The sequence below is a fragment of the Amphiura filiformis genome, chromosome 11 (genome assembly GCF_039555335.1).
Source record: "Amphiura filiformis chromosome 11, Afil_fr2py, whole genome shotgun sequence".
Taxonomy (NCBI): Eukaryota; Metazoa; Echinodermata; class Ophiuroidea; order Amphilepidida; family Amphiuridae; genus Amphiura; species Amphiura filiformis.
This window is the reverse complement of record NC_092638.1, coordinates 56,488,822-56,560,910: the sequence shown is the minus strand read 5'-3', so window position 1 is coordinate 56,560,910 and position 72,089 is coordinate 56,488,822. Positions and strand designations below refer to the sequence as shown.

The window sequence follows — 72,089 nt, the reverse complement described above, 5'->3', positions numbered from 1 at the left end:
CGGGGATTTTTTACAATTTCATGCATACACAGTTAGGTGGGGAATTTTTTTTTTTAGTGTTGGTGGGGAAAGTTGTTTTTTTCCTCATGTAGTGGGGGAAGTTTTTTGTTTTCAAAATTTCCTAACCCCATACATACATACAAATTATTTATAACACGCTGTTTCATAGATATCACAGCGTGTGTGATGATACACTATGAAATAAATAACAAACAAAGAAGTCTAATGGTGCGTCCCTCATATCTATACAGTACTTACTCTGCCAAGCAACTGCCAATTTGAAGATTATAACCAATAGTAACCCTGTCAGCTTCATATTGCCTGTAGAAAACCAATATTAATAAATTAAATTAATGACCTGTTCCATCCAACAGTTTGGTTCCGCACCTTTCACACAGCGGAACTAGCCCTAGAACTCTGGCCATAGTATCCATTTTTACTTCTACAAGGGCCAGAGGCACTTACATTGAAAAATTTGTTGGAGATGCTTGAACGATCCAGTACAAAAAATGACAGCATTTCAATGCTTGATCGAGGTCACTAATTAACATGATAAAACCCACTTGAGAACACACAATCGCCGGTCATTTCTAAAGATGCATTTATACTCAATCGCTTTTGGAGAAACCTGAATCGCACGCATGGTCAGTGTACTAAATCGCCATCGTATTTGCCTGCTGAGCATGCGCATGATTCGCTGTTTTTCAAAAGCGACACGTCCCGCGACACGTAGGCCTATATTGACACCCTCTGTCGGTCAACGTTCTCTAAAATTGCACACATAACTTGTGTAGTTAGCGACAATGATTCAGTCTGGGTATAAACACAGCTTTACACAATGACTAATTTACATAGGTACAAAAGACCGTGTTCATGTACCGTTACTCAGCCAAACATGGCAGAGTAGGTCCCGGATCTTCTGTACATGTTCCTATCTCCTCAACGTTATACCTTTCCAACAAGGAAAGAGATACGAAAGGCGAACGTCTAAGCGGAACCAAAATGACTGATGAGGAGATAAGTTGCAACAAAACACGCAACATGTCATCAAACCTTATGATTGAGTTTTCGATATAATAGGCATTTAAAATTTAAATTCAAATTGTTTATCATGTAAAATAAGTCAGAAAAGGAATAGTTTGCACCGTTTAAAGTGCATCGTTACCAAGGAAACATAAAAATTCGGACACAATACAGTGTACTGTAATTATATACTATAAGTATAATCTAGTCAACTGAACTTGCCTTTTATGTGGATGAATGATAATCTTCACACACGCTGTAAAAACAGGCCGTAAATTAATTTCGAATTTCCCGTAATTTTACGGGAACCAACCGTACAACAGCTTTTTGTGATTAGAATCACCTATACCTAACTCCACATCCACATATAATACTATAGAGTATAGACCCATGTGTATCCCTGACTAGACTACTCCGTAGTCCACTTGCCCATTGTCATGATTGTGCATACTCTGGATATTGCATTTAAGCTTAAAACTCCGATTTGATAGATTTTCACAACTGATCATCTTTTCAGTCACCGTACTCCCTCTGTATGTATACTGCAGTTACTGTCCGTTTTCCTATACACAATACACAGTGCTCTCACCATTGACGCGTGACCTCTACAAATAGCGTATGTTGAGAAGTATATGCATTTGCCTAGTTAACATCACTGTGTGAAAAATAACCGGCCAATATTTAAAGTATTCTCCAAACTTCTAGCAAATATATTTCTCTAACATGACCTAAAATTACAGCTAGGTTAGATGTTCAGAAATAGAGTGAGGGCAAGGCATAGCTACAATCAAGGAAAAAAGTCTTGGAACGCTTGCGTGTAAATAACGGAAAACTGTCACCCCCTCTCCCCCGTGCAATGTTGAGAACTGCCAATGTCTTCAGCGGTTCCCCAATGTGTTCCAACATTGCTTGATGGGGAGAGGGAAGGGTAAATCATTGTTGTAGATGTCATGTTTCTTCCCAAACACAATATAGGTCATTTCCATGAACATAAGAAATTCTGCACGGAATTTCGACAGAGTGTGCCAAGCGTTCCAAGGACTTTTTTCCTTGATTGTCTCTACCGAATGCAAAATATTTCATCTAAATTTCGTTTTTGTCTCATAACTCAAAAACGGAATGTCGTATGAGCTTCAAATTTCACACGATTTGAGAGTGGGTTATATACTTTGCAATCATAATAAAATTGTTGATAACGAATTTGGTTTGCTTAGGGAGTGGTCACCGAAAACACCCCATATGCTAAATTACACACGTTTCATAATTATGGCTCTAAACTGCTCTAAAATGTCGTTTTTGTCCATAACTCAAAAACAGAATGTTGTATGAGCTTCATATTGTACACGATTTGAGAGGGGATTATATGCTTTGCAATCATAATAAAATTGTTGATAAAGAATTTGGTTTATTTAGGAGTGGTCACTGAAAACACCCCATATGCTAAATTACACACTTTTCATAATTATGGCTCTAAACTGCTCTAAAATGTCGATTTTGTCCATAACTCAAAAACAGAATGTTGTATGAGCTTCATATTGCACACGATTAGAGAGTAGATAATATCCTTTTGAATCATAATAAAATTGTTGATAAAAATGTTGAGTTATTTAGGGATTGGTCACTGACAACACCTCCTATGCTAAATGACACAAGTTTTGTAATTATGGCCCTCTTCTGTATGATACTGAGTCAATTTTCGTTTTTGTCTCATAACTCAAAAACACTACAAATGCATTTTTCGTACAATATCACAATGTTTTGCAGCATGTTTCCAAAATGGTTTTTTTATGTTATTAAAACGTTATGTACCCTTTATGATATAACCTAACGTGTAAAATTTATGTTTTCTCTAAAACTTGTGTTTACTGAGTATAGGCACATCCGAGCGAATCAGAAAGATTATGATGTAACAATTTGAAACAACGCTTTTCTGAATAGTATTTATAACAAAATACGCTTTTGCGATGAGAAAAAAATTAAAGAAAAAAACAACAACAATTTACACTTAAAGAAAAAATATAGACCACCATTGGGACTCGAACCATGCACATCAGTCAATAGCCAAAAGGTTAACAGTCGGAGGACTAATAAATATATATGCGTATTTCTTTCAATTCAAAACGGTAAAGTGTTAACAAATTTCATATATGAAATCAATGTTTCATTCCTTTTGCATTAAAACATTCTCAATTGGTATAGCAAATGTAAACGAACGTGAAGTTTACATGAGATGCGGCCTCAAAATGGTAAAAATGTCGATTTTGGACCATTTTGTCATTATGGTAAACTGATACACTTTCCATTTCTAATATACAAGTTTATACTTTCCACGATACCTGTTTACTATAAAAGAACACAACTTGTTACTTTATTGCGAAATGGCAGCGTGGCGTAGCGGATTAGTCCTCAGACTGATAACCTTTACTATTGACCGATGTGGTTCGAGTCCCAATGGTGGTCTTTTTTTCCCAATAAAGTATATTCAATTGTTGTTTTCTTTTTCTTTTCTTGTTTTTTTTCTCATCGCAAAAGCGTATTTTAATATAAATAATATTCAGAAATGAGTTGTTTATGCGTATTTATTTCAATTCAAATTGGTAAACTTAACTGTTAACAAATTTTATATCATTCCTGTTGCAATAAAACATTTTCAATTGGTATAGCAAATGTAAACGAACGTGACGCTTCGTGAGATGCGGCCTAAAAACATAAAATATCGATTTTGGACCATTTTGTCATTATGGTAAACTGATACATTTTGAGGTTTCTACTATAGGGTGCTTGCATGGAAGATCACAAAGTTCAAACCATCCTAAAGACACGCTCCAGAGGACATGCAAATGCACGGAGTACAATACCAATCACCTGTTTAACTGGTTTTGATCAAAGTAATTCTTTGTACTCCATGCATTAGCATATCTTATGGAGCGTGTCTGGAGGATGATTTGAACTCATGACCTTTCGTGCAAGCACTCTATACAAGTTTACACTTTCCCCGATACCTGATTACTATAAAAGAACAAAACTTGTAACTTCGATTGCGAAATGGCAGCGTGGCGTAGCGGATTAGTCCTCAGACTGATAACCTTTTGACTATTGACCGATGTGAATGGTTCGAGTCCCAGTGGTGGTCTTTTTTTAAAAAGTATATTCAATTGTGTTTTTTTTTTCTTGTTTTTCTCATCGCAAAAGCGTGTCTTAATAGAAATAATATTCAGAAATGAGTTGTTTCAAATTGTTACATCATGATCTTTGTGATTCGCTCGGATATGCCTATACTCAGCATACACAAGTTTTCCAGAAAACATTTATATATGCCTATACTCAGCAAACACAAGTTTTAGACAAAACATTTACATGTTGGGTTATATCATAAAGGGTACAAAATGTCTGTTTTAATAACATTGAAAATATTTTGGAAACATGCTGCAAAACATTGTGATATTGTAAATAAATGTATTTGTAGTGTTTTTGAGTTACGAGACAAAAACGAAATTTGACTACAGTAGAGGGCATAATTACGAAACTTGTGTAATTTAGCATAGGAGGTGTTTTTCAGTGACCACGCCCTGAATAACCCAACAATTTTATCAAAAATTTTATTATAATTCAAAAGGATATTATCTACTCTCAAATCTGGTGCAATATGAAACTCATACAACATTCTGTTTTTGAGTTATGGACAAAAACGACATTTTAGAGCATTTTAGAGCCATGATTAAGAAACGTGAGTAATTTAGCATAGGGGTGTTTCCAATGACCACTCCTAAATAAACCAAATTCTTTAAATTTTATTATGATTACAAAGCATATGATCCACTCTCAAATCGTGTGCAATTTGAAGCTCATACGACATTCCGTTTTTGAGTTATGAGACAAAAACGAAATTTAGATGAAATATTTTGCATTCGGTAGAGACAATCAAGGAAAAAAGTCTTGGAACGCTTGCGTGTAAAGAACGGAGAACTGTCACGCCCTCTCGCCCGTGCAATGTTGAGAACTGCCAATGTCTTCAGCGGTTCCCCAATGTGTTCCAACATTGCTTGATGGGGAGAGGGAAGGGTAAATCATTGTTGTAGATGTCATGTTTCTTCCCAAACACAATATAGGTCATTTCCATGAACATAAGAAATTCTGCACGGAATTTCGACAGAGTGTGCCAAGCGTTCCAAGGACTTTTTTCCTTGATTGTCTCTACCGAATGCAAAATATTTCATCTAAATTTCGTTTTTGTCTCATAACTCAAAAACGGAATGTCGTATGAGCTTCAAATTTCACACGATTTGAGAGTGGGTTATATACTTTGCAATCATAATAAAATTGTTGATAACGAATTTGGTTTGCTTAGGGAGTGGTCACCGAAAACACCCCATATGCTAAATTACACACGTTTCATAATTATGGCTCTAAACTGCTCTAAAATGTCGTTTTTGTCCATAACTCAAAAACAGAATGTTGTATGAGCTTCATATTGTACACGATTTGAGAGGGGATTATATGCTTTGCAATCATAATAAAATTGTTGATAAAGAATTTGGTTTATTTAGGAGTGGTCACTGAAAACACCCCATATGCTAAATTACACACTTTTCATAATTATGGCTCTAAACTGCTCTAAAATGTCGATTTTGTCCATAACTCAAAAACAGAATGTTGTATGAGCTTCATATTGCACACGATTAGAGAGTAGATAATATCCTTTTGAATCATAATAAAATTGTTGATAAAAAATGTTGAGTTATTTAGGGATTGGTCACTGACAACACCTCCTATGCTAAATGACACAAGTTTTGTAATTATGGCCCTCTTCTGTATGATACTGAGTCAATTTTCGTTTTTGTCTCATAACTCAAAAACACTACAAATGCATTTTTCGTACAATATCACAAAATTTTGCAGCATGTTTCCAAAATGGTTTTTTAATGTTATTAAAACGTTATGTACCCTTTATGATATAACCTAACGTGTAAAATTTATGTTTTCTCTAAAACTTGTGTTTACTGAGTATAGGCACATCCGAGCGAATCAGAAAGATTATGATGTAACAATTTGAAACAACGCTTTTCTGAATAGTATTTATAACAAAATACGCTTTTGCGATGAGAAAAAAATTAAAGAAAACAACAACAACAATTTACACTTAAAGAAAAAATATAGACCACCATTGGGACTCGAACCATGCACATCAGTCAATAGCCAAAAGGTTAACAGTCGGAGGACTAATCCGCTACGCCACGCTGCCATTGCACAAACGAAGTATATGACATTTTTGTTCCATTTTGAATTGAAATAAATATATATGCGTATTTCTTTCAATTCAAAATGGTAAAGTGTTAACAAATTTCATATATGAAATCAATGTTTCATTCCTTTGCATTAAAACATTCTCAATTGGTATAGCAATGTAAACGAACGTTTTAATGAAGCTTCATGAGATGCGGCCTCAAAAACATAAAATGTCGATTTTGGACCATTTTGTCATTATGGTAAACTGATACACTTTGCCATTTCTAATATACAAGTTTACACTTTCCACGATACCTGACTACTATAAAAGAACACAACTTGTTACTTCGATTGCGAAATGGCAGCGTGGCGTAGCGGATTAGTCCTCAGACTGATAACCTTTTGACTATTGACCGATGTGGTTCGAGTCCCAATGGTGGTCTTTTTTTAAAGTATATTCAATTGTTGTTTTTTTTTTTTTCTTTTTTTTTTTTTTCTCATCGCAAAAGCGTATTTTAATATAAATAATATTCAGAAATGAGTTGTTTATGCGTATTTATTTCAATTCAAATTGGTAAACTTAACTGTTAACAAATTTTATATCATTCCTGTTGCAATAAAACATTTTCAATTGGTATAGCAAATGTAAACGAACGTGACGCTTCGTGAGATGCGGCCTAAAAACATAAAATATCGATTTTGGACCATTTTGTCATTATGGTAAACTGATACATTTTGAGGTTTCTACTATAGGGTGCTTGCATGGAAGATCACAAAGTTCAAACCATCCTAAAGACACGCTCCAGAGGACATGCAAATGCACGGAGTACAATACCAATCACCTGTTTAACTGGTTTTGATCAAAGTAATTCTTTGTACTCCATGCATTAGCATATCTTATGGAGCGTGTCTGGAGGATGATTTGAACTCATGACCTTTCGTGCAAGCACTCTATACAAGTTTACACTTTCCCCGATACCTGATTACTATAAAAGAACAAAACTTGTAACTTCGATTGCGAAATGGCAGCGTGGCGTAGCGGATTAGTCCTCAGACTGATAACCTTTTGACTATTGACCGATGTGAATGGTTCGAGTCCCAGTGGTGGTCTTTTTTAAAAAGTATATTCAATTGTGTTTTTTTTTTTTTTCTTGTTTTTCTCATCGCAAAAGCGTGTCTTAATAGAAATAATATTCAGAAATGAGTTGTTTCAAATTGTTACATCATGATCTTTGTGATTCGCTCGGATATGCCTATACTCAGCATACACAAGTTTTCCAGAAAACATTTATATATGCCTATACTCAGCAAACACAAGTTTTAGACAAAACATTTACATGTTGGGTTATATCATAAAGGGTACAAAATGTCTGTTTTAATAACATTGAAAATATTTTGGAAACATGCTGCAAAACATTGTGATATTGTAAATAAATGTATTTGTAGTGTTTTTGAGTTACGAGACAAAAACGAAATTTGACTACAGTAGAGGGCATAATTACGAAACTTGTGTAATTTAGCATAGGAGGTGTTTTCAGTGACCACTCCCTGAATAACCCAACAATTTTATCAAAATTTTATTATGATTCAAAAGGATATTATCTACTCTCAAATCTGGTGCAATATGAAACTCATACAACATTCTGTTTTGAGTTATGGACAAAAACGACATTTTAGAAAGCCATGATTAAAACGTGAGTAATTTAGCATGAAGGGTGTTTCAATGACCACTCCTAAATAAACCAAATTTTTTATTAACAATTTTATGATTACAAAGCATTGGTAGAGACATGTCTCTACCGAATGCAAAATATTTCATCTAAATTTCGTTTTTGTCTCATAACTCAAAAACGGAATGTCGTATGAGCTTCAAATTTCACACGATTTGAGAGTGGGTTATATACTTTGCAATCATAATAAAATTGTTGATAACGAATTTGGTTTTTGATTGCTTAGGAGTGGTCACCGAAAACACCCCATATGCTAAATTACACACGTTTCATAATTATGGCTCTAAACTGCTCTAAAATGTCGTTTTTGTCCATAACTCAAAAACAGAATGTTGTATGAGCTTCATATTGTACACGATTTGAGAGGGGATTATATGCTTTGCAATCATAATAAAATTGTTGATAAAGAATTTGGTTTATTTAGGGAGTGGTCACTGAAAACACCCCATATGCTAAATTACACACTTTTCATAATTATGGCTCTAAACTGCTCTAAAATGTCGATTTTGTCCATAACTCAAAAACAGAATGTTGTATGAGCTTCATATTGCACACGATTAGAGAGTAGATAATATCCTTTTGAATCATAATAAAATTGTTGATAAAATGTTGAGTTATTTAGGATTGGTCACTGACAACACCTCCTATGCTAAATGACACAAGTTTTGTAATTATGGCCCTCTTCTGTATGATACTGAGTCAATTTTCGTTTTTGTCTCATAACTCAAAAACACTACAAATGCATTTTTCGTACAATATCACAATGTTTTGCAGCATGTTTCCAAAATGGTTTTTTTAATGTTATTAAAACGTTATGTACCCTTTATGATATAACCTAACGTGTAAAATTTATGTTTTCTCTAAAACTTGTGTTTACTGAGTATAGGCACATCCGAGCGAATCAGAAAGATTATGATGTAACAATTTGAAACAACGCTTTTCTGAATAGTATTTATAACAAAATACGCTTTTGCGATGAGAAAAAATTAAAGAAAAAACAACAACAATTTACACTTAAAGAAAAAATATAGACCACTATTGGGACTCGAAATATGCACATCAGTCAATAGCAAAAAGGTTAACAGTCGGAGGACTAATCCGCTACGCCACGCTGCCATTGCTTATATGACAATTTTGTTAACTTTTAACCATTTTGAATTGAAATAAATATATATGCGTATTTCTTTCAATTCAAAATGGTAAAGTGTTAACAAATTTCATATATGAAATCAATGTTTCATTCCTTTTGCATTAAAACATTCTCAATTGGTATAGCAAATGTAAACGAACGTGAAGCTTCATGAGATGCGGCCTCAAAAACATAAAATGTCGATTTTGGACCATTTTGTCATTATGGTAAACTGATACACTTTGCCATTTCTAATATACAAGTTTACACTTTCCACGATACCTGACTACTATAAAAGAACACAACTTGTTACTTCGATTGCGAAATGGCAGCGTGGCGTAGCGGATTAGTCCTCAGACTGATAACCTTTTGACTATTGACCGATGTGGTTCGAGTCCCAATGGTGGTCTTTTTTAAAGTATATTCAATTGTTGTTTTCTTTTTTTTTTTTTTTTTTTCTCATCGCAAAAGCGTATTTTAATATAAATAATATTCAGAAATGAGTTGTTTATGCGTATTTATTTCAATTCAAATTGGTAAACTTAACTGTTAACAAATTTTATATCATTCCTGTTGCAATGAAACATTTTCAATTGGTATAGCAAATGTAAACGAACGTGACGCTTCGTGAGATGCGGCCTAAAAAAACATAAAATATCGATTTTGGACCATTTTGTCATTATGGTAAACTGATACATTTTGAGGTTTCTACTATAGGGTGCTTGCATGGAAGATCACAAAGTTCAAACCATCCTAAAGACACGCTCCAGAGGACATGCAAATGCACGGAGTACAATACCAATCACCTGTTTAACTGGTTTTGATCAAAGTAATTCTTTGTACTCCATGCATTAGCATATCTTATGGAGCGTGTCTGGAGGATGATTTGAACTCATGACCTTTCGTGCAAGCACTCTATACAAGTTTACACTTTCCCCGATACCTGATTACTATAAAAGAACAAAACTTGTAACTTCGATTGCGAAATGGCAGCGTGGCGTAGCGGATTAGTCCTCAGACTGATAACCTTTTGACTATTGACCGATGTGAATGGTTCGAGTCCCAGTGGTGGTCTTTTTTTAAAAAGTATATTCAATTGTGTTTTTTTTCTTGTTTTTCTCATCGCAAAAGCGTGTCTTAATAGAAATAATATTCAGAAATGAGTTGTTTCAAATTGTTACATCATGATCTTTGTGATTCGCTCGGATATGCCTATACTCAGCATACACAAGTTTTCCAGAAAACATTTATATATGCCTATACTCAGCAAACACAAGTTTTAGACAAAACATTTACATGTTGGGTTATATCATAAAGGGTACAAAATGTCTGTTTTAATAACATTGAAAATATTTTGGAAACATGCTGCAAAACATTGTGATATTGTAAATAAATGTATTTGTAGTGTTTTTGAGTTACGAGACAAAAACGAAATTTGACTACAGTAGAGGGCATAATTACGAAACTTGTGTAATTTAGCATAGGAGGTGTTTTCAGTGACCACTCCCTGAATAACCCAACAATTTTATCAAAATTTTATTATGATTCAAAAGGATATTATCTACTCTCAAATCTGGTGCAATATGAAACTCATACAACATTCTGTTTTTGAGTTATGGACAAAAACGACATTTTAGAGCATTTTAGAGCCATGATTAAGAAACGTGAGTAATTTAGCATAGGGGTGTTTCCAATGACCACTCCCTAAATAAACCAAATTCTTTATTAACAATTTTATTATGATTACAAAGCATATGATCCACTCTCAAATCGTGTGCAATTTGAAGCTCATACGACATTCCGTTTTTGAGTTATGAGACAAAAACGAAATTTAGATGAAATATTTTGCATTCGGTAGAGACAATCAAGGAAAAAAGTCTTGGAACGCTTGCGTGTAAATAACGGAAAACTGTCACCCCTCTCCCCGTGCAATGTTGAGAACTGCCAATGTCTTCAGCGGTTCCCCAATGTGTTCCAACATTGCTTGATGGGGAGAGGGAAGGGTAAATCATTGTTGTAGATGTCATGTTTCTTCCCAAACACAATATAGGTCATTTCCATGAACATAAGAAATTCTGCACGGAATTTCGACAGAGTGTGCCAAGCGTTCCAAGGACTTTTTTCCTTGATTGTCTCTACCGAATGCAAAATATTTCATCTAAATTTCGTTTTTGTCTCATAACTCAAAAACGGAATGTCGTATGAGCTTCAAATTTCACACGATTTGAGAGTGGGTTATATACTTTGCAATCATAATAAAATTGTTGATAACGAATTTGGTTTGCTTAGGGAGTGGTCACCGAAAACACCCCATATGCTAAATTACACACGTTTCATAATTATGGCTCTAAACTGCTCTAAAATGTCGTTTTTGTCCATAACTCAAAAACAGAATGTTGTATGAGCTTCATATTGTACACGATTTGAGAGGGGATTATATGCTTTGCAATCATAATAAAATTGTTGATAAAGAATTTGGTTTATTTAGGGAGTGGTCACTGAAAACACCCCATATGCTAAATTACACACTTTTCATAATTATGGCTCTAAACTGCTCTAAAATGTCGATTTTGTCCATAACTCAAAAACAGAATGTTGTATGAGCTTCATATTGCACACGATTAGAGAGTAGATAATATCCTTTTGAATCATAATAAAATTGTTGATAAAAATGTTGAGTTATTTAGGATTGGTCACTGACAACACCTCCTATGCTAAATGACACAAGTTTTGTAATTATGGCCCTCTTCTGTATGATACTGAGTCAATTTTCGTTTTTGTCTCATAACTCAAAAACACTACAAATGCATTTTTCGTACAATATCACAATGTTTTGCAGCATGTTTCCAAAATGGTTTTTTAATGTTATTAAAACGTTATGTACCCTTTATGATATAACCTAACGTGTAAAATTTATGTTTTCTCTAAAACTTGTGTTTACTGAGTATAGGCACATCCGAGCGAATCAGAAAGATTATGATGTAACAATTTGAAACAACGCTTTTCTGAATAGTATTTATAACAAAATACGCTTTTGCGATGAGAAAAAATTAAAGAAAAAACAACAACAATTTACACTTAAAGAAAAAATATAGACCACCATTGGGACTCGAACCATGCACATCAGTCAATAGCCAAAAGGTTAACAGTCGGAGGACTAATCCGCTACGCCACGCTGCCATTGCACAAACGAAGTAACAAGTTTTGTTCTTTTATAGTAGTCAGGTATCGGGAAATTGTAAACTTGTATAGTAGAAATGGCAAAGTGTATCAGTTTACCATAATGACAAAATGGTCCAAAATCGACATTTTATGTTTTTGAGGCCGCATCTCATGACGCGTCACGTTCGTTTACATTGCAATATAAAAATGAATTGAAATAAATATATATGCGTATTTCTTTCAATTCAAAATGGTAAAGTGTTAACAAATTTCATATATGAAATCAATGTTTCATTCCTTTTGCATTAAAACATTCTCAATTGGTATAGCAAATGTAAACGAACGTGAAGCTTCATGAGATGCGGCCTCAAAAAACATAAAATGTCGATTTTGGACCATTTTGTCATTATGGTAAACTGATACACTTTGCCATTTCTAATATACAAGTTTACACTTTCCACGATACCTGACTACTATAAAAGAACACAACTTGTTACTTCGATTGCGAAATGGCAGCGTGGCGTAGCGGATTAGTCCTCAGACTGATAACCTTTTGACTATTGACCGATGTGGTTCGAGTCCCAATGGTGGTCTTTTTTAAAGTATATTCAATTGTTGTTTTCTTTTTTCTTTTCTTGTTTTTTTCTCATCGCAAAAGCGTATTTTAATATAAATAATATTCAGAAATGAGTTGTTTATGCGTATTTATTTCAATTCAAATTGGTAAACTTAACTGTTAACAAATTTTATATCATTCCTGTTGCAATGAAACATTTTCAATTGGTATAGCAAATGTAAACGAACGTGACGCTTCGTGAGATGCGGCCTAAAAACATAAAATGTCGATTTTGGACCATTTTGTCATTATGGTAAACTGATACATTTTGAGGTTTCTACTATAGGGTGCTTGCATGGAAGATCACAAAGTTCAAACCATCCTAAAGACACGCTCCAGAGGACATGCAAATGCACGGAGTACAATACCAATCACCTGTTTAACTGGTTTTGATCAAAGTAATTCTTTGTACTCCATGCATTAGCATATCTTATGGAGCGTGTCTGGAGGATGATTTGAACTCATGACCTTTCGTGCAAGCACTCTATACAAGTTTACACTTTCCCCGATACCTGATTACTATAAAAGAACAAAACTTGTAACTTCGATTGCGAAATGGCAGCGTGGCGTAGCGGATTAGTCCTCAGACTGATAACCTTTTGACTATTGACCGATGTGAATGGTTCGAGTCCCAGTGGTGGTCTTTTTTTAAAAAGTATATTCAATTGTGTTTTTTTTTTTCTTGTTTCTCTCATCGCAAAAGCGTGTCTTAATAGAAATAATATTCAGAAATGAGTTGTTTCAAATTGTTACATCATGATCTTTGTGATTCGCTCGGATATGCCTATACTCAGCATACACAAGTTTTCCAGAAAACATTTATATATGCCTATACTCAGCAAACACAAGTTTTAGACAAAACATTTACATGTTGGGTTATATCATAAAGGGTACAAAATGTCTGTTTTAATAACATTGAAAATATTTTGGAAACATGCTGCAAAACATTGTGATATTGTAAATAAATGTATTTGTAGTGTTTTTGAGTTACGAGACAAAAACGAAATTTGACTACAGTAGAGGGCATAATTACGAAACTTGTGTAATTTAGCATAGGAGGTGTTTTCAGTGACCACTCCCTGAATAACCCAACAATTTTATCAAAAATTTTATTATGATTCAAAAGGATATTATCTACTCTCAAATCTGGTGCAATATGAAACTCATACAACATTCTGTTTTTGAGTTATGGACAAAAACGACATTTTAGAGCATTTTAGAGCCATGATTAAGAAACGTGAGTAATTTAGCATAGGGGTGTTTCCAATGACCACTCCCTAAATAAACCAAATTCTTTATTAACAATTTTATTATGATTACAAAGCATATGATCCACTCTCAAATCGTGTGCAATTTGAAGCTCATACGACATTCCGTTTTTGAGTTATGAGACAAAAACGAAATTTAGATGAAATATTTTGCATTCGGTAGAGACAAACAAAGAAAAAAGTCTTGGAACGCTTGCGTGTAAATAACGGAAAACTGTCACCCCTCTCCCCCGTGCAATGTTGAGAACTGCCAATGTCTTCAGCGGTTCCCCAATGTGTTCCAACATTGCTTGATGGGGAGAGGGAAGGTAAATCATTGTTGTAGATGTCATGTTTCTTCCCAAACACAATATAGGTCATTTCCATGAACATAAGAAATTCTGCACGGAATTTCGACAGAGTGTGCCAAGCGTTCCAAGGACTTTTTTCCTTGATTGTAGCTCATAGCTAGCCAACTCCCCGTGTTAATTGAATGGAGATTTGACCGAAAATATTGGTAACGGACCGCTCAGTTCTGTAGGATGCCACAAAAAACGGTACAAGCTACATTTAAAGTATTCAATGAAATTCTAGAAAATATAGTTTTGTAACATGTCCTAAATTTTTAGCTAATTTAGGTGTTTGGAAATAGTCGCACTTTTGTGTTTTAGGAAGGATATGTAAACGACAGATAACACTTGCCATCCGAAAAGATTATGTCTTTGACCGTATAGAAACTGTTGAAGATGTTGAGTCAATTTTTGTGAAACTCGCCCTTGACAAAAACACTGCTCTCATTGTGGGTTCACTATATCGCCCACCAAACAACAATCTCGAGTACTTGGAAAAAATGTGCTCCCAGATTGAAGAAATTGCCACCAAAGTTCGCAATGCTGTTGTATGGATCAGTGGTGATCTGAATCTCCCGGACATCAACTGGACTACTCTGACAATCGACGGACATCAGTACCCACTCAGTCTAAACCAGCGTTTCTTGGACCTGCACTCTGACATCGGCCTGGAACAAATGGTTTTATTTCCTACAAGGAGAGATAATACGCTTGACCTATTTTCTACCAACCGCCCATCCCTTGCTAGCAGATGTACTGCGTTACCAGCACTGGGCGATCATGAGCTAGTGTTTGTGGAATCGAGCGTTACTCCTAAGAGAAGAAAGCCGGTGCCACACAAGATTTTTCTGTGGAAAAATGCTAATATTGACAATATGAAAGAAGAATGCCTTGTCTTTCAAAATCAGTTTACTACCAAGTACACTACCAGTAGTCCCATCAAGCCGATGTGGGCAGACATCAAAACATGTCTTCTCAACATCCTTGATAGAGGTGTACCTTCCAAAGTTGCCACTACAAGATACAATCAACCTTGGATCACAAAGCAGGTTAAAAGGCCCATTCTCCGATAAAGCGTCCAAGTTTGGTCTCCGGAATGACAAAATGCCAACCACAAAGAATTCATAAAATTCATTCAGAATCGTAAACTATAATAGTTTAAGAACACAAAACAATGCATGGGTGATTTTTCAACAATACTTCATTTTTGAGCAATATTACTTGTACGTATTGGGGGTAACGTATCCGTGGTAACGTATCTGTGAAACCCTTTCCCATCTTTGTCTTAATCGTGCAAGTGTAATAACTGACCGACTTAATACCCATACTTGATCAGTCATCACCCAATGTACTAAAGTCTGGTATGGTATTTGGCTTCATTTATCACAGCGTTTTTTCCGAGGGGAGTAGAATTTAGGTAACGTATCTGTGACGGCATGAACGTAACGTCAGGACTTTTTGCCATTAATAGACCTATTTTTTTTACTTTGAAACCATTGTGTTATGTTCCATATATATAATATAACTATGAAGCCTGCTTGATCCATCACATATGAGAAAAATCATCTAGCCAATTATTTTCACAGATTGTTATCCATTAGAAATATGGTAACGTATCTGTGAACAATATTGGGGACATAGTCTGAAAGACCTGTTGGAAAAATTTAATAATCTGTGTTGTGATGATTTATACTTTATAACTAGGGCATGATACCAGCTAATGAAAAGTACCTATAATCTATTATATGCGCGCATGTTTAGAGAGCAGGGACACATTATACGGAACACACCTTGGCTGGCGACATGGAGGAAAACAATGGACATGCATAATCAGCTTTATTGTTTTATACTTTCTAGGCATGTTGCAACCTCTAGCCTCACACATTTTAAAAAGCAACTCCTAAGTATAAGTTATATTAATAAAAGTCATTTCTTTCTGACGAAACAAGTCTGAATACGACTTGAAACTACGGGCGACACATATTTGGCATTTTGAACACTTTATCGGAGAATGTGCCAAAAGACTCACCCGGCAGAAGAAGCGTAGCTTTAATAAAGCTCGGCACTCTAAGAAACCAAAAGATTTTGAGAGATACAAGGTTCTTAAGACTACATGCAGATCAGCTTGTAAGAAAGCATACAATGATTATGTGACTAATATCATCTCTCCGGAATCTTCCTCAAATCCCAAGCGCTTTTGGAGCTTTACATGATGCAGTCATGTCTACAGTAGAATTCATCTCGACCTTTGCAGGACTTAACCCCATTAAAAGCTATTAAACCAAGATAACACTCATTGAAACAGCTCAACTGATTAAATCGGATCTTCTCTGGTTGTGCACAAGTGACTGTTTTCATGTGCGATATCGCAATAAAGATGGTATTCATAGCTTCAGTTGGGTAACCGATTATAAAGGAAACGAAAGGAAACAATGTTATGTGTGGCTTTGTTCACGAAATCAGACAATGTCGTGCTTTTGTAAACCAGCATTCTTGAAAATGAGCAACATAATGATTTTTGACTTAACACGGTTTAGAAATAATTTCTTCATATTTTTGGTGTTATCTGTCGTTTACATATCCTTCCTAAAACACCAAAGTACGAGTATTTCCAAACATCTAAATTTGCTAAAAATTTAGGACATGTTACAAAACTATATTGTCTAGAATTTTAGAAGAGTACTTTTAATATTGGCCGGTTATTTTTCACACAGCGACGTTAACTAGGCAATGTACTATTACCTATAACATTAACTAAAACACCAAAGTACGAATATTTCCAAACATCTAAATTAGCTAAAAATTTAGGACATGTTAAAAACTATATTTTCTAGAACTTTAGAAGAGTACTTTTAATATTGGCCGGTTATTTTTCACACAGCGACGTTAACTAGTCATATCCCCATACTGTTAACGTAGGGCTATTTGTAAAGGTCACGCGTCAATGGGAAAGAGCACTGTGTATTGTGTATAGGAAAACGGACAGTAACTGCAGTATGATTAACAGTAAAAAATGTGACAATGCCGGAGTTTCCCCATTGAAAGCTTCCAACGGTATCAGCTACTCTGATAGTACAACCAAGGCAAATATTTTGAATGATCAGTTCTCGTCTGTATTTAACATGAATGAGGATGAAACCACCATAAAAGACAAAGGATCTAGTCCTCACTCAGTCATGGATCCAATCATCGTCCATCCTGATGGTATCCATAAACTGCTCGCTGGTCTCCAAATCCATAAAGCGTGTGGACCAGACGAGATCCCTACTAGACTGTTGAAGGTGCTGGCAGACGAGCTTACTCCCGTCATCTCTTTGTTCTTCCAAGCTTCTCTCAACCAAGGGATCATCCCAGAAGATTGGAAGAAAGCCAATGTTGTGCCAGTTTTCAAAAAAGGTGACAAGAACAAAGCTGAAAACTACCGTCCCATATCGCTGACATCTGTCACATGTAAACTTCTAGAACATGTCATCTGCAGCAGTATCATGCGTCACCTCGATAAGCATTAACATTCTCAACGATGCCCAGCATGGCTTTCGCAAAAGAAGATCATGTGCGACACAGCTTATACAAACCATCCAAGATCTGGCAAAGAGCATCGAGAGTCGAGACCAAGTGGACGTCATCCTGCTCGATTTCTCGAAAGCATTTGATCGAGTTCCACATTTGAGACTTCTTCACAAACTTAAGTTTTATGGCATTGAGAACAGCACATATGCCTGGATTGCTGATTTCCTGAACCATCGCTCTCAGCAAGTGATCCTGGAGGAGCCACATCTAGATCATCTCCTGTCCACTCCGGGGTCCCACAAGGCAGCGTGCTTGGGCCATTGCTCTTTCTCCTCTTCATCAATGACTTGCCTGATGTTATATCACCTCAATCCACGGTCAAGTTATTTGCAGATGACTGCATCCTCTACCGCAAAATCCAGAAGGAGGAAGATGCAGCTGGTCTTCAGCATGATCTCGATCAACTGCAGAAGTGGGAGAAAGATTGGTTGATGGAGTTTCATCCCCAAAAATGTCAAGTGCTCCACGTCACCAACAAAAAGAAGATCTACAAGATACCATATAACATTCATGGCCATACACTTGAAGAGGCAGACTCTGCTAAATACTTGGGCATCAATATCCACCAAAATCTCACCTGGAATCCCCACATTCAGAAAGTTGCTTCAAAAGCCAACTCTACCCGTGCATTCCTGCAAAGAAACATCAAGCAGTGCCCTAGGGAGACCAAAGTCCTCTGCTACAAGACACTTCTGCGCCCTGTAATGGAATATGCCGGTGTTGTCTGGGATTCGCACTCCACTACTTACATCAGGAAACTGGAAATGGTACAACGTAGATATGCCCGCTTCGTCTTCCACGACTACAGAACTACCAGTAGTGTCTCAGCCATGCTTTACCAACTGCAATGGCCAACCCTACAGGAAAGGCGTGCCCAGGCTAAAGTGGAAATGATGTACCGCATTGCTTACGGACTTGTTGATATTCCACAGTCCTACCTTGTTCCAACTGTGATGCTACGTGGGCACTCAATGAAATATCATGTGCCATTTGCCAGGACAAATGTTTACCAACATTCATTCTTCCCAGATGGAATCAGGCTCTGGAATGCACTTCCCCAGCAGCTTGTTGACAGCACCTCCCTGGAATGCTTCAAATGGCAGGTGCAGTCCGTCCAGCTCCGCTAGACGACTTCCAGTTTTTATCGCACCTTAGATGTAGTCAGCACTGTAAATTTCCTGCACCCACCATGCAAAAAGTATATACGCTATGTGCGGACTGTACTATATTGGAAGAAGAAGAAGAAGAAGAACACCAAAAAATATGAAGAAATTATTTCCAAACCGTGTTAAGTCAACAATCATTATGTTGCTCATTTTCAAGAATGCTGGTTAACAAAAAGCAGACCATTGTCTCATTTCGTGAACAAAGGTCCACATACCATTGTTTCCTTGCGTTTCCTTTAAAATCGGTTACCCAACTGAAGCTAGTAATACCAGCTCATTGCGATACCGCACATGTATAACAGACACATGTGCACAACCAGAGAAGATCTGATTTAATCAGTTGAGCTGTTTCAATGAGTGTTATCTTGGTTTAATAGCTTTTAATGGGGTTTAAGTCCTGCAAAGGTCGTGGTGAATTCTACTGTAGACATGACTGCATCATGGTTAGCTTCCCAAGTGGACTACTGACTTTGGATTGCGGTTAACATGGGACTCTATGGAGAGTTATTAGGCCAATTTCTGGCCTAACTAAAATTGGTCATGATGTAATGCATCTTTAAATGAATCTGGCTTGTGATTGGTCGCCCAGATCTCGTTATTGTTTAAATCCTCCCGACACGTACCATTACCATTAACTATATAATACATGGTATACATCTATCTTTGGAATGCGGCGCTTTTGTGCTGGCGCGAAAGTTGGTGGTTGAACGTACGCATCTAGCGCGTATTGTACCACCATGCTTAGTCTTGTGGTTAGATTTGATTGATAAACAAGTATGATTGACAGTGTGTTTTAGATAACGAAGTCCCTGGGTAAAGTTCTGCTTAAAAGAGAAAGTCCATAGTCGATTCTTAACTCGTAATAAACTGGCAGATTCTAAAATTAGAATTGTTCAGCATTGAAGTGCCATTATAGTTATGCCATTATGATATATTGCATTCAATAATATAAGCCTACGTATACGTCACTTTTACTGTCACAAATATAATTATATTAACTTTTTCATAACCATTTTATACTAGTATTTTGATGTAATAAATATCAGTATAATTTCGAGTTCAACTGAATGCGTTCATCATGATTAATAACGTATTTTCATTTATCAAAAATCGACTATGGCATAGTCTAATCCCCCCTGACTCCCTCTTAATCCCACTGACACACTAAAAGTAAAAATTATACTGGTCCCCGTAAAATTACGGATAACGGCTGGCATCCAATTTTCCGGTAAACCGGTAAATTGGCTGCCAGGAGTTTTCCCGTAATTTAATGGTGACCATTCAGGAAAATTACGGAATTTATTATTGCTTTCTTTTTCTTTTTTTGATGGGGTGGGGGTGGAACTCTCCTAAAATTTTTGGGGGTGGTCCTGACCCCCGTGTGATACCTAAGGCATTAAAAATTGTATTGCCCTCAGAGCTCCAAAGTCAGGTCGTACGGTTGAATACTTATTTTTTTTGCCACATACAACATCAAGAAATGCAAGTTCACCACACAATACCATGGTAAACAATGATTTATAGGTATCTAATAGGCTTGATCTTCTGATATATCAGAGTTGTGCGGTACGAATTACAAACAAAACATTTTGACAACATTTATGTGTATTTTCAAATTTCGCAATCAAGTTCTATTTGACTACCATGTATGCATGCTATATAGTTGATGTAGTAGGCTATAGCTATATATATATTAAAAAAAAAGGGAAAACAAAGTGGGATACATTACCAAACAATTGCAGTATCACAAAGCAGTTCTGTAAGTTATATACTTCAGGATTGTGTGGCGGCCAGTAAGTCAAGAAGACACCATCAACATCAGCTGATCAGCTAAGATTGATTTTTGACAAGAACGCTTTAGGCATATGCCAGTACAGTCGTTCAACAACACAAAAATGTGACCCAAACAAACAAAATGAGGAATATGTCGTGAAAAGTCAATTGGAAGATTTGTTCACTAAAGTACTAGTAATATGTATTCAGCTTTAACTTGATATAAATGCATTCAAAAGGAGATGGTGCAATGCCGGGTGCAATAATTATGTGTACCCCCGGGATGCATGATGAATTATAGGGGGGGGCTAGACTAATTCCAATCAGTCGTCTACACTTCGCATGTACTGTGTATGCTTCGTAGTGACGACTGATTATCTTACAGTCCATATCGGTTTTTTTGGCAAGCCAAAGGGGGGCAAGCATTCTTTGGCAGGTTGAAAGGGGGATGGCGGCACCGTTTCTATATTACGCCCTAAAAAGGTGTAGGAAAACGTTAGGAACACGTTTCAAATGTGCAAAATTTAAGTTTTTGAACTTGCATGTGTAAAGGTGGGGGGGGGGGGGGTACAAAGATTTTTGGCACGTCAAAAGAAGGGGGAAAAGTTTTTGGCGCTTCAAGGGGGGAGGAGGAGAGTTTTTGGGCACGGCAAAGGGGGGAGATTTTGGCAAACCATTAGTTGATAAAAGTGGATATTTGATAAATAAACAAAAAAACATAAGGGTTTGGATGGTAAATCACCTCATAACTCGTCAACAACTTTGGCGACTCCGTTCTCATTTGATCTCACAAAATAACATTAAATGGGTCAGCTGACTATCTGAACTACACAAAATAGTGTGTCACGTGATGTGTGTCACATGATGTCTGGTAGAGAATGTGACCCAATGACATCGGCCTATATAATAGATAAATATACTGCGCACAAAGAGTATCCGAACGCTTAAAACAAAAGTTATTTCTAAAAAAGACACTACACTATTAAAACCTAAATTACAAATAAAGTCGTCGATAGACAGAGAATATTGTACTGCATATTTTGATACCGCATTCGGTACGATACGACTTTATTTTCCTAACTTATAACAATTTGAATAAATAAGAGAGCTTTTCAAAAGTGACAACAATTTGCATTGACTTTTCCCTCGAAGCATGCAGATATTGAACACAGCGAAGCTGAGTGAGCGTTCATCCGCCAGGCTTTATTGAACCCGTAACAAAAGGTGTAGCAGAAATCGCCTTGAAGGAGGAAATATCTAAATTTGTCACTTTTGAAACACCATTTATCATTCAAAATAAGTATAGTGTGGATAAAATCACATCGTGCCGAATAAGGTATCAAAGTACGCAGAAGAAAATTCTCCATCTATCAACTACTTTATTTTGCAATTTAGATTAAGTGCCTTTAAGATAATGATGTTTGTTTGGAAGTGTTCGGATACTTTTTGGACGCAGTATAGATATTTACCTCGTTGATGTAACCGTAACCATGGTAATCGTGTAAAGTTCATACCACACATCATGATGCCAAGAAAAAGAGCCCAGGACACGGGGTTAGTCAGACTCACGTTAATCATAAGTTTAAAGGAGTATTTTGTGATCCTAGCATCCTCTTTTTCGCCAGCCCATACGCGGGCTGGTATCTATTTCTGAGATTGGGTTTGTATGCTCAAGAGATTAACTTTATTGGTATTGGTAAGAATTATTTTATTTTACTTTTTGAGGTGGAATGTTTTAAAATTATTGTTATTCGATTTGTAAGGAAAAGTAAGTATGTTTTGCCGTTTCAACGAATGAAAACGAGTGAGTATTACCAAAGTTATGTTTGAACTAATTATGACTTTAAAAGTTCTAGGTATAGGCCTAAATGTAACAATAATAGTTAATATACAGCATCATATGGTCAGCAGAAGAAAATTACATCACCTATGATGTCATATCAGTGTCCTTGACCGGGGGTCCTTACTCCTTGACCACTGAACAGCGTGATATCATGTTGATAACAGATCTATAGAATCAAAATCTTCATCATATCACAGATTCTTAACAATCTGTGATCATATGGACCCTATTGATGTGAAAGTAGTTATCTATCATATCCTGTGTTGTTTTATGGATAAAAATGACTCAAAATGTTATTGATGAAATGGTTGCTATCATAAACATCAGTTTTGTCTTTTCAACGGAAAAAATCCGATGCAAAATAAAGTTTTTAGGGCCTAGCTATAATATGGGCATAATTTATGCATGTAGGCCTATAGTATTGAACAATGTACCCCATTTGACATGCACTTATAGATAAATAAATTGACTTACTTTATTAATTTAATAACTTCTTTAGTATAAATAAAATGACACATAACTTATTTGAAGTCACTTTCTATCTTTTTTTTTTTATTCATAAAATTACATTCAACAAAATTATTGAAGAGACAACACACAAGGCACTAGGCAGACTGTTATAGAATGGAGTAGGTAAGATGCCATGTCCATAGCTTCCCAGGAGTTTCCGACTAGCAATCAACATGATCAGCACATTCAGAAAAACACAGTTTAAGAGTGAAGATTGTAGTGAGTAAATCAGTCTTATAAGACACACTGGTTTCTATGGACCCCATGTGCTACCGAATGTCACAACTTTAAAAATACGCTCTTCCAACGTGAATTGGGGTTGAAGTTGTTGAGCTGCAGCCACGATTTCCAGTAAATGAGGTTGTTATGTCAGGGCTTCGTTGTGACTTTCAAAACCTCAAGGAGATATTCTATTATGTAGTCATTTCTACCACTTCAAATACTCCATTGTTTAAAACTACCTATCATAAGAGCATCGTCCAACTGGTCCATGGTTCAACTCTATTCAGTCACTTTTGTAACACTTATAGACAAAAGTGGCCCAAGCGATTTCAAGACCAGGTTACATAAGGCCGTATAAAATTAATGTTTTGGTTCTCGTCCAGAGGATTTTCATGATGAGGGAGGGAGGTGTTTTTTTTGTTTGTTTTTTTTTTCCCCAATGTAAAATTAGCATTGTCAGTAGTTTTCGGTCTTCTCCAACAGTGCTCGAGGAAACGATGAGGCCCTTTTTTTTTTTTTCAAATGTGAGATTCTGAGGATAAACCCCTAGAGTACCACAAAAGACTTGGAAGTGATGCTTGTTCTCTAATAAACTTATTTATATGTATGAAGATTTCATAAATCATTCCAAAGTCTAAAAAATTGAAAATCTAAAAAAAAAAAAAAAATCTGACAAATCCCAGAAATTGAGGAGCAAGGAAACAAGAACCAAAATATTAATTTTACACGGCCTAATTGGCCATATCTTCACTTGCATACCGTCGATTTTATTGGAACAAAGCTTAGCTGGTGGCTAAAGAAATTATCTTGATAGACATATAAATATCAAACCCAAAAATAAGCGACATACTTGTGTCATTCTATTTTCAAAATTGTACAAATTTTATTGTTACACCCTGTAGAGCCAAAGAGAATGGCCTCGGAATTGCCGCGTGCGTATAACGTTTATGGCATGCCATTGGTTTGTCACACATGGACACCAAAATAGCGCCATCTGGCATTTTAGTGACAAGAGCCCCAAGTTATTAATCTATGCCCAAGTCAAATGGTAAGCACTGCATAGTGTGTGCCTCTCTAAGCTTGTAGGCCTATATACATTGCAAACATTTATGCACGCATGATGCCCTAGCGTGCTATGAGCACAACTTGACGTAGGCTACTGGGCCTACATTCATGACATTAGAGGTTTACATGGAGAATACAAACAAGCATGCACTGGTTTCGGATCAAAGTTTGCCGGGCCTATGGCAATATAATCCGGAGGCTTTTGCCTCCAAGAGGGCCATCATTCAAATTAGCACGGAAGAGTCCATTCTCTTTGGGTCAATCGCTTTAATCTTGCCACTAAATGCGGCTGTCAGTTGCAGTCCCTGCCCCCGGGGATAGCGGAGACTTAGGCGGGGACGTAATGTTGCAAACTGTTACAAACATGTAACTGTCCCGGCGGGGCGGGTAATATTTTCTCGGGCAAGTCCCTGCCCCCTTACCCCGGGGCAACCACCAGAAAGATCACAAAACGTACGAATTCTGATTCAAATTATAATATCAGAGAACCTGGATTCCCCTGGTAAATGGATAGAATAGATTAGTGTTTCCTCCGCTTTACGACCCTGCACAGTTAAGGGCATTCTTTTATAATGTCTTGGGTAGATCCCCGGCCCTTTCGAGATGCATTACATCATCGCCGTAAGTCCCGGCTATGTCCGTCCCGGCTGTGTGGTTGAGCTGTTACATCCCATGCAGGCTAAGTCCTGGCTAAATCCCCGCTATTGCCGGGGTCCGGACATACTGCAGTTACTGTCCGTTTTCCTATACACAATACACAGTGCTCTTCAGGGGCGTAGCCAGCTTTCTTGGGTCAGGGGGGGGGGGGGTGCAAAATAAAATTTTTGGGGCACAGACGAAAAAAATTGCAGTTGCATCATACAATACATAGAGACTGTATGTCTTCGAGCTTCCCGAAAAGGGCTTTATTGGGATGATGTGCGCGCGTAGCGCGAAAAAATGGTATTTTACACTATTTTCGCCCATTATATCCGGTTAAAAAAGGGCTTTATCGCTACAATGTGCGCGCGTAGCGCGGAAAATTTTTGTATGTTACACTATTTTGGCCCTGAATTTTGCTAGAAAAGGGGCTCCTTGCCCTTTTTCTTTTCCTTTGCCCTCCTGATTTTCTCTTTCATTTTTTTGTCAGAGGGGCACTTTTTCTTTCATTTTTTTTGTCAGGGGGGGCACTCTGCCCCACCTGCCCCCCCCCCGCTGGCTACGCTACTGGTGCTCTTTCCCATTGACGCGTGACCTCTACAAATAGCCCTACGTTAAAAGTATGGGGATATGACTAGTTAACGTCGCTGTGTGAAAAATAACCGGCCAATATTAAAAGTACTCTTCTAAAGTTCTAGAAAATATAGTTTTTAACATGTCCTAAATTTTTAGCTAATTTAGATGTTTGGAAATATTCGTACTTTGGTGTTTTAGTTAATGTTATAGGTAATAGTACATTGCCTAGTTAACTTCGCTGCGTGAAAAATAACCGGCCAATATTAAAAGTACTCTTCTAAAATTCTAGACAATATAGTTTTGTAACATGTCCTAAATTTTGTTGCTCATTTTCAAGAATGCTGGTTTACAAAAAGCACGCCATTGTCTCATTTCGTGAACAAAGGTACACATACCATTGTTTCCTTTCGTTTCCTTTATAATCGGTTACCCAACTGAAGCTATAATACCAGCTTTATTGCGATATCGCACATGAAAACAGACACTTGTGCACAACCAGAGAAGATCCAATTTAATATCTAACCTAAAACATCTGAAATTCTTCAAACATAAAATAAAAATTGATCCATTCCTGATGTTATTTCAAATCTTGGAAAATTTAGAATATAATGCAGGCCTGTTATAAGACCTAGAGAAAAGGTTTTTTAATGGTAGAATAATAAAATTATTCAGGGTTTTTTTTTTACTAAGGTTACAATAATTATATAGGCTATATAGGCCTAAATATAGGCTTTTAAGTCTGGCTGGAGCATTTTGTTTGCGTGTCTCCACACTGAGCGACCGTTTACACCCCGCCCCCCAACTCAACACAAAAGTTGGCAACCATGAGAGTTACCAAATCTTTCAAACACCCTTTTTTTTCTTCATTTTTTCCATCAAATTTACCCCCTTTTTCATACATAGGCCTAATCGAGGACAAAATTGGGCCAAAAACAACCCCTTTTTTTGTGGTTTTCAATGACTACACTGTAAATACAGTGTTTAGACCTTAAACACGAAATCTAAACACCGATCTCGTCCCCATTTTGTAACGTTTAGGTCAGTTTTATGTTTAGGGCACTCCTGTTTAGAGTTTAAACATGTTTAGATTGACAAGCATTTAGGATTGAAACAGTAAATGTGTTTAGCCTTATGATGCGTTTAGATTGATTTGTGTTTTGGATTTAAACATGTTTACATGCTGTGCATTTTGTATCTTCAGTCAAAATGGAAAATCCTTTCATTAATTTGCTCGGAAAAGAATGGTCATTTATGGAAGAGGTATGGAGTGAGACAAGCAGAGTATTTGGGGAAGATGTTGGAGAGGTATTGAAAGGTATAAGACGGCTTATTTATTGTTATTTTCATGATTTCATATGATCGCACACGTACCCGGGACTCGCCATTACATGATTATGATCATGATGATTAAGCTTAACAAATAACAATCATCTTAATCTTCGCTGTTGCGTTCAGCCTGTCCGAGAATTAAATCGTCACACAATACTGACGTAATTCCGACATTGTCCAAAACAAAGAGCTTTTAAATAGAAATAGAGTTGCAATAGATTATATAATCTTTTGTTCGTTTGATGCCGATTAGAAGTTGCGACAGGCTATTCATAAAAGTGGTACCATTGTTTCGAATAAAGGGGTTCCGCCATTAAATTGGTCACTGATCCGGCATCATATTAACGCTCTACACAACAGGCGAGTATCAATAAGAGCGTGTTTATAGTGGTGTACAGTATTTATACGGTATTCTTATACGCATACGGGATTAGAATGGAATGTGACTTATCCGTTATCTCGACTGTTTATAGTGGCAATCAATAGAGCTCAATAGCGCTATTCTGAATCCGAGGTGGTTGAACTCGGCGTGTTCGAGGTCACCGCAATGCAATGTGGGATACACAAATATGATGCCAGTTTCAAATAGTTTGCCGTGGAAACGATACCGGCCTATTTTTAAACATAATTGCTACAGTACCGTACCATTTTGTAGGTGATGTGTTATTACAGTGACAAATTTGAGCTCGGAGAGTTATATAACCCTGCTCCACTTCCTTGAATAACGGTATCGTTAATCCCTGTCTGTTTATAGTGGCCGTATACGGAATGAATGTACTGCAATATCCATCGATATCGAAGGATATCAGTTCCGTATAATATGTGCGGCAAATAGCGCTATTGGTCTGTTTATAGTGGCGACCAATACCGTATAAGATGTACTTATACGCTAAATACCGGATAATCTGGCTCACTATAAACACGCTCATAGTGACCACACTACAGTCACGTGTAAGGGCAGTCATGTGTAAAGTGGTACCATTGTACTCAATGTATCCCAAATGTGTGCTTGTGTGGGTCTGAAGACTATAAGGAGGCTTTAGATGTCGATGCAATCATCTTTACCACCCACCTGACGATAGGCTCTTGGTGATCAATTACACATTAGAATGTATGAAGGCTGCCATTTCCAGTCCATATATCTATATTACACTATAATGGTAATCGCTATACGTATACATGTAAGTATAAGTATAGGCCTATAAAGGTTGTTTTTAAGAAATTTCCATTTAATGTCATTTTAAGAAGGAGATTGGTATAGAAATAGTGGCGTACCCAAAGAGGGGAGGGGGGTTGGGGAGGGACAGATTCACCTCTGTGAGAAGTCTTGGGAGGGGGGGAGAGGGAGGAGGATATAGAGAATGAGAGAGGGCTGGAGGAAGGGATAATAAAGGCAAGTAGATAAATAGAAATATAAGGAAAATGATGGGAATGAGAGAGGGAGGGTGAGAGGGACAATGAGAGCGAGGGAGTGATAAAATGTAGGCCTAGGAAAAATAAGTACAAAGAAGGGAAAAGAAAGGAATGATGAATACATTTAATTATTAGGCCTATATAATAACTAAACACATAACAGCACTGGGCAGCCATTCGACGATGTCAATGCCTTTATTCGTTACGTAATTAAAACGCCCAGTCAGATGTATTGCACACCTACCAAACACAACTCACCCAATTTCGCAAACTGGACGTTGAATGTACACTCTCATGAATATTGATTGGCAACATTTTCCAATATGTCAGCGCTCTAATCGGAAACAATAGAACAATAGACCCTGCAGAGCGTTGGTCCAAAAGCATCCAAAATGCTAACAACATGCTAACCAACGCTCTGCAGGGTCTATTGTTCTATTGTTTCCGATTAGAGCGCTGACATATTGGAAAATGTTGCCAATCAATATTCATGAGAGTGTACATTCAATGTCCAGTTTGCGAAATTGGGTGAGTTGTGTTTGGTAGGTGTGAAATACATCTGACTGGGCGTTTTAATTACGTAACGAATAAAGGCATTGACATCATCGAATGGCTGCCCAGTAATGTTATGTGTTTAGTTATTATATAGGCCTAATAATTAAATGTATTCATCATTCCTTTCTTTCCTTATATATTCCTTATATAGGCCTAATAATTATTATTAAATGTATTCGTCATTCCTTTCTTTTCCCTTCTCTGTACTTATTCTTTCCTAGGCCTACACTTTATCACTCCCTCGCTCGCATTGTCCCTCTCACCCTCCCTCTCTCATTCCCATCCTTGTCCTTATATTTCTATTTATCTACTTGTCTTTATTATATCTTTTTATTTCTCCTTCCTCCAGCCCTCTCTCATTCTCCATATCCCCCCCTCCCCTCTCCCCCCCTCCCAAGACTTCTTACAGAGGTGAATCTGCCCCTCCCCAACCCCCTCCCCTCTTTGGGTACGCCACTATGTCTATACCAATCTCTTTCTTAAAATAAAATTAAATGGAAATTTATTAAAACAACCTTTATAGGCCTATACTTATACTTAAATGTATACGTATAGCGATTACCATTATAGTGTATAGATATATGGACTGGACATGGCAGCCTTCATACATTCTAATATGTAGTCGATCAGAAGAGCATTCAATTTATTTAAATGAAACGCCTAACGTCAGGTGGGTGGTAAAGATGATTGCATCGACAGCTAAAGCCTCCTTATAGAATTCAGACCCACACAAGCACACATTTGGGATACGTAAGTACAATGGTACCACTTTACACATGACTGCCCTTACACATGACTGTAGTGTGGTCACTTATTGATACTCGCTTGTTGTGTAGAGCGTTAATATGATGCCGGATCAGTGACTAATTTAATGGAGGAACCCCTTTCTTCGAAACAATGGTACCACTTTTATGAATAGCCTGTCGCAACTTCTAATCGGCATCAAACGAACAAAAGATTATATAATCTATTGCGACTCTATTTCTATTAAAAGCTCTTTGATGCTAACAACATGCTAACATGCTAGATGATTGTTATTTGTTAAGCTTAATCACCATGTAATGGCGAGTCCCGGGTACGTGTGCGTTCATATGAAATCATGAAAATAACAATAAATAAGCCGTCTTACCTTTCAATACCTCTCCAACATCTTCCCCAAATACTCTGCTTGTCTCTCGTCATATTCTTCCATAGATGACCATTCTTTTCCGAGCAAATTAATGAAAGGATTGTCCATTTTGATTGAAGATACAAAATGCGTAGGCCTATTGCTTCCTTCTCGGCTACGGCACAAAAGATCGAATTTTGTCAAAATCGTCTGCGAGCTGCGTCTGATTGACCAATCGAAATTGTTCTTTTATGTCACGTGGGACAAAACCGCGCTATTTCAAACATGGACGTGTTTAAATCCTAAACATGTAACTGGAAGTGTTACTCTTCGAAGCGGGTGTCCTACAGTTTGACGAGCATCTTTTGAATAGGCGTCAAAACTGTAAACATGTTTTCTACTAAACGTTTAGCTATTTTGTGTTTACATTTTTTTCATGTATTCACGATGCATTTAAATCCTAAACATGTAACTGGAAGTATCAAACTTCGAAACACGTAAATATTTACCAACTGTTTAGAACTTCAAATGTTTGCAATCTAAACATGTAGAGGAAAGATGTATCACATATTTAAACACAAAAAATACTTGTGCTTAGACTTTAAACGTGTTTAGTTTACTTGCAAGTGTTTAAATCCTAAGCACTATATTTACAGTGTAGAATTTCCAACACCCATTTTAAATGACTATAATTTCAAACACCCCTTTTTCAATGACATAAATATTGCCAAAAAATTACTAGATTTTCTCAGTACCCCTTTTATCCAAATTTCGCGGACAGTGAAAATTAAATAGGCTACCCCCTATTTTGCTGATTTCACAGTCAAATCTCACGGACAGTCCAACTTAAATACCCCCTATTTTGCCAATTTCGCGGTCCTTGCATGCTACTGTAAAAAATTTACCCCTTTTCAGCGCTTTTTGGTAACTCTCAAGGTTGCCAACTTTTGTGTTGAGTTGGGGGCCGGGGTTTAAACAAACAAACAAATACAAAAATAATGTTCTCTGTTATATACATTGTTTCATATAATATGTATAAAACCCTGTTTAAGCACAAATTAAAAAACAAGTTTGTTTCCTGTTGGCATTTATTTATTTTCATGCAAAAAACCCAAAGACTTGAGGAAAATATATCAGTACAAATTAACCCTCAGTGCTGCACAAACTTAAACTCCCAAATACGGCTACAAGGCCTCCTACTGCAGGAAGCCACTCCACAAGTCCCCATCATGCGCATGCATCCCAGCTATATCGAAGGGGTACAATGTATATGTAGTGCTTGGCACGCAAGGGGGGGTCTCGGGTTCAAATCCCGATGGAATCTTTGTTCATCTTTTCTCTTTAGTCATTCCTTCTTTCTTTTCCGTTCGGCCAAAAAGCAAAAACCTATTTTATAAATTGACTTGAATATCTGATATGTGCAATTTGGGGGCAAATTTGAGTAGGCCTACAAATTCTGACCAAAAATTCAAACTCACATTTTATTATGATTTTGCAATTACTGTAGTATTCAGATCACTCTGCCACCTCCTACAGGAAACAAACATGTTTTTTCCCTTACAAATAATGAAAAATTACTCTTTACAACTTCACCAAGTTATCTTGCATTGCTTGATTTGCTTCATGGGCATAATAATGCCCGGAAATAATGATTCCATCCACCATACACCAGAATCTGATTACTGCAGGGACAGGCGATTTGCGCGGAAAAAAATAGCAAATTGCGCGGAATTGCGCGGAACTCTTTTTTCAGTGCAAATCATGTATCCCTGCCCATAGGAAAAAAATAGCCAATTGCGCGGAATTGCGCGGAACTCTTTTTTCAGTGCAAAATCATGTATCCCTGCCCATAGGAAAAAAATAGCAAATTGCGCGGAATGGCGCGGAAAAAAAGTTCCGGGCAAATCGCTTGTCCCTACTGATTAGTAATTGTAGTTTTGTAAACGCAATCAATCTAGACATATAGTATATACTTGTGTCTCATTTCAGGGGCGTAGGCCTATATTTCACTATACTTTTAACCCTTCTTATTTGAAGTAAGTTACGAATACCCTTTTACTAGACGTAACTCAATGAAGGGTTCCTGTGGTGACTTACGACAATGTACGAAGGATACCGATCGTAAGTCATTTTATTGAAATGGCGCTTACGATACGTCGTAAGTTACGATTGATTTGGAGGCTTACGAATCGTTGAATGAAATGGACCCCTGGAATGAAAGAGGTATTCAATCATCGTCTACACTATTCGCTTATAACTTTTATAATATTTCCTAAGGCGACGAAAAAACTTCTTGTTTTACGGGCCCGACCCGAAAACGCAGATTTTGCATTTTTGGATAAAGTTTTGCTATAAAATCAGCCATTTTTGGCCAAAATTAATTGATTTTGACTTAAATGTTTTTGAAAGAATGCGGCAAAATCAAATTTTTGCCAGATTTGTCAAACTATCGGTGGCCACCCTAAAAAAAGAAAGAAAAAACAAACAAAAATAAAACCTGTCCGCCCATAAAACAGGTGTTTTTGTCGCCTAAATGTATAGTAACCATGGTAACTATAGTATTATAATACGAGTAAGACACTTGACAAGAGAACAAATTGTCAATCTTATCGGAATAAAATATATATTATGATTGCTCATGACTAATGGGAACAACCGCGTGTCACTTCTGGGCTGCTTCAGGAAATACATGGGTTTGTTTCTATTATAGAGAGATTCAAGGAAAGAAAAACTGTAATTCCATAATGATCCAATCATTATTCGTGAACATTCAATTAAGGGCTGGGGTATGAACGTTTGGACAGTATTTATTTTGGGACATTAGAGCACATCAGACATATCGAATTGCATTCTAAATACGAAGAATGTTATTCTGATATCAAATAATTTTGAATTTTTGAAATTCGCAATTTAATACACATTTTATGGCAAATCATTAAAAATTGATATTTTTGATATTTAACAGTACTTGAAGTAACTTAATAAATCTCATGATTTATACTTAAAGTGTATGTAGGTGGGTTGAAAAGCCGACGATCAATTGAAAATTTTGACCTTTCGTATTGAAGATATGGATTGTTTTTCCCAAAACACCAAAAAAAATAGGTCTTTTTGGGAAAAAAATCATATCTTCAACATGAAAGGTCAAAATTTTCAATTGACCGTCGGCTTTTCCTCCCTGCTACATGCACTTTAAGAATATATCATTAGATTTATATAATTTACTTCGAGGACTGTTATATATCAAAAATTCGAAAAATATCAAATTTTTATAATTTGTCATAAAATTTGTATTATATTGTGATTTTCAAAAATGAAAATTATTTGATATCAGAAAGACATGCTTCGTATTCAGAATACAATTCGATAGGTCTGAGGTGCTCTCATGTGCCACAAAAAATACTGTCGAAACGCAACAAACGCTCATTTTAGATCCCTTAAAGGTATGAAGAAATTGAGTTCAGGAATTCAGGATTTGACTCAGTTTTGACTGTGAATTAATACCCCCTTTGATTGGATGTTATACATGGAATTCCAGTGTTCATGATTACGACAATTCGGGAACTCCGAACCCTCTATAGACCATTCCTGTAATTGGCACCTTCCTGCCGATGATGGGGGGATCATTGATATCACATATAACATATATATTATACTACCGGGAGGTCAAGATGGGTATCACGCGATAATAAAATAATGGATACCCATTTTGACCTCACTTTCGCTGCCCTATAGTTGGTGATATTGATGTTAACCCCATCAATGGCAAGAAGGTGCCATGGGGTGGGGTACTCTCTTCATGGAAAAAAGTGATAAACTCATTCGCCATTCAAAAGAACGAGAAGAATGAAAATCACTGCAAATGAGTAAAAATCACTCCAATGAGTGAAAATCACTCCTAAAAGAGTGAAAAACACTCCTAAGAGAGTGGAAACCACTCCTAAAAGAGTAAAAAATCACTCCTAAAAGATTAAATCCCACTCCTAAAAGAGTGAAAACCACTCCAAAAAGAGTGAAAAACACTCCTTAAAAAAAGAGTGAAAAACACCCCTAAAAGAGTGAAAAACACCCCTAAAAGAGTGAAAAACACTCCTAAAAGAGTGAAAACCACTCCAAAAAGAGTACCACCATTCCTTTAAAAGAACGGACAACTCGTTAAGGTATGCTAAGGGACATCAAGAGTGGGTTTCACTCTCCTAAAGGTGTGGTTTTCACTCTCGGGGGGATTTCACTCTTCTCATTCTTTTGGCGTGTGGGTTTTTCACTCTTTTTACATTAAACGAGTATACCTTCTTTTTCATGTTTTTTGGGGTAGCCCAATTAATTGTACTATTTTGTTCACCGTGTTCACTTTGGTCAGAAATCAATTATTATTTTATCCTCAATAGTGTTCAATATGTTCAATATACTTGTGGATTTTATATTTTAGCTGAAGTCCAATTAGGTCAATAGTAGCATAGTGCTGCTCACTCACAGGTTGCCATATCCTTCCTGGGAATGTTTGGTACTACGATATCTGCATGGGGGAAAAGTATCAGGAATTAACAATGTGCATGTCTTTAAGGGTTCATACCACTAAATCCGCCTGTGAAGCGGTTTCCGGCAAAAGTTTATCACGCCTATAGTCCCAACTTTGCATACAAATTGTGCAAAATCGGTGCAATATTAACAATTTTAGTGTTGAAAATCGTGTTTTACTAGAACTTGTGAATGTGATCTCTACTAATTTGAAAAGAAAACGCAAAAATTTGAGTGATGTTTACGATAATGAGCGCATGAACACACGAGGTCAAAACGCGGTTAGCAGTCGGACGTAAACACGGGAAAATCGGGCCTTTTTATATAGCGCTAATTTTCTCAAAAAGTAGACGGAAAATGTTGTGTCATTTTCAAATATGTTATGCAGAATTTTGTTCTGATTAAGATGATATCAAATATATATATTTCAAAGCTAGAGGTAACTCGACTTATGGCCTAAAACGTGACCCCTATTTTGCACGTAAAGTCTATGGAAAGCTATTTAGTGTTATTTACCCTTAAGGTGGGTGACCCCATTCTCATCCAGTTGCGGCGCTACGGGGAGGGGCAAATATTTTTTGTTGATTTTTCCACCCTAAAATTCACCCCCCCTCCATGCCTCCTCCAAAAAAAATTCCTGGTGCCGCCATAAGTGTCATCCCCCACTTTACCCCCATCAAATTTGAGATTTTTGTGGCACTCTATCTGATAAAAGCTCGTTTTGTCTTATAACCCCTGAACAATTTTGTTTTTGCTGTATGCATGTCAAATCAGCTGTTTTTTGTCAAAAAATATTGGTTTTGACTGAAAATCGCAAGTGAAGAAAGTGAAAACAAAAATCCTCAGCAGGCAAAGCTCATTTCGGACTACTATTTTTAATGGAACCTTAGTCAGTCAGGCTAAGTGACAACCTATTTCTGTGGTTACCAAATCAAAGACAATTGGTGGTGAAGTGAAAATGCCACAACTTCGGCATCGGCAACAAGTGTTTAAGTCGGGAGTAACGTAATGTGCAATTCATAGATATACTTACGCTACGAATAGGCCAATAGAAACACCCATAAGAACGACGATCACAGCAACAATTGCGACGATACCCGCAGCATTCAAACCACCACTGGCTGTATCACTTCCCTGGCCGCTATCTGGACCTACAATGCTACTCGGCCCATCACGACCGCCCGCGCCATCGCTAAAGTCGTAGAGAGCGAACTCGGTGTTTGTGGTGGAATTGCCTGTATTGAGAAGAGAAAGTAAATGAGGTAAACAGAATGAGATACACCTGTAGTAACACAATGTGGACCAGGTTAGGGGATGACAGGGGCTTATGAATACCTGAGTGGAAGAAGGGCCCAACTCCATTTTTTTACAAAAATGAGTTCGAACCAGCATTTTATTGCCAGCAGACTGTTCTTCCTTATGTGTGAAAGATGAGCAAAATCCACTCTCTATGTATACACTTAATCATGGTTTTCAGGAAAGAAAGGCCCAACTCAGAGGAGTTGGGCCCTTCTAATATATGGTTAAAGAGGAATTTTGTTCATCCATGAAATCTGCTTTTCACTATACTATAAACTTTCTTGCTAACATATTACATGAGTTCTACTTGTGCAATTAATGGTGATTACCTAATTTCTGTAGATATAACACGGAACTGGCACTTTCAGTATATTAGTGGAAGAAGGGCCCAACTCCAGCTCGTATTAAGACCCGTACCGTTGCCATGGAAACATCATATATAATTTCGAATGTATGTAATATTGTATGTTCATGTATTAAAGGTCCACTGAAGATGAAAACATTCTGTCTATAAAACTTTTCCAAATATTAAGTTTTTTCTTAATATCTCAAAAACAGTTTTGATGGAGTTGGGCCCTTCTTCCACTCAGGTATTCAATTTTCAAAAATCTCGGGTTGAAAATATTTATGATTTACCTCTTCCGCCCATACAGACTCAAGATAAATTATCCATTGTTGGAATTAAGCCACGCGACGCACAAAAACTTTCTTTTTGCATGATGAGCCACTTTTTTTTCTATTTGGCAATTCAGGCAAGGCCCCCCCCCCCCCCCCCCGGGGGCTCCCCTTCCATTTTAAAGACGGAATAACGCCGCTGCGTGTAAACATCGAAGCAAAAAAAATGAATCGGTCTAATAAATGTTCATATTTGTTATATATAAATTTAGCTTTGCGTATTATTTTTTATTGTTGCATGGAATTAGTACCAATAGCGATTGTTAATATAGTTATGATGAGAATTATAAAATTCTATGGAAAACTCAGCTATGATGTAGTTACTATAGTTAAGTCGTGTTCACACGGTCGGACATAAGTCACTTATTAAAGGTAATAAGTGACTTATGTCCGACCGTGTGAACACGACTTTAGATTTTGGAAGTCATAAGTGCAGAATGGGAATAGACGACGATTATAGGGTTAATGCATCGTTGGATAGAGCAAATGTGTATTAGTATAGAAACAGTTAATCAAATTCTATCACTAACCCGGTGTGGTTGTAGAATATTTTGTTGGGGTGGAAATTGTCGTTGTGGTATTTGGTGCAAATGCTGTAATAGGAACAATAAAGTATTAATTAGTGATTTTTGTAATGTTTTATGGAATATTTCCAAACAATCAAGATCCATTATCCAATATTTAGGCCCTATGGTATTTTCAAACAATTAAGCTTTTGAAAAAGTTGAAATTTAGTGTATGTTTTAAGGTAAACAATGAATGCATCAGGTGACCCAATCGTGCGTTAAATGTGACAACCAGAGATATTTTGATTTTTTTTAATAGCCCAATGCAAGTTGAAATGTATATTTTTGTTTTCATACCCTTCTTTATAAATTATCATTATGAGTTTGACATAGTGCCGAATATCGATTTGCATGTTTGCTAAATTCAAGTTACACACGAATTCTCTTGGACCAAATATATTGACAGAGGGCGACCTGACAGTAGGGTTAACAGGTACAGCGGCAGTTTCACATGATTGATCCCCTGTTATTATATTTCAAGGTTTGCATTTAACAAAGAGACGAAACGATATTATGTAATACAACGTCCAAGTTCTTACCCGTTGTTGTATTGTAATCTGGCAGTTCAGGTGTCGTGGTGTAAAACTGTGTTGGGGACTCAGTTGTTCTAGGTTTCGTGGTGTAAAACTTTGTTGGGGGCGCTGTTGTTCTAGGTGATGAATCTGGAAGGGTAATTGATTATACCAAAGCAGCTTGAAACAAATATATGCACTTCGGGTGTAGTGTAAATTTTGACATTGCCATTGATTGATAAACAATGATTATGCCCTATGTAGGCCTATACTTGCTGGTGCACTTTAGGACGTGTTCTACTGCGATTTTTGTGTGGAGGGTTGTCATTGTGTGATCCGTAAGGAAAGAACACTAAGGAATCGGAGCAGGTGGATGCTTGTTTGCGCTCTACAGCTGTTACTTGCTTGTTGTATATTCTATAATTTTCCTGGTGTGTTAACTGTGATTATATCTAGTTTTATGTGTGAAATACCCACTGGGAAATATATTTGCTATAGTTATTATTAATATTTCAATGTGAAGGTTTGATTCAAAAATAATTTTGCAAAGGAACCCGGGCAAGGAGAGTCTATACATAAGTCGTATAATTATTATACCATTCCCCCGATGCCACCTGCGATATTTTAGACAATGGTGACTTTCAAGCACTGAAAGCATAAGTATGATTGCGCTATCAATGTAATATTTTGACTATTCTATTATGAACAATATTATCTTTTTATTTTGCCGTATCTAGCAACACACTTTAATATTAATTTTATCATTAATTCTAAAGAAATCACATTGACTTTTTCCGAGTACTTTTTGCTAGTACCACATGAAAATAACCCAATTCATTCTGCCTATTGGTAATCATGCATTTGTGTTGTTTTGTGTGTATGCTGATGGTCTCAGTGATTGCATAATGCTATAAAATCAGAAATCGCAAAGTAAATCGCAAAGTTACCTGAATGAGGCTCTGAATGGGTGGCTCCATTTGAAATCTACACCCCCTGTGTGGGAGATTAAGGTCATATCTTCCACAGGGGGTGTATGGATTTCAAACGGAATAGCCCAATGGCAAGAGGAGAATATGAGGCAATACCTTCACCAGATGGGTTGGGAAAATCCGGTATATCAATTGAACTTGGAGGAGGAATTCCACAAAAACAAAATGTGCTATTATCTGTGGAATTTGCCGGTGCTATGTTGACCCAGTCTGTACGAATACACATGAATATACAACATAATAGCATTATCACATCACACATGCCTACTGTCTTTTGGAGCTGCGAACAGTCAAAATCAAGGGTCTTTTTTGGCTTTCTGGTTGAAAATTACATGAAAAAAAAACAGAAATGTGAGGAATGAGCAATTTAGGGGTCTTTTAGAGCTGGAATGGTCAAAACTCAGCTTAAACCCTACATCATAGGTGTATGTGCACGTGTAGGCCTAGACATCTGGACCGTGTGATGAACCGCCAGAAGAATGGCCGCCAGAAGATTTGCCGCCAGAATTGGTGTCTATGTCATCAAAGCTACTCAAATCAATGCAGCATTTCACGTGGCCATTCTTGTGGTCGACGACGACGAGCATTAGCACAACTACCGAGTGTGTCGATGGGTGGGTTACTTAATGCAAAGGCTAAAAGGTTTTCAGAGCTCTGTTTTAGTAAATTTCAGGGGTCTTTCGGAGATGCACTGTCCAAAAACAGGGGTCTTTCCGGGAAAGCATACCAGTAGGCCTATGGTCAATTGGTCATTTGTGTTGAGTGCCACCGGGCATGTTTAGACACTGGTGGGGCATTTTCAGGAACTAAAATTCCAGAATTGCGACGTAGCTTGACAAAAAGTAGGAATTGTCACAAATTCCTACTTATTTATTGTTATATCATCATCATCAAAACCAGGAGCTGCTTTTTGACAGGCTGCGTCAAAAACTGGAACTGTCACAATTCCGGAAGTGTGACAGTTCCTGGTTTTTGATGTAGCAACACGTAATTATCTTTCAAGAATAATTAATAGGACATTTGGACAAGAAACGACATGAAGACATTCCCATAGCAACTATAGGTTATTGGTTAGGCCTTCAATGCATGATCATTAGGGTTAACAGACACGAATAATTTCAGTTGAAATCCATACACCCACTATAATATGGATTAAGACATCACCACCCACACCACACAGGGGGGTGTAGATTTCAAAATGGAGTCACGCATTCAGGTAACCCCCGATTGAAATTCACACTCCCAGTGTGGAAGATTAACATATCTTCCATAGGGGGTATACGGAATTCAAATGGAATATGGCCCAATAATGGTTCAGTGCACATTTAGTTAGGGGCAGCTTCAAAACTCGACTGCCGGTTGACAGGCGGTTGAACCGCGTTCCATTGTTTAGAACATTAACAATAACGCCTAGAAACCGGCTCCAACGGAAAAGAACTGTGCCGGCGGATGAGTTTTAAAGCTGTCTGCAACTATTTCTAAGCATATAATATTAAATATATACTATTTTGCATTCGACATTAGTATATGGTAGATAGGTAGGGATTTTTTTTTACTTTTAAAGCAGTAAATTGCGTTTGATAAAAGCCTTGGAACTTTTTTCTTCTTCTTTTTAATTAATTTTTTTATTTATTCATTTTTTGCAAAAACGAACAAACAAAAAAACAACCTCTAGGGTCAGGTCTAATTTTAGGGTCGGTCGGGTTACGCCAATCAAACAATTATTTAGGCCTTGTTAACGTACCTGCTTCACACGTTGGTATATCACCTCTCCAGAAGCCACTAGCTCTACAACTTAGCAGATAGTTCCCTCCAGTCAGCGTATAACCACCGTGGCACGAATAGGAACAGAGAGATCCACGATCCCACCCCTTGGTGCATGTCAATGATCCGTGGACAAGCAAAGGCAACGGCGTACATTCACCTGATAAGACAAACGATGTGAAACAATGAACATTGGTCAAATAAAAATACCCCGTGAGGGCCATTATGTTACAAACGTTACCATGATCCGTGGACAAGCAAAGGTAATTGCGTGCATTCATCTGATATGGGACAAACAATGTGAAATAATGAACATTTTAGGATCATGATTGGTCAAATAAAAATGCCCCGGGAGAAAAATACACTACATGGCCATTATGTCACTAACGTTACCACGATCCGTGGACAAGCAGAAGCAATGGCGTGCATTCACCTGATAAAACAAACAATGTGAAACATTGAACATTGGTCAAATAAAAATACCATGTAGGGCCATATGTCACAAACGTTACCACGATCCGTGGTCAAGCAATGGCAATGGCCTGCATTCTCCTGATAAGACAAACAATGCATGGGAAACAATGAATATTTTAGGATTATGATTGCTCAAATAAAAATACCCCGGGAGAAAAATATCCTGTAGGGCCATACCGGTATGTCATAAACGTTACCACGATCCGCGGACAAGCAAAGGCAATAGCGTGCATTCTCTTGATAAGACAAACAATGTGAAACAATGAACATTTTAGGATCATGATTGGCGAAATAAAATGTCTGCTCTTCCCCAACTGACGCATAGCTTAGTTGGTAGAGCACTATTAAAACATCGGTAAAAACCAAAGGTCCCAGGTTCGAATCCCAGATGGTCAATGGGATATTTTTCACTGGTTATCATTCATGTTGTGTGGTGTGGTCAGAAGTTTAAATCCAATTATCATGATTATATTATATACTGACTGTAAACTTTATTTGAGAAGATGACTGTACAAAAAATGAAATACATACTTAGTTTACAAGTTGGTAACCGATTTCCTGTCGATGTCCATGTCCCGTTCGCAGCGCAGGTTGCCACGGATGGTCCATCCAGTCTATAGCGGTTATCACAGGTGTAGCGGCAATCAGAGCCAAATGTACGACCATTTGGACACAATAATGAACCGTGATTGGGCTCCTCTAGTGCTGGGCATTGAACTAGTATAAAGTGAAACAAGATCGTTGGTGAGTGTTTTAAATCAGGGCTCGTATAGACGAATCCAACGAGCCAAGTCATGGTCAGGATTTGGTCGGCCATTACTGGGTCCCCGGCGCACCAAGCAGGTGTTGTGACTGCCCAATTGGGTGGATTAAAGCCGCTTAAAAGTCGATGTTATATTGTATTGTGTTGTAAACTTTCATCATTCTGTTGTCTACGTGTAACACGGGTGATGGAATGCAGTTTAAAATTCCCGCCAAACAAGGACGCATCATTTCACATTTCAGGTGAGATATACTCAGCGGGGACCCAGCCATGGCTGCCACTGAGGTGTAGGACTGCGTGAAATTGGATTCGTCTATAGTTGCAGACTTTCCTGTAAAACTACTAAACTGCATGTGAACAGAGACGAGGGCATATACAAAATGGTCATATTTATGACACTTAGCGGCAAGATGCCAGTCTCCCGGCGCTATTCGGCTGGCAAACTAGAAGTTTGTTTTAAAGCGGCAGGGTTATGAGGCGAGGTAAAAGTGTTTAAAAACTGGCAAAGCGTTAAAAACATCAACGCCAAAACTCAGCCCTATGCGAGCGGCTGCAGATGGAAGCTGAATTGCAGCCCTACGGGCTGAACTTGAAGAAGATTGTTCCACCAACATATTGTTACATCGCAAGAACCCCGAATATTTACAATGAATACTGTTCTTTTGGAATAGAAATTATGGCAGTTTTCAGAATAGCCCTGAATGAAAATCAAATACTTGGCCCTTGTATATTAAAAACCAAATTTGAATATTTTTATCAAACAAAGATAGGCCTATTGATGAAATTAAAGCTGAGCGCGAGCATCGTTGTTTGATGAAGGCTTTAAAACGTGTCATACGTGTCATAGGCCCACGTGACTTACCTGGTTGACACGTGGGAACAATACCATTCCACATTCCGTCCTTATTACAAGTCAAACTTGAACTTCCACCGGAAATGTAGAATCCCACTGCACATTTGTATTGACACACGGACCCATACTGGAAACTGTCACTACAACTGAGGGATCCTTGGTCTATCGCTGGAAGGACCTCACACTCAACTACGAACAAGAAGTAAAATATAACGTCAGAAGTGAAGAAAAGGGTAATATTAATAACTAGTGGCAAATGGTGGTCATAGACCACAAACCTAGCTGGGGCGTGTTGGTGTTGTGGAGGTATCTGACCCCTGCAAAATGTTCCCCTGGTCATGAGGTTTGTTGTCACCGAGTTTGAGTCACGTACTTCTTACAGATGTTCAGAAAATGCTATTTTAAGATTTGACCCCAGATGACCTTTAACCTGACCCCTACAAAATGTTCCAAAAATGTTCCCCTGTTCATCTAGTTTGTTGTCACCGAGTTTGAGCCCCGTACGCCTTATAGATGTCCAGAAAATTCATTTCTAAGATTTGACCTCTGTATGACCTTTGCCCTGACCGCTGCAAAATGTTCCCCTGTTCATGAGATTTGTTGTTGAGCCCCAAACCCCTTACAGATATCCAGAAAATGAAATTATAAGATTTGACCCCATATAACCTTTGACCTGACCCCTGCAAAGTGTTGTTCCCCTGATCATTAAGTTTGTTGTCACCAAGTTTGAGCCCCATACCCCTTACAGATGTCCAGGAAATGCATTTCTAAAATTTGACCTCTGCATGACCTTTGACCTGACCCCTGCAAAATGGTCCCCTGGTCATGAGATTTGTTGTCACCGAGTTTGAGCCCCATACCTCTTACAGATGTCCAGATAATGCAATTGTAAGATTTTACCCCTTTAATGACCTTTGACCCCAATTCTGTATGAAGTTATAGGCGTGTAGTATAGCCGATGCATATATGCAAATGACATCATTGTACTATATAATATGTGGTAGAAGAAGCATTTTGAAGGTATTTGGTTAAATACCAGAAATGCCCCCTTAATGACCTTTGACCCCAGTTCTGTTTAGACGCTATGGGCACTGGACATAGCCGATACATATGTGCAAGTTACGTAATTGTAGGGTGTAACATGTAGGAGAAGAAGCATTTTGAAGTTTGTTGGCAGAAGAAAGAAGAATCGGAGAGCATTACAGTACCTAGCTGGGGGGTGTAGCTAGGTAATAATGATGATGATGATGATGATGATAATGATGATGATGATGATAATGTTGCTGTTGTTGTTGATGATGATGAAGATGGCGGTGATGATGATGATGATGATGATGATGATGATGATGATGATGATGATGATGATAACCATCATCATCATCATGGTGGTGATGATGATGATGATATGATGATGATGATGATAATGATGAAGGTGATGATGATGAAGATGATGGTGATGGTGTTAATGATAATGGTGGTGATGATGATGATGGTGATGATGATGAAGATGATAGTGATGATGATGATGATGATGACGAAGACGATGATGGTGATGATGATAATGGTGATGATCATCATGATATGATGATGATATGATGATGATGATGATGATGATGATGATGGTGCTGGTGATGATGATGGCGACGATGGTGATGATGATGATGATAATGAAGATGATGATGATGAAGATGAAGATGATGGTGATAGTGGTGATGATGATGATGATGATGATGACGGTGATGATGATGATAATGATGATGATGATGATGATGATGATGATGATGATGATGATGATGAACACAAAATACATCGACAAAGCTGAACTAAAATACGGAGAAGTAGGAGAAATAAATTATGCAAATTAGGTACTTAATTACCATATTTTGCGCTCAAAATCTAATCAGGTCGACACCCTTTGGTCATGCTACCCCTATAAAGTTTCATCATCATAGCACTTACGGTTCTCAAGATAACGCGTTCACAAGCTTTTTCCGAACACACACACGGACACCCCCCCCCCCACCACACACACACCCCCACCCACCCCGACACACACACACCATAGTGATTACTAAGTCTCTCCCTGAACATTCAGGCGAGACAAAAACGGAAGAGAATGGAAAAGAAAATGAAGACAAACAAGTTAGGAATAACCAGTAGCATAGCCAAGGGGATGGGGGAAAAGGAAGACAGCTGCCCTCCCCCTAAAAATTTTCGTCAATGTTTTCCCCCTAAAATTTTGTCTTGAACCCCACCATGTGAAAAAGTGCTGACTATGCCACTGGGAGACTACCGGTAACCCATAGAATGGCGAACTATGTTTAAAACAGCTTTTGTTATCACAAAGTATTACTTTTGGCAGAATGCGAATATCGATTCATCCCTTCATAATTCATGTAATGCATGACAGAGGACAGACGGCGTGGCACTGCACCGTTAACTTGCCCGTGCGTGGTATTTTTTGTCCACTTATCATGCATGATAGTTTACCAGCTGTTCTCCTATTCGCTGTCGTAGTGCACGTTAGAATATAGGGTGTTATTCTGCAAAGGGCCCGTTAATTAGAAGGCCCGCTACTCAGAAAAATTTTTTTTGAGTAGCGGGCCTTCTGATTAACGGGTTTTCAGATTAGCGGGTCTTTGGGTTAGCGGGTCATTTTAAATGAAAACAAGCCCGCTATTCAAAAATCTGAATAACGGGCCTTCTGGGTGACGGGTTTTCTGAATAGTAGGCCTTCTGAGTAATAACGGGTCTTCTGAGTGACGGTTGCACCCCCCCCCCGGAGAAAACGGCAGTGGAGGGGGTAAAGATAAACCATGCATCTCTCTTACCTGGTTCACACGTTGGGTTATCCGTTATCTTGTCAATAGGGCATTCCAGAACAGATGGTCCACTCAACTTAAACCCTACATCACAGGTGTATGTGCACGTGTAGACATCCGGTCCGTGTGATGATCCGCCAGAAGAATGGCCGCCAGACGATTTACCGCCAGATTTGCCGCCAGAATTGATGTCTACGTCATCAAAGCTACTCAAATCAATGCAACATTTCACGTGGCCATTTTCTGGTCGACGAGCATTAGCGCAACGGCTGGGTGTGTCGATGGGTGGGTTACCTAATGCAAAGGCTACAAAGAAAAGGACAACATTACTTTTAGGAATATCTAAGAATATCTAGCACACACAGTAAATGGTTTCATGATCTTGGCAAGCTTTTGGCAACAGTGTCTTAAAATAACAGATAGGGGTCTATGTCTTGGTGGACTGTCGTGTAACATGGATGTAAACGTGATCCTAAAAATGTCTTTCACATTGACCCAAACTAATTACAAGACCTCTTCTACATTGAGGCTGGCTTTCCCTTTTAAAGGGAATTTTTATTCAATTATAAAATGAATCGACATGGGTTATATTCCGTGCTTGTAAGTTGGCGTACGTGTAATATAGTCACATGACTCGCATTTACTTGTAAACAATTCCTCTGTAGGCCTAATATTTCACCTCATGATTTTTCAGCAAATTTAGAGCATTGAACTATTCCAGTTAAAATCTATATTGTCCGTATTATTTGTTGGTGTTTGAACTTAGCAACGAGACCACTTCCTTATACAAAGGTCTGGTTACAAAATGTAGCCAATTAGCCATATGCGGGGATATGCCATGCATGCAGACTTTCGGATGCTGACTTTCTCTATATAGGCCTACCTATACTTTTTGCAAACTAGCCTGAGGGACAAAAATTTAACTAGCCTGAGCGACAAAAATTTAACTAGCCTGAGGGACAAAATTTTAACTAGCCTGAGGGACTAATATTTAACTAGCCTGAAGGACAAACTTTTAACTAGCCTGGGTGACCAACATTTAACTAGCCAAAATAGGACGCCCTCTATTGATTTTGAATTTAACTAGCCAAATGCTAACTAGCCAAATAGTTATCCCCTACCAAAACAATGGTTCCACGTTCCAGTCATGATGCAGTCATGTCTACAGTAGAATTCATCTCGACCTTTGCAGGACTTAACCCCATTAAAAGCTATTAAACCAAGATAACACTCATTGAAACAGCTCAACTGATTAAATCGGATCTTCTCTGGTTGTGCACAAGTGTCTGTTTTCATGTGCGATATCGCAATAAAGCTGGTATTATAGCTTCAGTTGGGTAACCGATTATAAAGGAAACGAAAGGAAACAATGGTATGTGTACCTTTGTTCACGAAATGAGACAATGGTCTGCTTTTTGTAAACCAGCATTCTTGAAAATGAGCAACATAATGATTGTTGACTTAACACGGTTTGGAAATAATTTCTTCATATTTTTGGTGTTATCTGTCGTTTACATATCTTTCCTAAAACACAAAAGTGCGACCCTCTCCAAACACCTAAATTAGCTAAAAATTTAGGACATGTTACAAAACTATATTGTCTAGAATTTTAGAAGAGTACTTTTAATATTGGCCGGTTATTTTTCACACAGCGACGTTGACTAGGCAATGTACTATTACCTATAACATTAACTAAAACACCAAAGTACGCATATTTCCAAACATCTAAATTAGCTAAAAATTTAGGACATGTTAAAAACTATATTTTCTAGAACTTTAGAAGAGTACTTTTAATATTGGCCGGTTATTTTTCACACAGCGACGTTAAGGGATCTAGAATGAGCGTTTATTGCGTTTCGACAGTATTTTTTGTGGGACATGAGAGCACCTCAGACGTATCGAATTGCATTCTGAATACGAAGCATGTCTTTCTGATATCAAATAATTTTCATTTTTGAAAATCACAATATAATACAAATTTTATGACAAATTATAAAAATTTGATATTTTTAAATTTTTGATATATAACAGTCCTCGAAGTAAATTATACAAATCTAATGATATATTCTTAAAGTGTATGTAGCAGGAGGAAAAGCCGACGGTCAATTGAAAATTTTGACCTTTCATATTGAAGATATGGATTTTTTCCCAAAAGACCTATTTTTTTTTGGTGTTTTGGGGAAAAAATCCATATCTTCAATACGAAAGGTCAAAATTTTCAATTGATCGTCGGCTTTTCATCCCACCTACATACACTTTTAAGTATAAATCATCAGATTTATAAAGTTTACTTCAAGTAGGGCCTACTGTTAAATATCAATTTTTAATGATTTGCCATAAAATGTGTATTAAATTGCGAATTTCAAAAATCAAAATTATTTGATATCAGAATGACATTCTTCGTATTCAGAATGCAATTCGATATGTCTGATGTGCTCTAATGTCCCAAAATAAATACTGTCCAAACGTTCATACCCCAGCCCTTAACTAGTCATATCCCCATACTTTTAACGTAGGGCTATTTGTAGAGGTCACGCGTCAATGGGAAAGAGCACTGTGTATTGTGTATAGGAAAACGGACAGTAACTGCAGTATGTAAAACCTATAAAAACGCAAACTTGCTGGAGCAACTTGAAGGTTGTTGCACATAGGCCTACTCTAGAGATTCTTTCTAGGGTCTGTGGTTGTTGTTATACAGGACATAGGTGTGCGTTTAACATGTTTAAAAACAAAAACAAACAAAAAACATCAGTGTTGTTTTCAAGCATTATTAATAAAACCAAAAAAATCTGTTAGAAAAAAACCCGGAAAAATGCGGTATTAAGGTGAACAGAAGAATATACATGCACAAATCACAGAAAAAAAATCTAAAAATGTAATTTTATCTTTGACAGCGTAGCACCATATTCCATCATGTGACTTTTTGTAAATTTTTGATATGAATGATTATTGTTGTTCTTTAAATTTAAATGTATGAATAAAAATAGTTTGAAGGTTGCGGTCCTTACAATTTGACGCCCCAATAGTCACACTTGAGGAAGTATTTGGGTTGTATACAAACCAATGTTAAGGTCGGTCGGTGAGTAATAACGTTATACCGTGGGTGCACTATAATAATAATACGTGTTTACCATGTTTACTGATTTAAGGCCGTGTAAAATTAATATTTTGGTTCTCGTCCCTCCCTCCTCAATTTCTGGGATTTGTCAGATTTTTTTTTTTTTATAGATTTTTTAATTTTTTTAGACTTTGGAATGATTTATGAAATCTTCATACATATAAATAAGTTTATTAGAGAACAAGCATCACTTCCAAGTCTTTTTGTGGTACTCTAGGGGTTTATCCTCAGAATCTCACATTTGAAAAAAAAGGGCCTCATCGTTTCCTCGAGCACTGTTGGAGAAGACCGAAAACTACTGACAATGCTAATTTTACATTGAAAAAAAAAAAAAAAAAACACACCTCCCTCCCTCATCAATTCATGAAAATCCTCTGGACGAGAACCAAAACATTAATTTTATACGGCCTAATATGCCATATCACATGGACAAATCTTTTCTCTAGCACCATTTTGTCTATAGACTTTCTACTAATCATGTACAATTTAAAAAACGTGTTTACATGCTACATACCAACACCAGTCTGTCCAGAATACCCCTGTACAACAAGTCTTCCCCCTCCCCGTGGAGCTCCGTGGGATGGTGGTGGCCGCCCCGATATGTAAGATTCTTTTCGTGCTGTTTCTGACCAAATTAACCTCATATTTTGCCATTTCAACCTAAAAGTGCCAATTTTTTCGCACTTCGCGCTAATTTATTCCACTCAACACAAATGACCATACGGGTATGTTCCCCGGAAAGACCTCCTTTTTCGATTTCGCAGCTGCGAAAGACCCCTATATTTGACCAAAATAGAGCTCTGAAAGACCCAAAAATTTCTCATTCCTCATATTTCTGGGTTTTTTTCAGGCGATTTGCAACCAAAAAGCCAAGAAAGACCCTTGATTTTGACTGTTCGCAGCTCCAAAAGACCCATTTAACTTGTTCGCAGCCTGGTTCGCATGCAGCTCCAAAAGAACCCCTTTTACCGGTACGCCGTCAGCTCCCAAAGACCCACCACCTCAAAATTCCGGGGGAACATACCCACCAAAAATGTTTGATGTGCCCCCCCCCCCCGGGACATTCCTCGTATTCAGAATACAATTTGATATGTCTGATCATGACTATAGACTACCTTCATAATCTGATGTGCTCTCATATCCCACAAAAAATATTGTGCAAACGCGTGTTACCAGAGCCCTTTAAGTTTCATGTAACTTTATGAACTTCGATGCTATATTCAGAATCCTTGGTATTATACACTGCAAAAAGCGTGAAAAGCGTGTTTAGGAATTGAGCACTTTTCTTGCACCACGTTTCTAAACATGCTTGAACCCCTAGCAGCCAGCCCTGATATAATTATACTATACTAACTGCTCCATCCCGGGCAGGGGAGACGCTAGAGGGCGGGGGGGGGCACATAGACACAATACACGATTTTGTCGGCAAAAATTGACTGTTATCATCAAAACCGATGTCGGCAAATGTAGTCAAAGCTATGTGATTGTTGGCAAATTGCAACAGTCATAAAAGATTAATGCGTTACGAAAATGTGCTGTTGTTACGCAATAGACCTATTGTTAATGTTATAGTAGTTACTAGTTTTGTCGAAATTTTTTTTGACTCCTACCCCCCCCAACACTTTTAAGATTCTTAATTTTGATTCTTGATTTTTCCACCCCTACACACATTATTTTGGCCCATATCTCAAAACTATAGGATTGTCGAGTTCCGACTGATTTTGCTTGATCGCATCACATTTATAGGAATGACAAAGTGGGATACATACCAAACAATTGCAGTATCACAAAGCAGTTGATGATATTCCAAGCCATATTTTCTCTGATACATGTAAGTTACAAAACTTCAGGATTGTGTCGCGGCCAGCAAGTCAATAAGACACCATCAATATGAGTCGCTTTTATCATTTACATCAAAGAATTATGACTATTGGTTGGTAGTTTGACGGAACTTCATAGAAGTTTGTTTTGTTGACTAAGTCACAAGACCGCTTTTTAGCAATACAGTAAAGTTCCACAACAAATGTGATAAAATGAGGATAAAGTCGTAAAAGTCAACTTTCCGATTTTTTAATCATCAACTTTAATAATTTTATGCAAATGCCCATCAAAGGTGACATAAGAAAGGTAAATTATATTGCGTATTTAAACTATAAAGAACATAAGGATATGAATGGTAAACCCCATCACCCGGTGTGGGGAGGGTGGTTCTTCAGCGATTTTGGTAAATCAATGGGTGAGTTTTTAGTGGAGACCAATGCGCCCAATTGGGCGCATTTGGAAAAAGTGCCCTTCAAAGCACACAAAAAAAACACCCAAAAACAAGTAAAAAGGGGTGTTTTTAAGACAACGTGCGCATGTGACGCATTTAGGGTCTAAAAACACTGATTTTCAAGAATAAGGGTAGTTTTCTGAAACTGAACAACTTGTTTAGGGTACCTTTTCAAATTTTTGGTAAATTACGAATCCAAAAAGGGTACATTTGTTGCATTTTTACTAGCCAAAAACTCATTAGGGGGTAAATTCTATATTAAATTACCTTATAAGGGGCTAACTTTGCTGGTAGGGTAAAACTCGTTTAGAGGGGTGTTTCAAAAATATTTGGTCACGCATGTGTACAGTATCATACGGTTGCAAACACAGCACTAACGTAGGTATAGAGAAAGTCAGCATCCGAAAGTTTGCGTGGCACATCCCCGTACAAAAGTTTTCGTAGACCCCCCGCCCCTCCCCCGGGGTAAATCGCCTCATAACTTTGGCGACTTTATTCTCATTTTGCATGATTGGGTCAAAAATAACAATTGCATGGATCGGCAGACAATCTGAACGACACAAATATTGTGTGGGAGTCTCACATGACTTTGTGGTAGTGGATCAGTGTGATGATGATCGTATTATTGTTTTGACAAGTTCATATAATATGGAAAGGAAAAACGCAGGGTTGTTTTAATTACACTCACGTGAATAAGTTTAAAGGGGTACTACACCCCTGGCCATTTTTTTGCGTATTTTTGCATTTTTCTCAAAAATCATAGCACATTGGTGACAAGTAAGATATGTATATTATAGCGGGCAATGACTACAACTACTGTACTGAAAATTCAGCAACTCAAAGCAAGTTATTGATTTATTGATCAAATATTAGTTTTCCCTCATTTTTGACTGTAACGCCACAACTGTTGTCTGTGCTGAAATAAAATTTCCAGTGCAGTAGTTGTAATCCTTGCCCCTATAATATACATATCTTTCTTGTCCCCAATGCGCTATAATTTTTGAGAAAAATGCAAAAATAGGCACAACATTGGGCAGGGGTGTAGTACCCCGTTAACTATACAGTTAAGTTTAAATATTATACACAAACAAAAACATTTTGTGCCACCTGAACGAATTTCGTGGAGACGCAAAATTATGTTTGGATAAAATTATAGGCCTAAACAAAATTGTTTGATAGGCGTAACCCGAGCGTAACCCGAGCATGACTGAGGGCACGATGGGGGAGGGGGGTTGTAAAGTGCATGATAATTATAATAAATGTAGGCCTATTGTATGGTTTTAAATGGTTGTGTAATTATGACTGTGTGCCCCCGGGTGGGGAATTAGGCGGCAAGCCAAAATAGTGGGCTTTCAGTGATTTTTATGTTCTGCTGACTGAGGGCAACGATGGGGGTTAAAGTGAATGATAAATGTATAGGCCTATATGCTTCTACATGGTGGTGCAATAATTATATGTGCCCCGGGTGGTGAATTAGGGGGCAAGCATATCTGAAATTAACAACGATAATAGTTTATGACGGTTTGCCTCTCAAACCCGTGAGCCTATAGGCCCTACTGTACGGAGAGAGGGGGGATAGAGAGAGAGAGAGGGGGGGGGATAGAGAGAGGGAGAGGGAGGGAGAGGAGCGAAAGAGAGAGAAGGAGAAGGAGGGGGTGGAGAGAGAGGGAGAGAGAGAGAGAGGGAGCGAGAGAAAGAGAGGGAGACAGAGAGCTGCGGGGGAGAGCGGTAGTAGGAGAGAGAGGGGGAGGGGGAGAGAGGCTTTTGGTATAATGCAAAGCAGTCTTGTCAAAACGTACTTTGAAAGACAAAACTAAAAAAAATAAAATAAAAAAAATTGGTGAAGTCCCGTCAAACTACCAATTATAATCATTGTATACTTGATGCAACATGAACTGCTTTGTGATACTGCAATTGTTCGGTAATGTTTCCTACTTTGTTGTCCCCCCCATTTTATTATACAGGGTGTGCCCCCCCCCTTTAAAAAAAAAAGACAAAACAAAACAGAACCCTCATTGCATGTACCCTCTTTTCTCCTATTTCTGTAAAGTTGATCAAATATATTTTGGTAATATGTAAAGAAACCTTTAATCGTTAGCTTTAATACCAAAACAATCGGCTCACAACTTTTGAAGATATACTCTTTTCGCCAGCCCATCGGGCTGGTACCTATTTCTGGGATGGTGTGTGTATGCTCAAGAGATTAATTTTTATTGGTATTGGAATGACTTTTGTTTAAAACTTTTTGTGGTTGAATTTTTTTTTAAATATTTTAATTCGATTTGTAAGGAAAAGTAAGTATGTTTTGCCGTTTCAACGAACGAAAACGAGTGAGTATTACCAAAGTTATGTTTGAACTAATTATGACTTTAAAAGTTCTAGGTATAGGCCTAAATGTAACAATAATAGTTAATATATAGCATCATATGGTCAACAGAAGAAAATCTGACATCACCTATGATGTCATATCAGTGTCCTTGACCGGGGTCCTTACTCCTTGACCACTGAACAGCGTGATATCATGTTGATAACAGATCTATAGAATCAAAATCTTCATCATATCCCCGGATTGTATCACAGATTCTCAACAATCTGTGATCATATGGACCATATTGATGTGAAAGTAGTTATCTATCATATCCTGTGTCATTTTATGGATAAAATGACTCAAAATGTTATTGATGAAATGGTTGCTATCATAAACATCAGTTTTGTCTTTTCAACGGGAAAAATCCGATGCAAAATAAAGTTTTTAGGGCCTAGCTATAATATGGGCATAATTTATGCATGTAGGCCTATAGTATTGAACAAGTACCCCATTTGACATGCACTTATATAGATAAATAAATTGTCTTACTTTATTAATTTAATAACTTCTTTATTATAAATAAAATGACACATAACTATTTGATTCATAAAATTACATTCAACAAAATGATTGAAGAGAAAACACACAATGCACTAGGCAGACTGTTATAGAATGGAGTATGTAAGATGCCATGTCCATAGCTTCGCAGGAGTTTCCGACTAGCAATCAACATGATCAGCACATTCAGAAAAACACAGTTTAAGAGTGAAGATTGTAGTGAGTAACCAGTCCTTTATAAATGTGCTGGCCACTATCTATTATAATATAGTAGGCTTAAACTATACATTGCGAATTAATTAAGTTATTTTAAAATAAAATGTACATGTAAGTTAACTCAAACCGGCAGTGTATTTGTGAAGTGGTATATCGAAAGCAGTGAAAGCGGACATTCCTAAGCGAAGATATTGAGTTCGTAAGTTCTGGTATTACAAAATTGGAAATTGAGATATCGTGGGTAAAAAGCTGAAAAGACAAAAAAACAAAAACAACAACAACAACAACAACAAAAAAACAAAACAAAAAACAGACCAGAACAATTTGGAGTAATGAATTAAAAGAGTTGACATGAGATTAGGAATTAATGTTTTCTGCTGTTTCAGTGTGCATGTTCTCATCGTTGATGGTTTGGTGGACTGTCATGTAGATGTAAGCGTGATCCTAAAAATGCCTTTCACATTGACCAAAACTAATTACAAGACCTCTTCTACATTGAGGCTGGCTTTCCCTTTTAAAGGGAATTTTTATTAAGAATTGTACCCGTTTTTCGGGATGGGTCATGCATGCTGTGGAGGGGCCTGCAAGATCACCAGACCTCACACCACTTGATTTCTTCCTTCCATAGCGACGTCTATGAGCGAGTACCACACTAGCCTCCAAGATCTTCGCAACCATATACTGCTGCATTCGCATGTATCTGGCACAAGAGAATGGTATACGCAACGCAATTGATGCAATGAAGATCAGGGCCGCCGAATGCATTAGTCAAGGAGGCAACCAGGTAGAGGGCAGAGCAGCACACAGTAAACTCATTTCAGAAGAACCAAAGACAAACCAAACAGCCCTTTACATGGCTACTTATATCATGCAGTTATTGTTAACTATACATGTATGCACACAACACAGGGGCACGCACATAGGTAATTGACCCGTACTGGTAGCGCTGTGCTGTGGGTATAGGAGATGAACTAGTTAGCGTCAAAAAGTATAAAAGCTCTGATTTTAGTATATACTTGCTCTGTGTTTTAATTGCTTATTCTTTTCAAAATATCTGAATTTTTAATCCGGTACCAGCTTTAATAACGGGGTACCATGCATTTGTATGAGAAAGGAAATCTACCATCTTATCCAAACTCCCGTGTTAATCCAATGCACATTTTGCTTCACCTGGCCGCCCTGACTTGGTCGCCGGTGGAAGAGGGGTGCCACCAAACCGTAATAGGTACAAATTTAGTACTTTCTGTCAATCAAGTATGGTTTATTTTCAACATGTCAATCTTTAAATCATTAACATAGTCCTCATAATAACGATGGACCGCCTTGATGAGTAAATGACAGCAAAGCAGTGAAAAATCCCCAAAACTCAGTCAGTGGAGCTCCGCCCGTACATGTCAATAGCGTCATTATCGATTGGATTAGTCGACCGTAGCGGACAATTCGATCGCTCATTGGATTAATATTATCACGTGGTAAGAAATGTGCATTGGACAATCGATTATTAGAATGGTTTAGTACTGCATATTTCGGTTTAATCTTCACTAAGCGTGTTTATGGCTGAAAAGGTCACGGTGAATTTGCCGTGGACAAAACTGCACTATTGAAAAAGATAAATGTTTTTTCGCCCCATAGGCTACTGTGCCATAATATGGTTTAATTGTTAAAAAGTCAAATGATTTGTTAATTAATCATTTGGTTAATATGTTACTGTATCAAAGAAATTGTTTTTAAATATTCAATCAACTCACTTTTATCCGGCAGGACCGGCACTCCTCCGTCAAAAATAGGAGCTATCCAATCTTCAAATTCAGTAACCCTTGTATAAACTCCTGGTAATTCAGGTCTAGCACAACCTTGTCCCCAGCTCACAACCCCTCCAAGGTACCATCGGTCACCAATGAGTCCTACTAAGGGACCACCACTATCACCCTACAAAATAACCGATATGGAATGACTTCGTGGTTAGAATACTCGCATCTTTGAGTCGGAGCCCCCGGGGGTCACTCACTGCTTGACTTGCTACGCACCCGCGTCCAAGAAAAACGTCTAAAAAGGGTATGTTTTTCACCACACAGCGTCGTCGACGTCTTTTTGGAAAACGGGTACTTTTTCTGAAGGCATCGCTATTTAGGGGTCCTTTGTCAGCCAAATCCTTAGACGTTTAGGGTTAGTAATATTATTGTTTGAGTGAGTTTGCACTAATTTGATCAAAATCACCACTTTTTTATTGACACTTGTTACCTTTGTGTATGTTTTCTTTATTATTTATAGGTCTGCAACATCAAAAAGACACCTTGGGTATCAAATTAACTCATTTTCCTGTTGACGCCATTTAGGGTATGGGTTTTGCATGTGCTACGCCATTTAGGGTAGGATTTTGCATAGTGTTTCGCCATTAAGGGGTGCAATTTGGTTATATAAAAAAATCGCCATGAAGGGTGCATTTCAGTGGTGGTCGGACGCGGGTGGGTAGCACTTTTGTGTGAGAGTGACCCCCCTCGGGGCGGAGCCGCCCGTTCCACTCGACCACCGTGCACCCTGGGCATAATAATCCCTACATTAACTGTCAAGAGTCTGCAGGATCTTTAGTTTTACATGTACATTGATCTGTACTATTTTGTACATACAATTATCAGGTTATCAACCCGGTCTCTAATATTCAGTCTATATCGCGCTGAACACACATTCGATATCCAGTCTATATCGCACTGAATCATACGGCCGTAAATAGCGTCATTAAAGATATTTATCCGAATTAAATCTCTGCATAATCTAGCACCGCAGTACTTATCTAAGAAGTTCAATTTTGTAAGTGATAACCATGATCGTAATACTAGACAAGCTACTTCTGGTCAGCTAGCTCTTCCACCACTCAATAATGGTTATGATATCGAGTGTTTTAAACATTCTTTTAGTTATAGTGGTGTTAAAGTATGGAACCATATTGATCTATGTGTTAGAAATTCTCTAAATTTGCTTTCTTTTAAGGAGATGTATAAGAGACATCACTTTAAACAGCACTAATTAATATTTTGTGTGGTGCTTATGCAGGTTGCCTCACTGTATTGAGTTTATTATATTGTTGTTATAATATGGTTGATATATATGTTATGTTGATATGGTGGTTGAAGTTAAATATTTTATGCTATGTTGTTTTAAATTTGTATATATGTATTATTGCAGGGCCCCGGGTAAGACCAGCGGTTAGCTGATTCGGGCCTACCCTGAATAAAGATTATAAGTAATAAATTGTCTATAAATTATTACTAGAGTTCTCATAACAAATCCAGGTACTCATAGTTAGTAGTGACGTTTCGCTACCTACTGGCTGGTTGCTTCTTCTTCTTGACTGAGCTGTACTACACTTGCTGTCTTATAGCTGTAGTGTTGCCAGTTGATTTTTCTTGGATAGGCTGCATGGCTGTATGCATGATTGAGAAAATAAGCTGCCCTCCTCATTGTTTTAAATGCTTGCTCGTTGCGCCTCCTGATCCAGATTGACTCTTATCCATCTTGGGAACTGATCACTTTCCCGATGAAGAATTTTGGCCCCTCCCAGTCTATAATGCACAGCGTCGTCATCCCTATATCTTCGAGTGAAAAATTGCCGTGATAGTAGGGCGAACCCACCAGTTCTTCAACAGACACGCATGGCGATTTTATTCGAGATAGGCCGACCGACCACATGTACGATAAAAAGATATACGTATCTTTCCCACTACGAATGCAGCGTTGCCGTTCATCAACAGAATAACCTATTTTTACGATCTGCTCATTACCCTCTTTAACGCTAACTCACGAAAAAAAATTTTTGTCAGTTTTTGTTTTCAAAGCACAGATTAGAGATTACCATATTCTTTCAACACATATATTCAACTGCAAATCCAACAAATAACGGGATATATTCAAGGATTTGAGATTATAATCACGCATTGGCAGATTTAATTTTTTACTGGCGACATCATTAGATAAACCATGGAAGACATTACTCTTCTTTGCTGCTTGAATACAGTGATCAATATGTGATATTTTGCTTTTATGCTTTTTTTTCTTTGAGAAGATATCAGAATTCGTACAAATTTCTTCCTTATTATTGTCAACAATTACAATGTTTTCATCATCATGATCATTACAAACATCGTACACTTGTAAACACGCAAAAACATTATTATCAGATAGAATACCAAACATATTATCTTTAACATAATTAACTTCTTTATCACGTTTATTACCATCGTATACAACAGAGTTATTCTTTTTGTTCTTGATCATATCACTGTTGCGGAGATCATCTGCTCTGATAGGATCTCAGTACCGGTCGCGGGAACCTGCTCTTATGGCCTAATTCTCCACATGTTCTGCATGCTATTGGACCGCGAAAATGACATTCACTGGTAACATGATTTTTAGACCACAGTTGAAGCAGGGTTTATGCTCGCGAAGTCCGATTCTTCTGGATCCATATGAAAATCGCGAGGTTTCATTGTTCTCAGCGTACCGAAGCCTTTGGGAATTGTTTTCATCAGCATGATTAGCATCTCGATGACGTGGCCTACGACGCTGATTAAACACATTTTGTGCTGTCCAATGTCGCTGCTATGCTGCATAGGTTCTTGTCTCTGCGAACGTAAAAAATGTCCAGAATTTTGTCGCGTAGGCAATCTGCCCGCTGGCGCTAGTCTTTTGCTTGATTCCCGGGAATCTTTCCGAGGAATACTCCGAGTATTCCTTTGCTTCTTCTGTCTTTGCGATTCCCGAATTGTTGGGGGTCTGCGTCCTCTTACCACTGTAACCCAGGGAGTGGTTCCATCATCACGGTCGCGTTCATTATCTGTCGATGAGAAAGCTGTGTCAATGTCAACAGAGGGGGTTTGTAGCCTTGCAACTTGAGGATGGCGTTGATTCTGCTTTGAACTAATCGCATTCATCTGTTCCTTGAGCCCGGTCCTTGAGAGCCTTATTTTCAGCTTTAAGTTCTTGCTGTTGTTCGTACATTGAACGCTGCCAATCTGAGAGTATATTAATTGTATTGCGTAGTTCCCTTACAAGGGATGGTACATCTTTACATAGTTCACAACACCAATTACATGACTTTGACGGTCTTCTGGTTAATTTAACGCAGCTTAAGTGATACTCTTTCTGACAGATAAAACAACTGCAAGTAAGATCACCGGGTTTCGTGGTGCAGACATCACCACACTTGGGAGTTTGGAGGAATTTGTTCTTTTCTTCCACCTACAGAAGAGGCAGCCGTCGTTGAGGACGTGGTCTCGTTTCTGGGGGGCACATTTTATCGCCGCCTGTTTATCGGGAGTTTGAGCAACTGCCCATTGTCCTGATGAGGTTTTGGTGGATGAGGAATTATTTTCCTTTGGTTTGGAAACCATGGCATCTGTACTTTTAGGGGTTATGATCTTAGCAATTTGTTTCTTCTTAGGATTTTTCAGTGATGTAACATATTTGGCGAGTTGAGTATTATCTTTTACTTTGTTTGTAAATCGGGCTTTAGGATTGCGGTGAGTAGGATAATCACTTTGTCGACTTTCAACGTCTTTCTTCCTTTGCTTGCAATCATCACATGAACTGTAATGCGATGCCATTCCAGTGTAGTAGTAAATGGATATACATGTAAAAGTGTTTATCCCCCTTTTTTTAAAATAAAGTTTCGGGGATCTGCTAGTTGATGAACAGATCCAAAAGGTGCAAAAAATAAACAAAGTGCGAAAATCGATAAAATCGAAGTCAAATCAGCAAAATGAAAGATCGACTACTACGTGTGTAAACTAAGAAACGTACATGGGTGTTGACGATGTGTGATGGGGTTTTGTTCTGAGACGTGTTCTGAAATGGCAGACTTGTGTTGTTCTGAAACCGTTGCCGGGAACCGTTGATAACCGAGCGGCTCTGGTCCATGTCCTTTGACTGATGTTATCTGACTCTTAAGCTTTTCTGATGTTCTTTCATTCTTGTAACAAACTGTCTTCCTGTGTCCCCAACATAACATGTGTGGGTGCAGTTGCGACATGGAATTTCATACACACCCTGATGCTTCACTTACATGACTTATGTCCTTTTATCTTTAGGGTGAACTAACATGCGCCATTTGTGTAGCCCTAATCAGGGCCGTGACAGTCGTGTTCAATCCCTGTTTAAAAATTAATGTGAAGCAACTTCCCGGCAGTTTGATTGACAGTTGACAGGCAGTTTTAGTACACTAGTAATTTTTCGTCACTGATACATGGATATTTTTTTACAAAAAAAAATATATGCATCACCTCTTCCACAGGTCAATCTCTTGCACAAGACATACCACCACATGTACAGTGATTACGCATCGAGTATGCATGTGACTGACTTCATTTGCGCAAACGTGTGGCTTATCCTATAGTGTATTATAACTCGAGAATCCTTGGTTTTTAGTAGCTTTTAGTGCGATAGACTGAATATTAGAGAGACCAGGTTGAAATGACAATTATATATACATGTATATGGTTTGCTCGGGAGTGTGATCATTTGCACACCAATTTTAAATTACCCTCCAAAGGACGGGGTAACGTTCGTGGGATATATAACAAAATAATTACCTGACAAGAGTCTTTGCCACCTTCCGGTAATCCTGCACATATCATGTCGTCAGTGATTGGTTCCGGAGCATAATTATCTTTGCATTTCTGTTGATCTACGACTGGTACTGTGACTTCGAATAAATCTGGATTCTGTGGCCCTAAAAAGAAAAGTCATTCTTAAAATGCAAGTGGTTTCTAATGGACCTCGTCATCTGATTGCTGGCCACAAAAGTTACGACACTTCGTAACTTCATTTCACCACTATTCTATTGGCTGTTTTTTAATCGAACTTTAATATATAGTTGAACAATAACAAACCCGATGAATACTAGTTCTTTGAACTAACCTCCTTCATACGTTGTACCCCATCCAGTAATCGTTACAGCTTTGCCAGCTCCGAAATCATCTTCCTGTGACTTCTGCGGGACACAGACAGTCCTGACGTAATCGGTTATTTCAAACGGCCTCTCCACTTTCATTAATGCCATATCCCAGTCATAAATGGAATCACCCGGCTCACCGTACAAAGGATGGACATAGAACTCAGAACATGGAAGTCTTTGTGAGTTTTCTGATATGTTGTTTAGAGAGTTACTGCCAAGCATAAGCTCGTAGCTTGACGAGTCTTGGAAAGCATTACTGGAAAGAAAAGTTAGAAAAAGAGGTAGGTCTAAGCTTTTACATTTTCTTTCTAAAATAGTTTGTTACAAATGTAATTCTAGCTGAGCCATGCCTTGCTGAAATTGTCATTATTCGCCGTAGAAGTTATAATGTAACAGGATCAACTACCATAGCAATTCAGTGGTTCAAATAATTTTTGAATATATCGCCCTGCACTACATGCAGGTTGCAATCATCACCTGTGTATGGCGATCTGCAATCTACCGGAGGGGGGGGGGGGGCTCGCGCCCCAAAGCCCCCACCAAATACGCGAAAACACGCAAAAATTTCTATCTTACACTATTTTTGCTCATGATCTTGGTAAAAAAGGGCCTTATTGACACAGCGTGGAAAATTTGGGCCCATGGTCGGGATGAATCTTGGTGGAAAACGGGCTCCTTGATCCTTTTCTTTTCCTTCCCAATTTTCTCTTTCATTTTTTGTCAGAGGAGCACTCTCTTTCATTTTTTGTCAGAGGGGTCCTCTGCCCCAGTGGCGTAGCGTGGGTCATCATCCCAGCTAACACACTACGTTTTCACGACATTCGCTGACGTTGGACTTAGGTTGTCATTTACGTTGTAAATACGTAAATCTGTAAACTCGTATTCGTGTAGTGACAACGTTATTTTGGACGTTGATTTTTGGACGTTGATATAACATCATTATGACATTGTAATAACGTTGTTTCGACGTTGATGCAATGTTTGACCAGACCTGGTGACAACGTTTGAATAATACGTTCAGAAAACGTTACACAAATACGTATCTGAAAAAATAGATATTGACACCATGGAATGTAAATTCTTCCATTCCAAGGAGTTTGTTGTCCAGCCAAAATTTTCTCATCGTGTCGTTTGACGATCGCCTAGGCGTGAAACTCAAAGTAACGACATCTATTCCTGAAGTTCTAAACTTTAAATATTTATACGCTCTCCCTTTTTGGGATTGAGCATCATTGTTGCCGGATGTTAATATAATCTTTTAAGACATTAAAATCACGTAGTCTCGACGTATAAAGCAAGTGGTTAAAGCGTGGTTTAAAAGTCATGAACTGACCCAGATACAACGTCATCTACGGACGTCGTTAGTGCGCAAATTTATGACGTTGTTTCGACGTATAAAGTACGTTATTACAGCTTATTACAACGCCGTGCAAATGTCATGGTCTGACCCCGATGCAACGTAATCTACGGATGTCTTAATTACGTTAATTTGTGAACTGGTATTCGTGTTGTGATTTTCGGACGTTGATATAACGTCATAGTGACGTTGTTTCGACGTTCACAACTTGACGTCGAAACAACGTCATAATGACGTTGCATTAACGTTTGGGAATAACGTTTTAACGACACGAATATGAGTTCAAAGATTTACGTACTTACAACGTCCATATATTACGTTTGTACGACTTTATGTAACTTTTAGACAACGTTGTAACAACGAAAAATTGTTAGCTGGGATATTGGGGGAACCGATCATGATGGGGATGGGGGCCACCGGGTCTGATTGGGGGTGGGGGCACAAGTCGTTTTTCCATGCCCCTATGACGCTACGCCACTGCTCTGCCCCACCCCCTGGCCTTACTACTGTCGGCATCCGCATCTGGATGGTCTTTGCAGTCAATTTGGGGTGAGTGGTTGAATCAGTGGTTGGTCAGATTTCAGCGAATTTATTTTCATATTATGTTGTATACTTACACACAGTGGGCAGCTGTAATTAACCAGTTAGGTGTCACCAACGATGCACCACAGATTCGATATCCGCCAGAGTAGAGGGCGGCCTGCCACGGGTATTCGCCCTCTTGTGCCGGCTGACCTCCGACGATTTGAGTTTCTGGTAACAAGTCTACGGTTTGTAACCCACATTTAGGATCATCTGCCAAACAAAGTGAACACATTAATTAGTGGCAGCTGAGTAATTATTGTGAGTTATTTGAAATATTCTGATTCATGATTCTGATTCACTTTATCCAACCTTATCAAAATACCTCAAAATAAAGTTTAGATTTCTCCGGCACCAATTTCACCGAAAATCAAGAATTTTTGCACTTAAGGGCTGGGGTATGAACGTTTGGACAGTATTTATTTTAGGACATTAGAGCACATCAGACATTTCGAATTGCATTCTGAATACGAAGAATGTCCTGATGATATCAAATAATTTTGATTTTTGAAATTCGCAATTTAATACACATTTTATGGCAAATCATTAAAAATTGATATTTTTGATATTTAACAGTACTTGAAGTAAACTTTATAAATCTGATGATTTATACTTAAAGTGTATGTAGGTGGGATGAAAATAGCCGACGATCAATTGAAAATTTCGACCTTTCATACTGAAGATATGGATTTTTTTTCCCAAAACACCAAAAAAAATTAGGTCATAAAAAAAAAAAAATCCATATCTTCAATATGAAAGGTCAACATTTTCAATTGACCGTCGGCTTTTCCTCCCTGCTACATACACTTTAAGAATATATCATTAGATTTATATAATTTACTTCGAGGACTGTTATATATCAAAAATTTGAAAAATATCAAATTTTTATAATTTGTCATAAAATTTGTATTATATTGTGATTTTTAAAAATGAAAATTATTTGATATCAGAAAGACATGCTTCGTATTCAAAATGCAATTCGATAGGTCTGAGGTGCTCTCATGTCCCACAAAAAATACTGTCGAAACGCAATAAACGCTCTTTTTGGATCCCTTAATTTTACTTGTATTTTAACAAAGAAATGATGATGTCACTTAATACCAAATAATCAAATGCCAAACATGGTGACCGGGACAGTACTCACGCCTAGCTTTATATGATCAATTATTTTCCGTTATAGATTCAATTGGCCCATTTGCTGTGCTTTACCATGCCCGTCAAAATCAAATTGCCCTCATGATATAGGGGCTAGTAATTAAAATATTTTTTTGCTAAGGGGGGGTCTGATTTTGAAAAAGTGATTTTTTTTCTTCAAAATTTTGACCTTTTTTGACTGGGTGGATTTTGAAAAAGTGGACTTTTTTTCCAAAATTCGGACCTTTTGTTTGACCAAAAAGGCATAGGGGCGTCCGCCTCCAGCCCCCCCCCCCCAACCCCGCCCGGTTAAGGGCCTGTCTTGAAGTACTCACCCTGCCAAGCACTTGTCAATTTGAAGATGATTACCAATAGAAACACTGTCAGCTTCATGTTGCCTGTAGAAAATCATAAAATAAATTAATGACCTCATGACCTGTTCCAACATTCTCCTCAGCAATCAATTTGGTTCCGGCAGTGGTGTCTTGGATGTTTTGCGGATTTGTCATGATTGTGAATTTAAAGGTAAATTAAATAGGCCTACAAGGGTCAAAGTTGGTCAATTTTGGTCAAAAAACCCATACCAAAATAGTCTTCTTATCATAAAGGATTTTAAAAAATACCGGTATAGTTTGACTATCTGTGACGTACCGTTCTCAAGTTATAAGGAAAGGAAAATTTTAAGGGCATATTACAGGGGTAAACAAGTTTTAAAAAAAGCGCAGTGATTTATAGTGCGCTACGCACAGGCACAACGCCTAGACGTTGATCCACAAGCCTCAGCACACTTTACAGGTTGTCGCTGACCACTACGGCCCACATCAACTACGGCCCACATCAACTACGGCCCACATCATTCCATAAACCATTAAACAACAATTCAGGGACTTTGCTGCTTCAAGAGCGCACACCCTAGACATTCAACAAATAACCATCGCAACCAGGATCAGCTCCCCGAGTTTCGTACGGGTTACAACGAGACAAACCAGCAGTAAGTTCCTTGTCCAGGGGGAATTTCAAGCTAACTCAATTTTTCCACGAGAGCGTACTAGGCACCACCAGGGTTCGAACCCGCAACTTTTCGCACCACAGTCGAACGCCTTATCGATTGAGCTAACTTGACTGCTGAAAAGTGCTCTGATTTCAACGAAACTGGTTCATCATGAAAAATAAGTCAGATAAGGATTCTATAGAAAGTGCGAACTACATTATGTTTGTGAATAAATTTTTGACAAACAATTTGTGACCAGTTTTACTAAAATCGAGGCATTGTTCAATTATTGACCCCAATGGGCCCTACTTTATAATTTGACCGTTTTGCTTGAGAACGGCACGTCGCAGGTAGGTCAAACTATACTTTTTTTGAATCCTTAGGATGAGAGGAATATTTTGGTCGGTTTTAACCAAAATTGACCAACTTTGAATTTTCAACCCTGTGTTAGCATTTAAATCCGAAATCCGCCCAAAACACCATTTTTAAAACAAGCACCAATAATAATATTTGAAATCCTCATTTAATTTTGTCCAAAAAACACCTGGTGCCAAGATTGTACCCGAATGTTTTGACAAATTGCAGTAGTCTCATTGTACTAATTTGCATTCTTTTAGTTGGTGTACGTGTAATCATGTGAATCGCATTTACTCGTATTAAAACACTTCCTATTGCATGCCTGTTATTATTTTTTGGTGAAATCACTTCCTTGTTATATCAATATAGGTCTGGTTTATAGATATAATTATAATCTCTTAAATTTTCCGATTGAATTTTAAATCGAAAAGATTGATATTTCAATCTTTTGCCGACTGCAATTAGGGACAACATAGGCGTAGATCCGTGGGGGGGGGGGGTTAAATCCCCTCCCCCAATATTTTGTTGACGCCTGTATGTGGCTTCTGACCAAATTAACCTCATATTTGATCATTTTAGCTTCCAAAGTGCAAATTTTTCGTGTTTCGTGCGAATTTATTCCATTTTTGCACCATATTTGAACAGTTTAGCTTCAAAATGGCAAATTTCTTAAAAAGTAAAAAAATAATAATTGTTACAATGAAAGCCAATGTACAATGTAATCAGTGGCGGCGCTACGGGGGGGGGGCAAGGCGGTTTTCCCCCAAATATTTTTCTTGCCCCCCCCACTTTGAGGCAAAGCCCCAAAATTACGTATATTTCCGCTTTTTGCGGCAATTCCCCCCTGAAATTCACTTTTCCCCCATGCCCCCCCCCCCCAAACAAAAATTCCTGGTGCCGCCACTGTGTAGGCCTATTATTATAATAGATGACACCAATGTAAACATTTGTTGTGATGTCCCAAGTTCATGGCCATTTTATTCCAGGAGCAAGATGACACAGGGGCCCTAAATAAGGAGTTCGTCAACCCCTATGCACTACATACAAGGTTTGACATCATAGGTAGTTAGCATTGACCCTCTAGATAGGTAGTGCCCCCGGCCCCCAACTCAACCCAAAATTGGCAACCATGAGAGTTACCAAATAGCACGGGAAAAGGGGTAATTTTTTTTACCAGTAGCACGGACAGCGAAATTGGCAAAATAGTTTCATTTGGACAGTCCGCGGAATTTGACCTTGAAAACAGCAAAATAGGGGGTATTTAATTTGCACTGTCCGCGAAATGTGGATAAAAGGGATGCTTGAGAAAATCCGGTAATTTTATGTCAATATTTAGTGTCATTGAAAAGCTAAGGGGTGTTTGAAATTCTAGTCATTGAAAAGGGATGTTTGAAATTCTAGTAATTGAAAACCACAAAAAAGGGGTTGTTTTTGGCCAAATTTTGTCCTTGATTTTGCATGAAAGAGGAGGGTAATTTTGATGAAAAATCATTGCAAAGGGGTCTTTGAGAGATTTGGTAACTCTCATGGTTGCCAACTTTTGTGTTGAGTTTGGGGGGCGGGTAGTGCCCCAGCAAACATTACTTTAAACTGGGGCAATACTGGACTCGACCCCGTAATTGGACCACTTCAAGTGTCGGACTGGGCCAGTATAGGTTGCAATCTCCCACTCTCTTACCCACACACTGGCATGTTCAGCCAGAAAATCCTGATAAATTTTTCCAGCTTAGCACCAGTAGGCCTACATGGCCCAATTCAACGCCGGTATGCAAACATTTATCGGCCCATACGGGTGTCCAGTATTGATATAATATTGGATGGCTGAGCATGATACCATAACATATCGGATGAGTCCTAAAAATATCGGCGAGTTCGATATTTGTATGACGAATTCGATATGTTATGGTATCATGCGAAATTAGCCATCCAATATTATCATTATTAGGTTTTCTTAACTCCTAATAACCCTGAAAACATAATAATGGACTTTATTGGCCCACAATGTTTGATGGACTCAAATTGTGGTATCACTTTTTTTTCTACAGGTTATTTTATACATAGACGTGTAATAGCGTAAAATCAAGAAAATATAACAAAATTAAGGGGCAGGGGAACTCAGTATAAATTCCCATTAACTCAATATTTACTCATAAGGCCAAAAAACATGTTTGTTTCCTGCAGCAGGTCCAAAAAGTCAAATGCGAAATGCGTTTTGTTTTTGTTTGTTTTTAAGTCCATGTCTTGAAATGGAAAAAAAATACCCTTTTTGCTGCAAGTTGGAATGGGAATTTACAGTGGGTTTCCCGATGGCTGAACTGAATTCTGAAAAATAATAGAATCCAAATTATATGACTTTGGTCTTGTTGCGATGCATTGCACTATTACACATTTTCTTATACCAACAAACAGCAAAATAGATAAAAATTAATGAGACTGATTGAGACTCTTTTTATGGTTTTTACAACTCAAGTAAAAATTTGATACGATTGATTCTAAATATAGGCCTACTACAAGTCGGGCTTTCTTGTTAGAACGAGGCATTCCCTCATACATTATGTTTAGTCGTGCATTGTGTTTAAGAAAGGAACACTGCGAGTTCTCAACTATGAGGTCTATACCTACACGCAAGTGTGTCCATTAATTACGGAACACTGCGAATTCTCAACTATGTCCACGCCGACTGCGGCGAGGTCAAAACCTACACGCAAGTGTGTCTATGCTACGTCTACGCCGTCTACGCCGACTGCGCCAACATAAAACCAAGACCTATATCGAATTCAGAACTACGTCTGCGCCGACTGCGCCAACATAAAACCAAGAATTGCGTGCATATCCTATTTGGACATGGACGCACTTGGTTAATGGCCCATGGTGTGGAACCTTGGACGTACTCAAATAATGAGTTTTCAACTGCGTCTACGCCGACCAACACCGTCGGGCTGTTTTCAACCAACACGCCCTCTCTGTCTGAAATTATTTGTCCAAATACCAGAATCCAAAAAGCCATGTCGTGACTGTAGGGGGATTATTTGTCCAACTACTAGATAGATGGCGCTTCGTTGAAGACACTGCGTCTACGCCGACCAACACCGTCGGGCTGTTTTCAACCAACACGCCCTCTCTGTCTGAAATTATTTGTCCAAATACCAGAATCCAAAAAGCCATGTCGTGACTGTAGGGGATTATTTGTCCAACTACTAGATAGATGGCGCTTCGTTGAAGACATTTGTCCAAGAACCAAAATGTAAAAGAAATTATGATGTGACTATAGGGGGATTATTTGTCAAAATACAAGAAAATATCAAATTGAGGGGGCTTATCCCTTCGAAGCAGCTCGGGGCTGTGCCCATGGTGTGGTGGGTATTGTGTAGTTATGCCGCTTATTGATTGTTCTAACCATGGAGCTATTATAAGATGGAGAGGAAATAGATTACGTAACGCATTGAAACCTTGTGCCGATTTGAAATCTGACAAGCTATTCATCGAAAGGTACCTTTTGTTTGGGACAAAGGGCTTCCGCCATTAAATCGGTAAGCTGACCCGACAGTGTATTAACGCTTTACCTAGCAGGCTACTGTCAATAAGTGATCAAATGAAAGTCGCGTGAAAGCGCTTAATGGAACGAAAAGTACCTATTGTTATACATAAACCCAAGGGTGTGATTGAGTAGCCGTAAGCACAAAAGGCACACATTAGCCGCTAATGCATATTTCGTTGTCACCCCACTGACATTAGGTGCTTCATTTAAATAAATTGAATGCGCTTGCTGAATGATTACGCATCAAGGCTGCCATGTGTCTGCATGTCAATAGTACAATAATGGTAGTAATAAATATCTACGTCCCGGGAGCTACGTATACATGTAACATAATAATAAGTATACCGGTATAGGCCTATATAAAAGTTGTTTTACAAATTGAGATTTTATTTTATTTTATTTTAAGAAGGGGAATATCATAATCAGTGGCGTACTGAAGGGGCAGCTCTTTTATGAGAGGTCTTGGGAGGGGATGAGGGTGGAGGAGGGATATGAAGAATGAGAGGGAACTGGAGAAAGAGAGAAAGAGGAAGAAATAAAGATAAATAAATAAATAGACGTAAATAAATAGAAAGGTAAGGAAAATGATAGGAATGAGAGGGGACAAAACGTAAGAGGGGATGGAGAAGTAAAGGGAGATAAGAAGAGGGAGTGATACTTTAGCAAGTACAGAGAAAGGAAAAGAAATGAATGACAAATAAATGTAGGGCACATTCTCCGATAAAGCGTTCAAAAAGCCAAATTTGTGTCGCCCATAGTTTCAAGTCGTATTCAGACTTGTTTCGTCTGAAAGAAATGACTTTTTTTAATATAACTAATACTTAGGAGTTGCTTTCTAAAATGTGTGGGGCTAGAGGTTCTAACATGCCTGGAAAGTATAAAACAATAAAGCTGATTATGCATATCCATTGTTTTCCTCCATGTCGCCAGCCAAGGTGCGTTCCGTATAATGTGTCCCTGTTCGCTATACATGCGCGCATAATAATGGATTATAGGTACTTTTCATTAGCTGGTATCATGCCCTAATTATAAAGTATAAAACATCACAACGCAGGTTATTAAATTTTTCCAACAGGTCTTTGAGACTATGTCGCCAATATTGTTCACAGATACGTTACCATATTTCTAATGGATAGCAATCTGTCCAAATAACTAGCTATATGAATGTTCTCATATGTGATGGATCAAGCAGGCTCCATAGTTATATTATATATGTGGTACATAACACAATGGTTTCAAAGTAAAAAAATCAGGTCTATTAACGGCAAAAAATCCTGACGTTACGTTCATGTCGTCACAGATACGTTACCTAAATTCTACTCCCTCGGAAAAACGCTGTGATAAATGAAGCCAAATACCATACCAGACTTTAGTACTTTGGGTGATGACTGATCAAGTATGAGTATTAAGTCGGTAAGTTTTTACACTTGCACGATTAAGACAAAAGTGTGAAAAGGCTTCACAGATACGTTACCACTGATACGTTACCACCAATGCGTACAAGTAATATTGCTCAAAAATTAAGTATTGTTGAAAAATCACCCATGCATTGTTTTGTGCTCTGAAAGTATTAAAGTTTACGATTCTGAATGATTTTCATGAATTCTTCGTGGTTGGAATTTTGCAATTTGCGAGACCAAACTTGGACGCTTTATCGGAGAATGGGCCGTAGGCCTTTTATAATAATTATTATAGAAACTAAACACAGCCCCCCCCACACACACACACATAGGCCTAACACTAACAGCACTATAGCACTATAGGCAGCCATTCGATGATGGCAATGCCTTTATGCGTTACGTATTTAAAACGCCCAGTCAGATGTATTTTACACCTGCAAAGCACAAGTCACCCAATTTCGAAAATTGGACGTTGAATGTACACTCTCATGAATATTGATTGGCAACATTTTCCAATATGTCAGCGCTCAAATCGGACACAATAGAACAATAGACCATTCAGTGCGTTGGTTCTAACAATCAATTATATTAGCGCCTATTTAGGCTCGTGCTCTTTTTTTACAGATTCCATCTATTGGAACGTTTATTATTGTGGCTGGTTCTTTGCTTAAAAACATACTGTAAAATATATCGAGATGACTTACAGTCCATCATTCATTGGAACGTAGCCTTGGATACCTATTGCGGATCTTTACTGTCCGTGATTTTATTAAATCTATGAGCTCGTTTATCCTATAATTTTGAGAGCACGGTGGCTGAGCGGAACGGGCTAGGCTCATAATCGGAAGGTTGCGGGTTCGAGCCCCGGCGACGCCATCGTGTTGTGCCCTTGAGTAAGGCACTTTATCTCGATTACTCCTCTCCACCCAGGTGTAAATGGGTACCGGCATTCTTAAATGCTGGGAAGGTAACAAACTCGCTGTGGAGGAGGTGTAGCGATCCCCCTATAGCAACATTACATGGAGGAGTTTGACCCAATCGCCAATGAAAGAGAGATGGGCACTCCGATTTTAAGCAAAGAATCAGCCACATTAGTTCCACAGTCACTAAAACCACAAATATGCCCATACAATGAAGCTTAACTCGCCAGTAAGAAACTCTAGAAATTATGTCTAGGCCTATTCGCTGTAGAAGTGATGTTACGTTCAAACAATTTTTGAATATATCGCCCTTCACTACAAGCATGTTAGGTTGCACTCAACAGCTGTGTATGTCTGCAATGAATCATTGATTGATGCAATATTGCATATATATGTGTAAAAAAAAACCCAAAAAGAACAAAGAAGTGGGATACATTACCAAATAAGCAGTTGATGTTCCTAGACATACCTTTTCTATACCCGGGTTTCTATATAAGTTATGACTTCAGGTGCTCGGCCAACAAGTCAAGATACCATCAATATCAGCTACGACCGGTTCATTTGCATCAAAAATTGTAGCTAATTGTACATTGGTAGTTGAACGGAACTTCATGAAGTTTGTTAATATATACCAGTCGTTAAACAACAAGACGTGAACTCGCCAAGCAAAACGAGGTCAATGTCGGGAAAAGTCAATTGGCAGATTTGTTCATGATATATAACTTGGAATCAACTTTAACTCAACTTTAACTTGATGTAAATGTTACCAAACGGTGCACATAAGAAAGCCAAGTTATAGTTTTAAAAAAGTGGATGTTTAACCAGTAAAGAACACCAAAAAAGCTTTAGGGTTTGGATTGTAAATCAGCTCATAACTTATGGCGACTTTATTCTCATTTTTG

At 37.9% G+C, this 72,089-nt stretch overlaps 2 protein-coding genes across 7 annotated transcripts in view; both read right to left on the bottom strand.

Annotated features, from left to right (window-relative positions):
• Window positions 1–21,134, bottom strand: part of LOC140165045 (serine protease 33-like) — a 38,981-nt gene extending 17,847 nt beyond the window's left edge. Inside the window, exons 1-2 of the mRNA XM_072188463.1 lie at window positions 20,949–21,134; window positions 259–321 (exon numbers count right to left, since the gene is read on the bottom strand). Of these exons, the coding sequence (XP_072044564.1) occupies window positions 259–316 (58 nt within the window). The 5' untranslated portion in view covers window positions 317–321; window positions 20,949–21,134. The remainder of the gene's footprint in view (window positions 1–258; window positions 322–20,948) is intronic.
• Window positions 21,135–34,542: 13,408 nt separating this feature from the next.
• LOC140165041 (uncharacterized) lies at window positions 34,543–71,748 on the bottom strand. 6 transcript variants are annotated; one of them, XM_072188455.1, is made up of 14 exons: window positions 71,657–71,748; window positions 64,317–64,379; window positions 62,883–63,060; window positions 60,872–61,164; window positions 60,544–60,683; window positions 55,708–55,888; window positions 45,497–45,793; window positions 42,675–42,854; window positions 41,581–41,766; window positions 40,556–40,735; window positions 37,850–37,972; window positions 37,275–37,337; window positions 35,804–36,005; window positions 34,543–34,768 (listed from the first exon to the last, which is right to left on the bottom strand). In XM_072188455.1, exons 2-14 carry the CDS (start codon window positions 64,372–64,374, stop codon window positions 34,723–34,725), a joined length of 2,127 nt encoding a protein of 708 aa, XP_072044556.1. In that variant the 5' UTR covers window positions 64,375–64,379; window positions 71,657–71,748; the 3' UTR covers window positions 34,543–34,722. The 6 variants fall into 6 exon arrangements, with proteins under 6 accessions (XP_072044556.1, XP_072044555.1, XP_072044558.1 ...); XM_072188454.1 differs by having other exon boundaries at window positions 71,627–71,669; XM_072188457.1 differs by lacking the exons at window positions 37,275–37,337; window positions 37,850–37,972 and adding an exon at window positions 38,908–39,021 and having other exon boundaries at window positions 71,627–71,669.
• Window positions 71,749–72,089: the final 341 nt, after the last annotated feature.

Bases quoted from the DNA above. Each gene is read 5' to 3' on its own strand.
- LOC140165041 (XM_072188454.1), bottom strand. From the start codon at position 71,654: ATGTCTAGGAACATCAACTGCTTATTTG. The intron at 60,684-60,871 runs GTTAGTTCAAAG...TTTTCTTTTTAG, and splicing joins GGGTACAACGTATGAAGGAG to GGCCACAGAATCCAGATTTA. The intron at 34,769-35,803 runs GTAAGTATATCT...TCCCCCATGCAG, and splicing joins TCTATTGGCCTATTCGTAGC to ATATCGTAGTACCAAACATT.